The sequence below is a fragment of the Mastigoproctus giganteus genome, chromosome 12, assembly GCF_048544385.1.
Source record: "Mastigoproctus giganteus isolate SK-2022 chromosome 12, ASM4854438v1, whole genome shotgun sequence".
Classification (NCBI taxonomy): domain Eukaryota; kingdom Metazoa; phylum Arthropoda; class Arachnida; order Uropygi; family Thelyphonidae; genus Mastigoproctus; species Mastigoproctus giganteus.
In genome coordinates, this window is record NC_143586.1 from 148,383,378 (window position 1) to 148,455,466 (window position 72,089).

The window sequence follows — 72,089 nt, forward strand, 5'->3', positions numbered from 1 at the left end:
TTTTTAGATGAATTAGATAGGCTTCAAGGATGGTCAGATAAGTGTCAACTGTTTTTAATTCTGCAAAATGCAAGGTTAAGTTTTACACTTGGGTAATAATCCCTAATCAACTTATACAACTGGGAAGGGAAAAAGAGATTTAGGAGTTATGAAACAGGCATGTGTATGTTCTCTGTGTAGTGTAGACAGGTGACAGGGAAGGTCCATAGTGTCTCGTTGATGACTTATCGAAAGGTTGCTTTAAAATAAATTAATTTTCGAAAATTTTAAATCTATTTTAAAATGTTATTTAAATTTATTTTTTATTTTAATTCTTTAAATTCTTAAGCTCTTTAAATGCATTGAAATTTTATATGCGTTTGTTATTAGTCATTCACAACGTGTTAACAAGTGTAATATTTAATGCATGTTTTTATTTTGTTATATCTATATTTTGCAAAATATTGCTTATTATCTATAATAAGCAATATTTTACTTTATAGTTCTTTAATTGCAACTTGTCTACAGTTTAACGTTTGCATATTCCTATTTTTATTTGTATAAGAGTTAAGTATATTTTATTTAAACTACTCATACAGTATAAATTGCATGTTTCATATGCAATGTAATTAGGATTTACCCTACCTTTTATATCATTGATAACAGTATAAATAACAACATTAACAGTTTACTGCCGACCGGGCTAGCCAGGTGGGTAAAGTGCCTGCCTGGCAACCCAAAGGTCGCGGGTTCGAATCCCGCCTCGGGCTTGGATCAAAGTACTGCAAAAACCTTGGGAGGTGCATTATGGCCGCAGAAGCCGATGCGCCAACAACTACAAAAAAAAAAAAAAACAATTCGCTGATAATGATAAGATTTACATCATTAGATTCCAGAATGTTCAGACAACAGTTTAAATTGTCCCAAATGACAACTTACCTACTGATTTTTCACCTCTTTCAATAGATGTATTATATATTCATATTTTTTAAATTAGTTATTACCAGTTATTTACACATTGGCTTTAAATATTTAGGGGCAGAGTTTCATGAAAATGATATTATAATGTAAAAATGGTATAATGTATTAAGGATTGATGCATGCAAATTGGATTAGTGGGTATATTTCACAGAGGATTTCTGTTTTGTGTGTTCTGTATTTACTACATTTATATGCATCAAGCCTTAATACGTTGTATACTAAAGGATGTTATCTGGAAACATAAATCCTAGGACACCCCTGAGGATTTTCGTAATTTCTTCTTGGAGGGAGGGGGGGTTGAGTTATATGCCTCTCATCCGGGGAATCAGATCTAGTAATGAGGTGAAACTTGGATTTAGAATAGAAATAAAGAATATGCTAAAAATGTCATCACAATGTTCCTCATACTGCACTGATATGCAAGAAATCCAACTTTTTGCACATTTTTGCCAAGTATCTACCAACTTAAACGTCCCCTGTAATGTTTCGGTCGAAAGGTATTTAGTGAAACCATCATGAAAGACAAAATAATAAGATATTACTTAACAGTACTTTTAAAATTATTTTTTAAATGAAATCAGTTAAATATTTTGTAATTAAAAATTTTAAATTGAATTAAACGATATTCTAAGTTGTTAAATAAACGTAAATTTATATATTTTATTTATCATCAGAAATTATCATGTTTAATAGGTCTCTAACCCAGACACACATTAGGTACTGTACTTATTGTATCTCAAGTAGCTATCTGATGATTTAATTTACATCCTGTATGTACATCCTTTATTTCTTACTTCCTCATCTTCCTTTTTGATCTGTATTTCTAACCCCCCCCTCTTTTCATTTATAGTAGGTTTTTTTTTTGTCGTTGACTTAAATTTATCACCAGTTGTTCATTCTTTGGATTTGTTGAAAGAACGGCATTACAAAGAATGCGATACTTCAGTTGAACTACGCTATTATACATGCAGTGTTGGAGAAGCTTGTCAGCCGAACGAAAGTGTTCTTTAGACTTTGATAAATTAAAGCATCATATTTGTTTTTTCTTTGGCTGTCTGCACATGGGATTACCAGCTCCGTTGCAAGACATTCATCAATACATGGATTCAGATACTTCATCCTAGTTTCACGATAAACATTTCATTTAATGGTGAACCACTAAGCTAAGTTAAAATTGGATTTGTGTGTAGGATAGAGATAAAGAAACGTGAGATGTGCTTGTTGTTACACAAGACACTAGTGGTACTGAAATGTATTTACCCAAATTTCATAATTTGACTGTTTTTGAGAGTTTTTTACCCCCCCCCCCCCCCAACACGAAAGGAATTAGAACCAATATTAATTAATACCGTGCGTGGGTTGGAAGGTTGAGAAAACAGAAGGTACTTGTTGACGTCAGATTTAAGTTCTGTAGATTATAATTTCCTGGAAATACATGTGAAGGAAGGTTGTTTCTGAAAGCTGAAGTTCAGGAGAGAAATGAGGAAGAAGAAAACTTAGTTCTGTGAGTTTGAAGTTTGACAATAAATGGATATTGACCGGTTGTCGCACATGTTTGGAGAGAGAGAGAGAGAGAGAGAGAGAGAGAGAGAGGGGTGGGAGATAATTACAGAAGACAATTCAGAAGAACGGTGCCCATGGAAGTATCTATAAAAAAACGCATGCAAACAGAAACAAAACTCCTGTGAGATAGAGAGTGGAGAGACTTTGTAAGAGACAAGTTGAATTAACTGCTCCCTTTTGAATGGAATCCAGAAGCCGAGAGAGAGAGAGAGAGAGAGAGAGAGAGAGAGGTTTGTGAGTCACCGCCCCAGATGTGGGAACAATATTCCATGGAAGGGCCGATTTGAAATTTTGTACAGAGTGAGTAGCTATTTAGAAAAAAAATTAAAAGAAATGATATCTTATCTTACGATTTATCTTAATGTAATCATACAATAAGAACGTTATTTTATTGTACATTTACAGGGGATAGAATAAATGCTAAGAAATGTACATAATCAAAAACCAACTTTAGATACAACATGAATGAATCTGTATACTGTAAAGAATTACAGCAAGAGTTGTGGTCAAACGAGGGTTACTGAATGGGTAACGCATTATCTGGCTGCATGGTAAAATTCAGTATAATGAGGAAGTACATTTAAAACACTTCCTCATCCTGCTCTTTTCGAGTTCTCCCCCTTACAACAGCTTAAAAAAATGTTACTTCTATGGACTGCTGCACTTTAAACTTTCCTTTTTGAACTTATGTTTCGGAAGTGAGCAGATTACCTGATATCCAATATAATATTTCCTGATTCAAAGCTCAATAATCGGCGGGACTACTATTGTTTTTAATTTTGTTTTAAATGATGTTGGCGAATTGATATAGGTAGTAATGTCAAAATTTGCAAATGATTTCAAGAATCCGGAGAGTAGTTAATGGCCAGTGCTAAGAATCGCTCTTTCAGAACAACTTGGATAGGCAGGAAAGTGGCAGGCCGCTGTGCTTTAATGCTGAAAAATGCAAGATTTTACTTTTGGGAAGGTGCCTCCGTAGCCAGGTGGGAAGGAGCAGCAGTGCGTAGCACACGCTTCTTGATTAGACCGGGATTCGAGCCTCACCACTAAATACGGAGGATGCGGAAAGGTCAGGAAATGACCACCGCATATCCCCGAGCAATATGGCCTTAGTTGCTAATGCTCCTAAAAAACAAACAAACAAACAAACTTTTGGGAAATAACATGTACATTAGGAGGAGCTGTGCTAAAGACACTGAAGAGAAGAAAGACTTGGAATTACGATCCAGGCAACAAAACAGGCGGCAAGATGCCCATGCCTTATCGATGATTAATCAAATCATTTGCTTGTAGAAATAGGGCGGCCATAATCACACTATATAAAGCAGTGGTGAGACTGTACTTTGCAGTACTGTTTTCAAGTATGGAGACTACAACTAAAAAAGGAAAAGGACGGCTTTTTAAAACGGTTCAAAAATGGGAATCGCCTCTAGTGAAATCGGCAAAAGAGCGCCTACATGAGTTTACCAAGACTTGCTAAACCGCTTTGGTAACCAGGCACTTGAGTGGAGATATGATTGAGGTTTATAGGATGTGAGAGGGAATGGAAAAATGAATGAAGACGAAATTTTCAAGGTTATAAATGATAGAATTAGTGGACACAAATTCAAATTACGGAGGAATAGGTATAAACTAACGAGTTTTAAATCACTGGAATAAGACGTGAATGAGATGAGAATTCAACGATCAGCAGAATCGGAAGGGGAAAAATTTTTCTTCCGCAGTAGAAAGAAGAAAGCAGCTTGTTATTTTTATTTTCTTTTTTGCTGCTGCAGCAAAAAACTTAGTGCTTCCTTGCGCCATATCGCAAATAATGAATACACTTCCTCATTCAAACGATGTTCTTGAGCCCTCCGTCCGCATATAACTTTAGAAATTTTAGTTTTCTCGAGCACTGCGCTTTTCACCATCATTTTTGAATTTAAGAGCAGGAAACAATATAGATTAACTGATGTCCGATGTGATATTCCACGATACAGAGAAGTAATGTATGGAAAGCATAGTTACCAAATTCCAACGAGACTGGAATGCCTCATTAAGTTCCTACATGGCTATTTACAAAAATGCAACGTTTAACTCATCTTTTCCAAGTATCATACACATCAGAAGGGATACTTAGACTGGACGAGTGTTCAAGCTCAAGCTAAAAGGCAATTGTGTTGGACGCTGCTCTCGGAAGGATCATATTTCATTCACCTGACACAAGCATATGTTTTGTAAAGTTGCAAGTAGAGCAAATGTTATGACTAACTGTTAAGTTATAATAGCATTGTTTTTTTAATTAATTTAATTTTATTTGAACTGAACTCGGCTCTTTAAACTGTTTGATATGATGTATTGAAAAGAACTGAAGCTGGTGAAAGTTAAAATTGAGGCCAGTTAAAATTAACGTTAAGATAAGAAATGAAAATTAAATTTGTAAATCTCCCATTGGTTCATCAGCAGTAATGAGCTTAAAAGATAAAAACGCCAAGAGTCGTAATGACTGATTTTTCATAAGTGATCATCATCAGTTGGCTAAAAGTCCTGAGTGAGAATAAATTTTTCTGATATTTTCTTCCCAATCCAGTTAATATTTAATTTAATGTAATGTATGCAATTACAAATTCAAAGCGATTCGAAAAATTGCTGTTAAAATATTATGTATATTATAAAAATGTATTCATTTTTGAATTGCTCCATTCAACATTTCTCCAAGAGAAAAGTTGAATGGAGCAATAAAACACTTCGCACTGATCCTGTGGACGATATTTGTTGACACATTTACTTTATTGTGGCTCTGTTTAAATTGAAGTTCACTTTTCAGTTGAAGGGTGATGAAATATCGTTTAAAAATGGAAATCTGTGTAATATTGCACAAGTTTCCTGCGCAATATTGCACTTTACTGTGCTGTGTAATATTTGTTTTCTTTCACTTTTTTGAAATCCATCTTAATATGATTATTTTTGTTTGTTGTCGCTTACGTTGACTTTGAAATAATTGAATTCATTCATGAACATTCGAAAATGCTCTGTTGCCCTCTTCCATTGGATATTCCTATTTTTAAAACAGAAATCTTCAAAAAAGCTGAAGTATCGATTAACCACACATCGAAAGTGTTTTTGTATTTTTAGTTTTATTCTATATTTTAAAACACACACACACACACACACACACACACACACACACACACACACACACACACACACACACACACACACACACACACACACGTGAGGATTTTATTTTAAAAGTTGCATGATGATTATTAGCGGTTACAAATAAAACAGCAGTGTATAAAATAATAACTAAGATCAGCGTACGAATAGCACTTCATTTATCCTGACTAATATGCATTTCCTATTGGTCTGATGTTTTACATCGCCTGAATTATGCCCGATAGAGCCTACTGTATTCCCATACCAACTAACAACTAACTTACAGCATAAATTTACTTTTCAAAATAATAATTATAGGCGTAATAGTGCTTCCTCTTTCAGTAGGTTTGGTTAGCTGTTTACCTACAAATCAGTACTGTCTACATTCATTCTACTTCTTAAACTGATAGTATCCCTATTTTTATGATAAAAATCTAATGTAGGCTATGTATAATAGCACTACTTCAAAAGGCAGTACTACCCTAGATAACGACCTAAATCTTCCCATCTAGATCTCCTTCCCCGGTAGGAAGGTGGGATCTAGAGTATTTAACCTACTTAATATCACTACTTAAAGTTTACTTTATACAGAACACTACATGGAAGTTAAAGCCCTAGAAATAACACATTCCTTTTGAAAGTATTTTGTCTTTTCTAAAGCTATCCTTTTATTTCTAGACAACTCCATCAGCATGTAATATCACTTCATCGGCACACTGAGCTAATATTCCATGCGTCTCTCTCTCTGAAATTTCCTTCAGAGCCGTGCCCTAACGCAGTACAAAATAAAATATAACAATTGAATATTCGATTGAGCTCAAGATCCCGGTGGATCTTGAGCTCAATTACCAAGCTTCATTACCAAGGCAAGTAGCCAGACGTCAGAGACAATTAAATTATCACAAATAATATTGAAGCAACTCAGAAATTTTGGTATAAAAATGTAAAGGAATTCCTGACTTATTTTATTTAAAAAAACTTCCCAAAAAGTATAGGCGCATCATCAGATTTCTAATAAAATCCCCTTCCTTAATGCTCTTGATAGAGTTAAAATAGGAATAATCTTTATTCACAAAGCCTCGGAATATATATTGATTCCCCAACAACTATTAGTATCATATTCATCATCTTTTCTCCAAAATAATTTGAAATTCGACTGATAAAACAAACTGTTTCTGTAAGAAAACAATCCACAGTCTAACAGTGCGTTGCTATGGGCTCACAGAGGCTCACATAAACCTCTGCGAATCCCTAGCAGCACGTTCTTGCTCCACTGAAAATCCACAATAATCAAATGTTTGTGTTTACAAACTTTCTACAACCATCGATTACGTCAAAATTTTTAATAAAATTTTTAAAAATGAAAATATAATAATTAAAGAAAAATAATAAACATAGAATGTGACAATCTCTCTCTCTCTCTCTCTCTCTCTCTCTCTCTCTCTCTCTCTCTCTCTCTCTCATAGATACAGTGTTACAAAATGTACGGACATATTTTAATATTTGTGTACTATATCGAAAAAGATATATTTTTAATATAATATACTGAAAAGTACTGGAAAATATAAGCTAGCCAGCTGACCTTCCTATGTGGTGAAGAAATTGTCGTTATGACCTTATCGAGCTGTATACTCTGCCATACGTGACCATCAGACATTGCCCTTTGTAGAAATTGTCTGGAACTGCCCTCGTGGGTAGTACAGCTGGTGTAATCAACGTCCTTCCCCACACCGGGTGGAAAAGATCTGAATTCGAATCCCATTAACTACCTGACGAATTTTTTCAAACGTAGTCGGTCTCAGGCGAGAGTACCATGGTTTTTTCTCCCGGAAACTAGGGTTTTTGCCCAGGAAACAACAAATCGATCACAGAACATACGCAGTTTACAGATATAATATATGTACGGCGCACTATAGTTTAAGTAGCTGAGGCACCTAAACCCTACAACCTCCAACCTGTTGGGAACTCACAACAATTTCCTTTTTGGATTTTAATTTTGAAATTCTGACTCGTGGTCAGAAGAGATTAATAAACTGGGCTTTTCAATATTCTCACAAAAAAGAAGTCAGGCGACATTAATAAATCCGGGGAGCTCAGAGGCCACATAATGTCTCCAAATGAAGAAATAAGATATTCTAGAAACAAATTTCGTAATAATTCGATAGAAACTCTAGCTGTTCGCGAAGTAGCTTAACCTTATTGAAGTCCTCGCGGTTAGCAGAAACACTGCGATTACTGTTTTTTGAATATTGTCTCGACATTAGGAATTTTTATTTTCTTTTTTCAGAACTTCGCCGAATTACTCGGGGAGAGGGTTGCATGGCTTTATCTCCCAGAAACTCTGTCGTCCAGCAAACAGGCCAATAGACTGAAGAATTAGGCTGATAATAGCGTATATTTTTCGGTCTGTTTGCTGTACTGAGTTTCCGGGAGGAGTTGGGGCATAACCCTGTAGCTCTCTTGAAACCTACTAATTCAGCCACGTGGAGGGGGGGGAAAGGAAACATTCATATCATGACAGGATTCGAACTCAGGCCTTTACCATCTAGTGTGGAAGAACGGTTATTATTATAGCTGTGTTACCTGCAAGTGGAATAAATAAAATGCGTTAAAAAATGAGAAGGAGTATTGATGAAAAGAATGAAGGATGAAAGAAGGAATAGAAGAGAAATGGACGATGAAATGAGGCCACAAGTGGGCGGGGATATAGTGCACCATCGTGAGGAGAGGCCATGCTCCACTGAATCTGTTTGCTCTATACTGTATTTCATACCAAACTGAGATAGAAGAATTTCGTAAAATCCAGAAACACGGATCGTGAAAGGTATATCAGTGAAAGTGCACTCTTCCAACAATAGGGTAATGTCCAGTTGACGAAGGTAAGCTGGTGTCCAAAAGTTAAATTGCGAACATGATTTTTTTTTTTTATTAAACAACACTACTTAACTTTTTTAGAGGAAATATGATGCCCTAAATTTAACATGATAAATCTTAATATGAAAAAAATATGTCGATCTCTGGAACATGCTGCTAATAATGTTGGCTTTAAAAGTCCTCACTTAAACATCCCAACACCTTTCTAATTTGATATGGTACGGAACTAATATGGTTAGGTTTTATTATTTCTTCCTTCCCATCTTCCATTGGAGAACCTTCAGTAATTCGTTGGAAAGAATGCCACCCCTGGAGCCAAGATCAGTGGGTCATTGTTCTCTTTAAAGACGAGTAGATTCAGTCGTGAACTTGACTCTCGACATCTTCCTATATGAAGAGAATGTGGAATACAGTCCCATTCCTTTAATATCAAGGTAGGCGACTGCTATGTAGTCTTTGAGGGGTGTCATTATTCCTGAATCAGTTTTCTTCGGCGAAAATTTTCCTCTTTATAGGACTCAGCTGGGTCAACGAATTTCTTCGAAGGGAGGATATCCTTCTAATTGAACGGTTAGATAGAGCTCTAGACCTGAATCCAGTTGAACATGTTTGCGATGCTTTAGGACGGCGATTTTGAGTATGCTGAAGACGTATTTCAGGTCGTTTTCCTAATTGCATATCACATGCTCCTCCCAAAACTCCCCATGTGCTGTGATTTGCTGTTTGATGGCAGTGGGATTTATCATCCACCTTGTAAACAGCATGCGAGCTCGTTGTTGGGTGTTGTTTTGCTGTCAATGGTGATTATACTTTCTACTAAACACTGTGTTAACCTTAATAAAGCTGGAATGGCCTTAAGTTTTGGGTACGTTATCTGCTAATTTTGATTCAGTGAAATAATGGGAATTTCTCTTCATATTGAACATATTTGAGTTCTATAATGATGTTTTCTATAAATAATTTCATAGTTCCTTCAAATACATATTTTTATTGATTGCTTAGATTTCCTGGCTATAATATTATTTTGGACATCAGTGTATTTTTATAGTACTTACACGAGTGATTTACATGAAACTGCGACTCAGCTTATAATGTCAGGCCGTTACTTAAACACAAAACAAAACACCACTTTCTTGGGAAATAAAAGAATTCTATACTGAAAACAGCTAATTGATTCTTTACTGCAGATTTATAAAATTGTGGGATTCAACATGACATTAAATATATCTTAATGTTTTCCATGTAATTTTCAGAGTGTCTGCGTAGGTAGTTTTTTTTTTTTTTTTATTTTTTTTTTTTAGAAATCCCAAGCACAAGAGGTATCAGAACCTATAGTACTTAGTAGCGTGCATGGGCTGAAGGTTGAGAAGATGAAAGAAGATATCTGTTGATATTAGACATTAATTTCTGTAGATTGTAATCTTCAGGAACTACGTATAAAGGAATGTTGTTCCAGAAAATGGAAGTTGAATGAATAAATGAGGAAGAAGAAAAGTTGGTTCTATGAATTTGAAGTTGGACAGTAAAAGGATGTTGACTGGTTACTGCACGTGTTCGAATTACTTTGAAAGAGAGAGAGCGAGAATTGTAGAAACCAATTCAGAAGAACAGTGCCCATGGAAGTATCTATAGAAAAGGCATGCAGCAGAAACAAGAACGTCTATGAGACAGAGTAGAGAGACTATTAGAGATGAGTCATTATTAACTGTCATTGTTGAATGGAATCTAGAAGCCCGAGAGAGGTTTTGGGGGCACCGCCCCAGATGTGAAACAATATTCCATGGTAGGGCAGATTTGTATAGAGTAAATATCTGTTTGGAAGAAAAGTAACGCCGAGAACGAAAGAGATTCTAGAATATGCCTCACAGAACTGGAATCCTCACGCCAAAATTCTTATAAAACAACTGGAACATATTCAGAAATCCATAGTCAGATTCCTAGTGTACAAGTCTAGTTGGAAATGAACACAAAATCTATAATGAATGGTGCCCGCACTTCGGGATGGTACCATTCTCTCAAAGAAGGGCTGTGGCAGAGTACAAATTCCTGATGCATCTCGTGGCTGGAAAGCTGATGCCCCTGAGCAGCTCTACCTCATCAATTTAGCTGTCCTCCAAGAGCCTTGAGAAGACAACGGCTGGCACTAGATTCATTCAGAACCGATCAACTTAATTCCACTATTTCAATAGAACTGCCAAATTGCTAAACGAATCCAACATTGATATTCTAGCTGAAGACATCAATATCAAAAAAGAATTGCAAAAGTTCAACAATCAAGTAATTAGAAAATGAGAATAAATGATTGATTTAATATAATAATAATAAAAAAAATAAAAAAATAGGTATATATTAACTATAAATATTTCAATAAACAAAGAAAATAATAAACAAATATAATAATAAGAAATAATACAAAAAATGGATAATTATCAATGTAACTATTCATTGTGAGCAAACAAGAAAATATAACAACAAAGGTGTTAAAAATACAAAAATCTGTCATTCCAGCTTTGCTTAAATGCAAATCGCCTGTAACATAAGTATTCCATTGTATATGCTGTGTATGGTCATTGTATACTGTTATTTGACATTGTATATTGACTGTAAATAGAATTATTACTGTATTGCTACTGTTATACTCCTCCTCTGTAAGGCTTCGGGAGCTTCTGTTCTGGAGTAATAATAAAAAAAAACAAAAAAACAAAAAGAAAACCTAGTTTTTTAGATGCAGAGGAATCAATACTTGTTTGCCAAGTGAGTTTAGAAGTCATGGTAATCTCCAGTAAAGATATATGATATGGCCTAGAAATTGGAATGTCGTCGAAGATAAGCATAGGAGCAGAAAAATCTTTTTTTCGAGATGTAAGATGGGAACGAATTTTAGAAGGATTGAAATCGACTAAGTTATCTTTTCCTCACTGGAGAATTACCTGGAGATCAGAATTTAAGGAATTGGTAGTGGATATTCGAGAAGTTGAAGCTGTTTATACAGGGCAAAGTTGCTCAAACTGGAAGGTGGAATGCAATGTACTATCATCTGCAAAATTATGGTTAGGATTTCCGGTCAATGGAAGAAGGTCATTAATAAAAAAGACGAGAAGAGTGGGGAAAGAATTGAACCTTGGGAACACCAGAATTAGTGGAGAAGTTAGAAGACAGAGAGCCGTCTACCATCACCCGCAGTGAGCGGTCAGAAAACTGGATTCCAATTACATTCCACGTTGTGAGATAGAAGCTTATTTAGAAGACCTTCAATGCAAACACGATTAAAAGCCTTTGAAATATCAAGATTAACTACCTCGAGTTTCACCAAACTTTTCCATTGAATTTGTCCACAGATTAATAACATAAGCCAGAATATCGCTAGCGGATCGACACTGACTGTATCCATACTGGCGATCATTGATCAGATGGAAGGTTTCTAGATAGTTTAAGAGTTGGTGGTTAATTGATTTTTCATTACTTTAGAAAGAGTATAAGCAAGTGCAATGGAATGATAATTGGATGGGATGGATTTGTCCCCTTTTTAGGAACTGGCTCGATATGAGAAATTCCCAAGCAGAAGGGAAAACACCTTTGGAATAAGAAAGAGAAAACATCGACACAGAACAGGAGTAAGTTCAGGAGCGCAGATTTTTAGAACAAGTAGAGAAATGCCATTAGGAACTGGAGTTTTCTTTGTATGGAGATTGTTCAAAATCCTTCTAACTTCCTTTTCACGGAAGACAACAGGAGGCATTGAATGGAGTCTACTGGGAATTGTAAGCGGTGTTTGAAAAAGATCAATACACGAGTTGGAAGAAAAGTAGGATGCTAACAGGTCAGCTTTATCTTTGGCTGAAGTGCAATAACCATCTGGTTTTGATAGCGATGGGAACAGAGATGGCAAAAGTTGCGGAAAAGTTGCGGCCAATAGCTTTAGCAAGAGACCAGAATACTCGACTACTATTTGGACAAGAAGCAAGTTTTTTACTCCTAGCCTGTTCGAAATCTAGTTTGGACTAATTAATAACTGCTTTATAATTGTTGCAAGTTTTGTTCTAGGCAGAAAATGAACCTGGATATTTGGATACAAGCCAATTGCGATATGTAACATTCTTATCTTGAACAGCCCTAGCACATTTATTGGAAAACGAACGTTTGGATAAAGGACAAGATTTTAAGGTGTAGCGTGGAATAAAGGATTTCATCCCTACAAGAATAATTTCACTGACACAATCTGAGCAAACGTTGACATCAGAAGATTTGAAACAGTAATCCGTCACGGGGGGGGGGGGGGAATCTCTCAGATCATCCCATTTTGCATGCTTGTAATTCCAAACAACACGATTTTGAGAATGGCAACAAGATAAAGGCTTCATTGGAGAAGAGACCATTACGGCATTGTGATTTGAGGTGTGTAGAGGACCGCTCACTTCAACCATGTACTTAGATGGGCTGTTTGTGAGAAAAAGATCAAGCATATTGGCTGTGTGTTTAGGATTGTCTGGTGTTTTGGTAGGTAAATGAACAGTCTGTGCGAGGTCATTAGTAATTGCAAAAGCCTCAGTATAGTGACCTGCTAAGTCTGTGTAACTAGAAAATGGAAGCCCGCTGGAGCTGTGAATATGAAAATCATGAAGGAAAATAACCCCACTAGTAGGAAGTTGGACTAGAGAAAGTAAAGTTTCAAAGAGAGGAAGCAAAAGAGTTTCAAGTGATTAGTAGAGTTGGGAGAACGAGAGAGGCAACATATGAATTTGACAGAATGTGGTAGAAAGATTTTAAGCCAGAGATGACCGAAAAGAGGAGATTCCAAATTACTGTCTCTGACAGGGAATATTAGAACAGACATATGCACAAGTGCCACCTTTGAATCAAAAGGAATCATATAGTGAGTAGTTCGGAAAACTGAGATGAGCAGTGGTTGAATCAACCGATAACTAGGATTCTGTCAGAAAAATTACACGAGGTGTGGCAGAGTGTAAGTGAAAATGGACATCATTGAGGTTATAACTGAGACCGCGTATATTTGTGAAATGAACGAGGTAGTGTTTGCTAGTTTTAGATCTTTATGCAGATAAGTTTTTCCTGGTAATTTGACAATTCATGATGCATTCAGTAGTAAGAAAAGGTGGGAAGAATATGCTGTATGAAGTAATAATTTTTGGATATGGCGTGCATATGGCAAGAATATACCCAGCTCCTTGATATAACGTGGCCTAGCTGTACTCCTCCGCATATACTCGGACTCCATCCATTCACTATCTGGCAGTGTGGAGACAGCGATATTATACACTAGCTGATCCTGAAGCTTCCTAGAGAGTTACCAATAGGTTCGGTCCTGCGAACACAGTTTTACAGCTGTACCCTCGAAACGTAAGGAAGATTAGATCTCACCATGGTGCCCATCATAATCTCAAAAGACATCATTCATGACGATATGGGAAGGTTGCAAGGGAGGATGGAAGTTCTCTAAAATCTCTGTATTGCGTATTCTCAGCTATGTTGTGAGAGGGCGGTGGGAAACCCATAAAAATTCATCCCATCATTGAAAGGATTCAAGCTCAGGATTTTTCCACCCTTGAATTAGGAAAATAACACATCTGGAATAGGCTCATTACTAGGAAGAAATTAGCAGAAAAATTCGTTATTATTTCCCATGCAAATAAAAACTGAAACGGATACAAAGTTTTGCATCCGTTTCAGTTTTTCAACCGCATCTCCCTTTTTAGCACTTTAACAGTAACACAACTAGCTTCACGTGGAACGTGTTGCTATGTGTCTCTCACTACCATAAAACGTTCCAACAACTGGTTATTCGCATATTTCCAACCCTTTTCCTGCCCTTCCTTGGCAGTTGGGTGGCGTTTTGAAACGTTGTCGTGAATCTGATGAGAACAAATCGCTTTTTACGGATGTCGTTAAACTTTTTTTTATTACTCCTTAGAGACGGGTTGTTATAATGAGAGTCCTTTGCTGTGGTAGAGTTGTTCAAATTACAATTCTAATGCGAATTTAATAGCTTTTTAATCGTCAAGGTGGATCGGACAGTCTACAGAGAACCAGTCGGAGATGAAGCTAAAGTGAATTTAATGGAACGTTCGTCTTAACATCGATAGAATAAGGCGGTTATGGGAGGCATTCGTCAACTTTTATAAGCAAGTGGAGTGTCTGGTATTGTAAAGTGTAAACACTAATTAAATTTAATGGCAGCCACGTGTGCAAGAAACCGGATTAAACTTTTCATTAAGAAAGAAGAAAAAGTGCTATAGGAATGCCCTCTGGTGTACATATCGAGATTCATTTTTTTCTCTCTTGTTTTTTTAAATCCACCATATTTTGAGAAACAAGCAATGAACATTCTATGCCGTGCAATAACTAGGATGGGAAAGCGCGAGTTAAGATGAAAATAGGGTTTAATGACATCATCATTAAACCCTATTACTTGTTAACTCAATCCTCTCTAATTACAGTGATAATTGGTGAGATATACTGTAGTTTGTCGAATCTAAGTTTTATTCCTTGCATTTGTGTATTATTGGCAAATGGTCTTTCTGTTGACTGTCATATCTTCTTTTTTTTTGTGTTCACTGAAGCGTGTAACTGATTCGTTTATGTTATCTTATCAGTTCTAATAATTGTCTTTTTACTAATCCGACGAATATAATAACTAGTTATGAAACAATACCACTGTGACCATTTCAGTTTTAAACCCAATTAACCTCTTAAATTTCTGCTACATGTTCCATTGTTTTCTCTTTTTTTTTTTTTTTTTTTCCAGCGGTTCAGGCGTTTCCTTTTGTTACATCATTGTATAATATATGAGGTGTACTTATGACAGGTTCTAATAAACAACTGTAAAAAAAAATTAATGGCGTTATATGGCTTACAAGCTGATTTAGATTTAATATGAAGTTGCAGCTGCGTTATGCATGGTGTGCTAAAAGTCAGGAAAACCCGTTTATTTGAAAATTGTCAAATAATCATGCCAATGCGCGTGCGGGAGTTGTGGCATACGGTGTCCGTTTATGCTCCTGATATTAATTTAGTTTTAGATAGTTATACTTAACTTTATAGAATGATTCGCCTACCAGTGAATTCCTCTTCCTCTGCTCAAGCCTGATGTGGTATCATCTTCGTGATATGATGAACAGGTATTTCTAATTTTTAAATATTCCTGCTCACCTTTGAATCCCTCCATTACATTGTATGCATAGCGCTTTAGCCTTCATGAACCAGGCAAACGCGCCATTACCCTAAAGGCTTAAGTTGACAATGCGTCAACCTTGACCAAGTCACAAAGCATCGCATTACCAATATCACTAGGGAAATGCTCGCTCTCTTCAATCTTTTTTGTTAAGTACCCCTATCTCAACCATTTAAGCTTTCTTGTATTCTCTCAGTCATCACTGTGGAACGCGAATATAAAAGCTGCAAGCTTAATATTGCCAGAGAGAAAAAGCTACTAGGAACTAAAGACTAACTCCTAAAAGTGAGCATTGTTTACTGCTCCAAGTGATTTTAAGACCCGAAATCAGGCATATCACAGAAACAGAATAACTTGCAACAGTCTGTCTGCCTAGCCTGCTGCGACGGGAAAGAACCAACCATTCGATGTCATGTATGTAAATTTACATTTTGTGCCCACTCGGTTAAAACAGACATCACACATCTTTCCAAACAACGTCGGAGAAGGTTCGTATGTGACAAATGCCCTGGAGATGTCTCTGAAATATCTGAACTTCCTTTCTACCGGACTGAAACTGTCCCTAGCGACCAGACATTCACTGATCCAAGTCAATATTCTCAGTCAAATACTGCTTTTCCTGAACCTTCACTCATGACCGTCGCATGTGATGAAGCAGTGGACAACGCAACGTCACATGATGGCACTGCCAATTAAGTTATATGCAGCACTAATCAACCCAAATTTCCACCAGAAAAATAACGATCAAAATTGTACCTCGAACGCTAACGTATTCTCCACCTCAAGCCAGTCGCTAGTCACAACAGATACTTTCCAAGACGAAGGTAATTCTCCAAATTTTAATGCCGAAATTACAGTGTCGACGCCTCCTCTACAGCCAGACAGTGCAGATTTCTTGATCCACCTAATTTACCAATTGAAGATCTCAAGTATGGGGTCTACTCACTGAGGAACCAAAATAAGCATATCACTCATATGCTCTCGGACCTCTGTTCTTTGGCCAGCCAAAATGGCAAGCTGACATCTCAGCCACCAGTAATACCCAAAAGGACAAAAACTACTCATCCAGTAAACCCTCCTAGCCTTATAAAGCCTGGATCCCACGGCCAAATCCACTGAAGACAATCACTAGGGAGATCTGCAGACACTCCAACTGAGCATGTTATCAGGGACCAATCATGCACTCATCAGAATGACATACTCAGACACTCAGCGGCTAGTTTGTAACCACAGCTGCACGCTATTGAAGAAGTATCCCAGTCAGAGAACCGACCAGGAAATAAGACTCCCTGGCCCAAGAACTAAACAATAATTTAACTAAAGCCCATCATGTTCTGCCCACCTCATATGCTGGTGTGCTTACCAACAGCCCTTCTAGCGATACCTACGTCCCATCTGGAGAGATACAAAATTCCCTCATTCCAACAGCCAACCCCGCCTCAAATTCCTCAGGATGCCTTCGAGCTACCAATATTGATCTCCCTCCCCATCTTGCTGTTATTTATAACCAGACCTCTTTATCCCACCAAGTAACAGCCTCCAAATTTCGTCTCGCAATATCTCCGTCGTTCCCACCAGAGCCAAGATCTTCGCCTCCAGATTTGGCGAGAACATCTGAATCTATTAGGAAAATGTTTATTAAGGAGCATAACCTCTTAATTCAGGTTAAACTGCTTAAAAGTCGTCAAACATGCTATGCCTCTTTCCTTATGTGTTCACCCGCTGTCTACCAAAAGGTTGTAGAACCTGCCTCCTTGCCCCACGAATATATATCAGACCCTTTTCTGAGGAAAACAGACCCCATCAACAATTTCAACTAATCCACCCTCCTCGATAGCAATCAAGGCCTCAAGGAGACAAGTATGAATGTTCCACGCTCCAAGGTATTGTCTCGAAATGTGTGCAGCATAAGTCGCAATTATACTAGTGGTGAACCACATCAGCATCATCATCAAACTGATTCCATTAGCCTGCAATCACCAGTGATAAACAGTTCGGGAATTCTCATCCCAACATGGGTCATGAATCGACAAACTCGAAAGCCTGCCTTCAGTAAAAACACCAGAGGTATGTGCCTTAAAAAGATCCACAGGGATTGTGCAGTCAGTCTTGTACCAGAATGTTAGAAACCTTTGCAACAAGCTGGATATCGTTGACCAAATTCTCCTCCCCAGTGATATCGATATCCTCTGTGTCACCGAGATCTGGCTCTATAAAGACCAAGAATTTTTTATATCCTGTGTTCCAGCTGGATATAAATCTGTTTTCACTTCTAGAGTTGGGCAAAGGATGCTGTGTTGCAATTTTCTTTAAGAGCTCACTGACCTCACTTATTCATAAAGTCTAGCCAAACATCAGCATACGAAGCTCTTGCTGTTACTCTCAACTACCATAGGTTCCTCATAGATGTATGTAGTTGTTATATATATAACACCTTCTTATGAAGCCATCCATGAAATGTCTAAGTGGATCATCAACCAACTTTAGCCTTCAGCACCTATGCACTTCGAGGGGGTATCAAAAAGTTCGTACCCTTACCTAGAAATAATAGCCCAAGAAAGGTGAAACTTCACAGGAACTTTAATCCTTTTCCGTCTACTCTCCAAGTATAGTAACACACTTCTCCCATCTATGGATCAATTGTTTAATGCTTTGATCATAGAAGTCCGCACCTTTTGCCTGAAACCACGATTCCACTTCATTTATGACTTCCTGATGACCCAGCATTCGCTATTTGTCACAAACCGATCAAAAAAGTTCTCAACAGCTACACAAATCCAACAGTTGGCGAGAACATTGCTGATGCCTTTGCCGAAGCAACGCCGAATGCAATCTTAGAACCCATCGTGCGGAGAACTTAGACATGTGCAGTTGGTCATGTGAAATGCTGTGGGCAGACCCATAACTAATTCCCACTATATTTGCGATGAAATGAATTGTCACACGTCTGTCACTCAGCACCAGCTGCCTCGACCTTTGCAACTGTCTGAATGTTGATGGCTTTCCTCTCTTGGCTCGTCAAAGACACTTGTACGACCGCATTGGAACTCCCGTTTCCAGGTTTTTGCAGTGTCATAGGATGGACAATTCTGCCCATACACAGCTTTAATTTCTTCTTCAATTTCCTGAGCTCTCTTGCCCTACAAATGCAGGAACTTTATCACTGCTCAATACTCCACTTTGTCAACCATAGTGCCCTTCCTCAGATTCCGGGCTCCACTTCTGGTGTACGATCACCTACATGAATGAAATTTCACATGTTAGCTATTGAATATGTAGAAAACTTATATTAAAAACGGCATCTTCCTACTGATGTTTTATTTAGGTCAGGGTACGAACTTTTTGATATCCTCTCTTATATATAAAAAGCTATATAAAATAATTAAGTTAAAGAAAGAAAGTGAGAGAGATAGGGAGATGAAGATAGCTAATAGATATTTACTAAAATATGCATAATAATAAATATATAATTACAAAATTGATAATTTTGTGATTATATATTTTCACAACTTACAAAACCAGCACTCTCATCAGGTGCCAAAGGCCAGGATTGTAAGCAAAATAAGCATGTATCTTCATTTCTGGTGAAAATCACAAGCAAAAGGGTAAAAAAGCATAAACATAAATAAAAATGAGAATAAAATTTTTTTACCAAAATAAATGAAAATAAATAAAATTTAGTAAACAAAATAAAAATTTAAAGAATTAAAAGGAAAGCATAGCAAATAGCAAGTGAACTTTACAGTGTCAACTACTGAAGCCATTTTTACAGTTGACATATAGTGTGCATCGCGTTAGGGTCAGGCGCCACCTGTGGTTTCCCACATCTGCGCCATATGTACACTGTGAAGAAATACAGTACTACTGTAGATGCCAGAAAAGTGTTGTGTGTTGAATGTGTAGGTTTGTGTTGGGTTCTGTTGTGTGTCCTGGCCGCAGGGCCCCTGGTGGAACCCCACGTTGCCCGCACTTTGAGCAGCAGCCTGGAAAGCAAGGCAATGGGAATTTCCATAGTGGAACAAGTAAACAAGCTCGCTGACTTCGAGAAGGTATGAGTAAAAAACTTGATTTAAGTAAATTATGTCTGTTACCACTGGCGCTGCTCTATCAGTGACAGATTAAAATGATTGCTTGGTTTGAACTACTTGAGTGCGAATTGGGAACGTGGTTGTGTATTATGCGACCAAGCCACTAATGCTATGCGGCGTAACTGTATTTTGTTTGTAATTGCCTGTCGTTTTTGGTCGATTTGCTCGGCTGAAAACACGATTTTATGTGAGATAGAGAGGGGGGAAAAAAAACCCATTTGACTGAGATCGGCTAATTCAGTGACATTTAAAAAAAAAATTCTCGCGTCATTGGATTGCAAGTCAGGCTATGGGAGGACGGTGATTATAACCCACGAGGACTCGAAACATAATTTTAAAATTGCACTGAGGTCATATCAAGAATTTATGAAAAGTTTCTTACAGTTAAGATATATCATGATTTTAATTTAAAATACAATTACAGATCTTTTTTAGGTGCGTTAGCATATATACATAATACGCATGTTGTCTTCACCATTTCCATCATGTAATAACTCAACTCCTAATGAATGGATTTTAATAAGATTTTACATTTGGCTTGTTATTTGTTGAGCAATCCCAAATTTTATTGAACTCTGAACAGTAGAAATCCGGTAGTTAAATGGAAATGGGCCTGTAGTATTGGATTCCATGGTTTGAGATAATAATACACCACATCCAGTAGAGACAATAACTAGATTTTTAATAACTAAGATTAATTCGTAGCTTTCAGGGTAAACGAACCCCTTCTTCAGAAAGTGAATAAACGCATACAGAATACTAACAAAATACAGACGTTAGAGATAAAATAAATAAATACTTTGGCGATTCTCTGTACAAGCAAATGAACGGTACGACTATGGGCGACCCTGTCAGCTCTGTCGTTGCTAACGTCACTGTGGAGGAATTAGATGAACATATTCCTGAGCCCGCCTGTACCGATTACAATGTGGTGCATATATGTTGATGATATCTTCACCATCATCCCACGTGGTTCAGAGTCAACACTGTTAGAGTACCTCAACTCCTTATCACTGTTCAACCAATTCACTTTGGAGTTAGAAGTGACCGGGTCCCTTCCATTCCTGGATGTTCTAGTGAAGCGAGTGGGCCCATGCCTGGAAACCTCATTGCACCGTAAGCCAACGTGGTGCGAGCAGTTTACTAACTACAGATTAGCTCCGTGCCCCTTGCCATCTAAACAGCATTGCACGCGCTCTGTTCTCTCGCGGCTGGAGCCATTCCAGCTCAGAGGAAGCTAGGCGCACCGAGATTTCCAGAGTAAAAGCTGACCTAGTCAATTGTGGGTACCCAACCCATGCATTAGACCGATGCGTGCTACAAGCACAAGAACTTGCGACTCATCCGAGGCCGTCGTCCCCCACGTGACACAGTATGGCTACTGCCTATATTCCTTACTATCCGGGCACGTCGGACCAGATTTCTAAGATCCTACGCGAGTACCGCATGAAATGCGTACAACTCCTTGGTAGGAGTTTACGTTCTCTGGTCTCGAACGTAAAAACTCCCATCGCCCTTCTCTTACGTAGTGGAATAGTGTACCGTGTAACTTGCCATGATTGCAGCAGTTGCTATATAGGGGACAGCTCAAGACACCTTCAGGATCGCCCCCCCAGAGCATGACAGATCGATTTGCCTGGGTGACACCGATCATTCCGCAATCGCGGAACATTTCTGGTCAACCCCCATCATGACCTTAACCCCAGACTCGATTGTGAGGTGATTGACCAATCCCGGCACTACCTTAACTGCCTTGGCTAGAATCGTTAAATATATCGAGTTGTCCAAATGCATTAAATCGCTGCAAGGGTACAAGGCTACACCCCATCTTTGAATCAACAGTTTTGAAACTCGACAAACGCTGGCGACTATCCCATACACGTCTGTGCACCAACAATGAACGCCTACTAGTGAATAATGTTTGCACAATCTTGCGACCATTTGCGCTCTGAGCACGCACAACCCATTTAGTATTCATTTATTTCATTCAATCTCTAACGTCTGTATTTTGTTAGTATTCTGTATGCGTTTATTCACTTGCTGAAGAAGAGGTTCGTTTACCCTGAAAGCTACGAATCAATCTAGTTATTGTCTCCACTGGATGTGCTGTATTGTTATTATTATCTCAAATCCGGTAGTTATTATTTCCTTTCCCGTCCGCATGTGGACGGGCAAGGAAACCACTGGATGGGATTTGACGAAATTTTTATATTTAGCTCTCTTGTACAGATTTGTTCAACCTTTCCAAATTTTATTGAAATTGGACCATTAGAATTCCAGAAATTATTATTATTTTTATTAATTTTTTTCCATGCATGCCACCAAGGTTACGTAATGCCAAATGTAATAGCTGAATCACTGAATATTGTTTGTTTCCTTGCTGGCTGAATAAATGAGCAATATGAAGAAGGCGCAAAAACGAATTACTCTTGGTTCATGCATAAAATATTTGCGTTTTGCTCTTTTTATAAATCATGTGTTATTAATATCTGTAATTAAATTTGACGCATACGTACATTAACTAAATTGTTTATCTTCCGTTTTTCTGAACTCAAATTTGAATTATTGCTGCAGAGCGTTTGCTGTTGATTAAAAGCAGAAGCGTTGGACAGATTTTGATACCTTCAAACACAGTTATTTCTTGCTAAAAATGAGTAGCCGTAGGTGGTTGAATCATACATCCTGGTAAATGAAGACGAGACACTCACATAAATTAATTGAATCTCGACTTTAGCATTAGTAGTGACAAATGTTGCAAGAAAGCAAACTTATACAGCATCAGCCAAAAAAAAAAAAAAAAAAAAATCAACGGTTCATCTATCCATTCCCTCCAGTAATTTGTCTAGTTCTTCCTTCAATTTATTTAAGCTATTAACTGGTTCCATCAATCAACTAACCGCTGGCTAAAGGCGAACTTCCACACATTTATTCTGCAACCATCCTTCCACAATTTGAATTTGTGTGTAGTCTGAGCAAGAGGAATCGTCCCATCAGCATCGAGCTTGCTCAATCCATTCAAAGCATTACACATCTCATTCAAATCATCTGTCACATGTGCCTAGTCTCTAGACAGTACTGAAGCCTTTCTTGATAAGAGCGCCCCTTTGTTCCCGTCAGCAGTCTCGTTGCCCTTCTCTGTACCTATTCCAGCAGTTCTACATCCTTCTTAAAATGAGGCCTCCAGACCTGTATGCAATACCAAAGATGTGGCCTGACCATTGCCTTATACAATGGGATAATCACCCCCTTATCCCTGCTAGCAAAATTCATGTATATCATTGATAAAACCCCATCAACCGTACTGGCAGCATTTCTGCATTACGCAGAGAACCTCATATCTGACTGTAATTCCCCAGGTCTTCTTTTTTATTTTCCACTACCTGAGTATAGTACCACACAGTTGGTATGTTACTCTATTTGTGAATATTAAACTTCAATTTCCATTTCTCAGCCCATCTGCCTAACTTTTGTAGAAATTGTTGCAGTAGCATACCGCCATTCCTGTCATTAACAACCCTGCCAACTTTTGTATCATCTGCAAACTTGGACATTAAGCCTGATATGTCTTCATCAATATCATTGATAAATATAGAAAACAGTAGGCTTAATGTCCAAGTTTGCAGATGATACAAAAGTTGACAGGATTGTCTCCTTATCAATATCATTGATGAATAGAGAAAACAATGTTCCCAATACCGAACCCTGGGGGACTCTACTAATAACAATAGTCCACGAAGAGCAGTGTTCATTGATTACCACTCTTTCTTCTCCCGCTCAACCATCCCTTTATCCATAGCAGTAGCTTGCTCTTAATGCTACACTGCTGCAATTTGTACAGCAGTCTTATGTGCAACAGTAACAAAACTTTTCCTGAAATCCAAGAGTATATGTTATTAAAATTTATTTTTTGCATCCAGTTCCTTTGTGACTACATCGAAGTATCCAGTCAAATTGATCAGACAAGATTTCCTCCTAACAAGCCCATGCTATGTCTGAAGTGTAATTGCAACCTTGTCTAGATGAACCTGCATTACTTCTTTAACCAATGACTCTGTTATTTTCCCTGGAGCAGAAGTTTAAATAACAGGTCTCTAATTATTTGTATCCTACTTTGTGAATTGGGAATATAATCACACATCTCCACTCTGCGGAGGCCTCTCCTGAATCCAAGGATTTTTCATAATTATGGCTAACAGTTTGCTTGCTTCATTTGCTAATGTTATTCGTGGAGTCCCCCAGGGTTCGGTATTGGGAACATTGTTGTTTTCTATATTTTTCAATGATATTGATAAGTAGAAACAACCCTGCTAACTTAATCCTGAGCAGGACCATCAATGGTGGAACCATCGATATCAAGTGGGCCAATTTGTTCGTCCCTTCCTTCTAGTGTTTACATAAGTAAATTTTATCTCAAGTTATGTAAACACTTGGAGAAAGGGGATGATTAAGATTGGTCCACTTGACTCCAATGGAAGAAGTCAACTGTGCGAAGAGTAGAAATCTTTGTGTGTTAAGCTTTGAAATGTTTAATAAGAAAAATGCATTCCCTTCCCAAGACGACATTTGCGAACATCTAAAGAATGGAGGTCCATTCTTTAGATGATACTGATCCGATGCGCCTTGAGAAGGGCTGATTACCACATCTCGCTATCAGACCCCCCCTGGAAAATGAGTTTCGCGCTTCGAGCGGCCTCGGGAAATCCTTTAAAGTGTTTCCATGACATATAGAGAGCTGCAGCAAACAGCCCTTTATTTGACAATTCTTTGATAAGAAAAACGAACGCACACTATCGCTTAGGACATCGAACTTAGACTGTGGATCAATGGAAATCGATCCTGTGGTGAAGCGAGTCACGTCACACGCATTTGATGAACAAGGTTGTGTGTGAAGGATGTCTGGAGAATGTATACTACTTGAATGTGTTGTCTTAACTGCAAAGTTGGGCAGGTCATGGTATGGGAATGCTTTCGGTGGTGTGGATTAACTCTACTAGTTGCAATACATGGAACCATGAATGTCACTCATTTGATAATTGTGGTAATTTCACAGATTTGGCTTCAATACAATTACTAAATTTAACTTAATTTTACATTCCAGCACGATAATACTCCATGTCACAGGCAATGGTAAATCCAGGAATGGTGTGATCGTTCCCCCAGAGTTTGTGTAAATTGAAACAAATACTGTATGTTTTATGATATTAAGTTGTATGATTACTATTCGTGTTGAATCGTTACAATGCAACTTGTCATATATTGCATATATTACTTAATATCAGAGAGAGAGAGGCGCCTCCGTAGCCAGGTGGGAAGGAGCAGCAGCAGCAGTGCGTAGCACACGCTTCTTGATTAGACCGGGGTTCGAGTCTGTCACCACCAAATACAGAGGATGCGGTAAGGTCAGGGAATGATCACCGCATATCCAGGAGCAATATGGACTTAGTTGCTAATGCTCCTAAAAACCAAATAACAACAATAATCAGAGAGAGAGAATGAGAATATTTTTCTATGGCACCACCTTTAATTGTAACAGTTACAGGATTGAATAGTGCTGCAATGTCCCTTCACCGCCAAAAGGCCAGGGGTTGCCACTTACAGTGATGATGATAACCAGATATATTACAGAAATAAATAGACATCAAACAATTAAATATCAAACAATAAAATGCCATTTGTGAAATAAGATGATACAATGACGTACATTAATGGCATTAAGTTACATAAAACATTTAAGATGACCTAAAATTACATTAAATAAAAAAGTGGCGTAAAATTAACATTAAAATTAAATAAACAAAATGACACTTGATATACTTGAAAGTCCCGATTTTTGTCTTCGCAGTTCGTGTGAGAGAACAGCATGCACAGAGGCAGTTGATACCATAACCCTAGCTCCTTTCCCAGTATGCTCAATAAATAACAGGAGCATTAAAGTGGTGATTGAAAGGCATGCTGGCTTGGATGTGATGAAGAGAAGGCTTATCATTTTGTAGAGTGTCCGGACTTTCGTTGACTGTTCCTTACTGGAGGGAACCTGGGGTGAATTTGTATGTGACTAGATGGTTTCGACGACGCCCTCTGTCTGCGCTGAGTGATTGGGGACCATGGGATGTGTGGGCTATAGACACGGGATTCCAGCGTCTCGTGTCTATAGCGTCGGTTAATAGCAAATCTCTTTAGGTCGGCATCGATGTCTTGGATTCTTCCGAGCATCTGGTAGGGTTGGAAGCGATCTGATAAGTGGAGGCATGAACGAAGAGGGCAAATTATTGGGGTGGCTCTGAGCTCAGTAGGTGGAATCCTCCAGCCACAGAGATCCCAGAATGAAGGGGATGTGATGAGACCGGTCAGCAGCTTTAGCGTGATTACCAGTCTTCTTTCTTCAACGAGAGAGAGGGCAGCCTGGGAATTCCTAGAGCCAGGGCCATTTTAGTCGTATGGCCTCTGTTTGTAGATTACCGACTTGAGGAGCCAGTATTTCGCTGCCCAGATAGGTTTTTTGTTTGTGGGTACAGATTTCTGCTGCATAAACTAGCGGGGGCTATATAATAGCCCTTACATTTTTCTTGCTGTGACCTTGTCTGAAACGTAATGCAGGTGCTGTTTCGCTCTCTTCCATATATTACATAAAAAGTGCACAACATATTACACAACACATGATACACACACTTTAAATCTTTGGCTTTGACAGAGTACTGTCCGCGATACAAAGAACATACGCGGAGATGGGGTAAATCCCTGGTGCCGTTAGACCCGAAAAATACTCTATTACATAAAACTGTTTAAGAATTGAGATAAATTGAAGCTGAGTTTAGGCATAATACTTTTCAATTACTGTCAATCACCATTATTATATCGTCTGCTCTAGAAAAATAGTAGGCGCATTATAGCCAAAGCAGCTTATGCGCCATTAAATCCCCACAATAACAATAACTAGAAAAATAATCTAGACTAAACAATAGTCACAAGGAAAGGACTGAAGGTAATAACACGAATATTTCGGTGGCCAGCACAGAGATCTGACCTGAAGCCAATTGATTATTGTCGGAATGAACTGGAACTGAGAATTAGATCAAAGCCAATGATGCCTTCCTTGTTAATGGAGTTGAAGAGTGGGCCGACATGTTATTAATTTCCTTGAATAATTGCATTTTTGTTCATAACTGCAGTGTCTTTTGGTAGGACAGCGTATGTGGTGGAGCCCAGCTTGTATTCGCATCTAAACCTTGCATTCGAAGCATAATGCATACACCTTCTTAATACATGTAAGCATTGCTTTGAGTGTTTAAAAGCCAGTTCTTCAAATGCGTAGCAAATTAAATCGGAATTATTAATACTTTTGAGATAGTGTGCACGAGGTTAAATAGCTAACTGTTTCCAGTTCACCAGAAAGCAACTAAACAAAGGTAAAAACTAACAAACAACAGGCACTAAGAATGCTGTAAGATAGCTGGGCGGATGTGAGGTTATTCCACGATGTGGCGATATTTCAAAGAATCAATCACTACTTAATCTCCTAAGGAATGCTTCAGTGATATTTTGTGTTTTATTAATCACGCTTGGCACTCCCCATTTGATTTTCTGTAAGATGTTGGTTTTGGGAGCATTAGCAACTAAGGCCATATTGCTCCGTGTATACTGGTCTGTAAATTGCGTGTGTTCTGAGGTCGATTTTCTGTTTGTTTGACGAAAAACCCAAATTTCTGGGAGAAAAAACCATGATACCCTCGCCTGAGATTTATAAGATGTGCCATATTCATTTTCACAAAGAAATAATACATAAAATTAAAAAAAAAAAAAAGAAGAGGGATTATGGAACGTTAATTATTGTCAAAATAATAGTTTTTGTTCGGGTGTTATATTGAATTAATATTTGTAATTAAAAAAGTAACTTGGGTAATTGAAACGCCTATAATAAAAAGTACGAATTTTTTTAAAAAACAAACTTTGTACGGTTTAAATAGGGATCTTCGGTGGGCGTTAATGAAAATGTATTAAGATATTTGCAACTGTCTTCATCACTTCTGTAATCGTCTTAACAGATCTCTCTGAAAGTTTGCTCTAATAAGAAGGGGGGAATGATAGTGCGGATGCCTCATCGATGAAAGTAGTTCCTGAAGAAAGGGAGAAATATCTTTCGTCACGCAATAATTAGCCGTAATAAGGTTTGACAGTGGTGATCCATCAGCTATAATTACCTACAATCGAAGCTTATCCTTACAGCAGCTACTAGCTGGAACGCCCTCTACCACGCCCATGAAGAAACGCACATGGCATCAATTGGTAGCGTCTTGTTCAACTTTTGCAGAGAACAAATAAACCGTAATCGTAGGTGCCCTGATTTAAAGCATTCAGTACAAAATTATTGGAGGTGAAAATGGTCAGTCACTAGGAATAGAGCGGTTATAGACACGGCTAATCTGTATCGATTTAATTTTAGTTGTACAGTTGAATATCTGAAGTGATCTCTACAGTATTGGGACGCCATATGCCACCCATATGAGGCAAGTAATAACTTGATACGAGGCACAAAGTGATAATAGTGAAGCTGTGTTAAATCCAATCTTTAACATCATTATCTCCATCAGATACGGGGGATGGGGAAAGAACTCTGATCCGAAATAATCTTAAATAGAAAACAAAAAAAAGGGAAAAACACAGCGAACAAGTCAACGCGTTTGTTCAGTGTTTTTTGCTAATTATGTGCATTATTTTCTTCTATTTTTATGGTTGTTCTAAACACGAATGGTACTATGACCTATAGCACGCTTATACTGCATGTGGATTGTTAAGTTGATTGTTATTTTCAGAAGATACGTACGAAAGAAGTATTATTCTAATGAATAGAATTATAAGGTGTAAATGAGAGAAGTTTAGTTCTGTGAGTCTGGTGTTTAACTGTGAATAAATGTGGATGAGTTGAATATCTTAATGCAGCTTGTGCAGTCGGCCTCCAGGGTCGATTACGAACACTCCTCTCCACGATTCAATTTCAGAATGGCTGGCTGGCCTCTGCTCAACCTAGCTCTCAGTAATATGGAGAAGCAGCTTTTTGATACTGTTGATGACATCGATGTGCTCACCAATAACCTGATCAACTGTGCCTACTCAGTTATATCTGGCATTGTTCCTCAATCTTATCTGACGGCAAGCTCTACCTACCCTAACTGGTATAACAGCGAATTAATACATAAAATGAAATCCAAAAAATTCTATAGAAACAAGTACAGTACAATGAACAATTGTACACAGAAATAGAGTGGGCTAGTAAATCGGAATGTCTTATAATGGGGGATTTTAACTTCCCAGATATTGCCTGGAACTTGTGGGTTGGTCACTCACACACTAGTCAGACTTTTGTGGATTTATTGGATGATTGTTTTCTGCAGCAGCATGTTCGAGAGGCAACCAGAGAAAGTAATACTCTTGATCTGGTTATCAGCAGTGATCATTCGTGTATTAAGAATTTGCAGATAAAGGAACCACTAGGTGGCAGTGATCACAGTGTACTGATGTGGGATTTACTTAAAGATTTAATTACCATCAGGGGTAAAGGAAAGGGTTTTTGCTTCCGTAAAGGTGAGTACAGTGGTCTCAGACAGTTTTTAAATTCTGTACAGTGGGATCAACTGACGATGTTACCAACAGTAAATTCTAAGTGGGAAGCATTCAAGGAATTAATCGTGGATGTTACTAAAAGTTTCATACCTATTAAGAAATATTGTTCAAGGTTTAGCCTAAATAGTTATCTGATGAACTAATGAGACTTGTAACAGAGAAAAAAAATGCATGGGATGCATATAAATTATCAAGCGACTCAGAAGCCTATGGCAGATATAAGTTAGTCTGTAATCAGGTCACAAAGGAGGTTAGGCAGGCGAAGGCAGATTACGAGAAATCCCTGGCAAAAGATGCTAAGAAAAACAGCAAGGATTTCTTTACTTATATAAACTCTAAAAGGAAGGGGGTGAATCTGATTGGTCCACTTGACATCGATGGTTCGACTGTTGATGATCCTGCTCAGATAGCAAACAAACTGAATGAGTATTTTGCATCTACATTCACACATGAGGAATTATTAAGGTTTTAAAATGGCAGAAGGTTATCAAGTTGTAGCAGGGTACTTAATGATTCTGTAATAACTGAAAGCAAAGTGGAGGAGAAATCGTTGAAGTTAAACATAAGAAAAGCACCTGGGGTGGATGGGATCTATCCAGTTATATTAAAGGAGGCGGCAAAGCAACTAAGCAAACCCTTAGCCATAATTATGAGAGCATCCTTGGACTCAGGGGAGGTTCCCACGGACTGGAGATGTGCAAATGTATCCCCAATTCACAAAGGGGGATCGAAGGGTGACACGAGTAATTACAGACCAGTTAGTTTAACTTCTGTTCCGGGTAAAATAATGGAGTCACTGGTTAAAGATGCATTGCAGCATCATCTAGACAAGACTGCAGCAATAATTCAGACACAGCATGGGTTTGTTAAGGGAAAGTCTTGTCTGACAAATTTGATAGGATATTATGATGTGGTTACAAAGGAACTGGATGCAAAAAATAATTTTGATATCATATATTGATTTCAGGAAAGCTTTTAACACTGTTGCGCATGGAAGACTATTGTAAAAATTGGAGCAGAATGGTATTAAGGGTAAGTTGCTACAATGGATAAAAGGATGGTTAAGTGGGAGAAGACAGAGGGTGGTAATCAATGGGTGCTGCTCTTCGTGGACTAATGTTATTAGTGGTGTCCCACAGGGTTCGGTGTTAGGTCCACTGTTGTTTTGTATATTTATCAGTGATATTGATGAAGGTATATCAGGCTTAATGTCGAAGTTTGCAGATGATACAAAGGTTGGCAGGGTTGTTAATGACAGTAATGGCAGTGTGCTACTGCAACAGGATCTAGATAATTTGGGCAGATGGACTAAGAAGTGGCAACTGAAGTTTAACCTTGACAAATGCAAAGTACTGCATATGGGTAGAAGTAACCCCAGAGAAACGTACCAACAGTGTGGTACTACACTTAAGGTGGTAGAAAATGAAAAAGACCTAGGAGTAATTGTGCAGTCAGATTTGAAGTTTTCTGAGCAATGCAGACAGGCTGCCAGGGCAGGTCATGGGGTTTTGTCAATGATATATAGGAATTTTGCTAGCAGGGAGAAGGAGGTGATTGTCCCTCTGTATAAGGCAATGGTCAGGCCACGCCTTGAGTACTGCGTACAGATCTGGAGGCCTCATTTTAGGAAGGATGTAGATTTACTTGAGCGTGTACAGAGAAGGGCAACAAGATTGGTGAGGGGAATGAAGGGATCCTCTTACCAAGAGAGGCTTAAGTTCTACAAATTGCAGTGGCTGGAGACTAGGCACCTGCGCAGTGATCTGATTGAGGTGTATAAGGCCTTGAATGGGTTGAGCACGCTGAATTCTGATGGGATCCTTCCACTTGTTCAGATTACGCACCTAAGGGGGCATAAATTCAAATTAAGAAAGGACAGATGTAGAATAGATGTGTGGAAATTTGCCTTTAGCCAGCGGGTGGTTAATTGCTGGAAAAAACTTCCATCTGTCGTTGTGGAAGTTGATAGGTTGAATAAATTTAAGGAGGAACTGGACAGGCATTTGGAGGGAATGGTGTGATTTTTTTTTTTTTTTTTTTTTTTTTCCTGGCTGATGCTGCATAAGCTCCATACACTTGCTTTCTTGCATCACATGCCACTACTACTACTACCTGGACGCGCATGGCTACAGAACAGGATACAAATATAAAATAAGAATAATTGATAAAGGACACAGTAAGATGGGAAAGTTATTAAGAACAACGTGCCAGGCCTACTGGAAGAAGATATGAGAAGAAAAGAATGTTAAGAACCTAATAAATTAAGTGGGATTAAGTGGAAATAATGGCCGAATTAATAAGCCAAATCATATTTACAAAAGCTAGAAAGGAAGTGGTAATTAATGCATATTAACAAATAGTGATAAATGAAAATAAAAATGAGAATAATAATGAAAATAAATTGGTACATAGATCAGGTATTTCATCAGGGGACTACACGCGATCATGTACCAAAACACTGTGTTTCTATACAAACCAATGCTGATGGAGGTAGCATTAAAGAATAATATTACTGAATAATAAATGTTAGAAAAAAAAAATTATTGAAACCTCCAGAAACATGAGTGAGGTAGCCCCAACGCAATGTGTATATTTTAAGTAAAACTGTTAAATTGTTAAATTAAAAAGTGTAACAGGCAGCAGCATAGAAATGGGAAGTAATACAAGGTATGGGGGGGGGGGGGAAGAAGTAAAAAAAAAAAAAAAAAAAAAAAAGAGAGGCGAAGATAGCGAGAATAAGAAAAGAAGGAATGTCCGAATCGCACTCGTATTACACTAATAGTTCAACGGACGGAGAAAGCAGAATAGAAAGTAGAAAGACGTAAAGAGAAGGAAAAGATTTTCAAGATACTAGGCAAGCTAGGTTCGTAAGTACCCAACCTCTTAGAGAGGGCCTTGGCTGTGAAGGTGTTAGTAGAAGAGGAAAATTAATACCGGTAGCCTGTGAGATGTAAAAAAACTAGTATAAAGAAGAATAAAATTAAATACCTTTAAAAGTATGTAGCATCAATTAGTAAAATGCATAATAAACGTGATTAATAAATATAATACAAACAGGGAGAGCTATGACGACGGTGAAGTTGCGTAGTAGAAAAAAAACAATCGAAGCCCTCTATAGTTAAAAGTGAGGAAAAGGTCCGAATAATAATAATTAAAATAAAATAAGAATGGAAATAAAAAGGTAATAAAAAGGTAACTTAGAAAGCGAAAAGACATGAGCATCGTTCAGAATAGAAGTCATATGATGTGATCACTTTCAAAGTGGTGGGAATACCACCATTTAAATATACAACTATACATCTGTACAAATTATCATGTTAACCCTAATCAAAATGTGACTAGTGAAATCGAATTTATGTTTAATGAAGTCAGAAAGATTTTTAATAATACGATTTATAAAATTAATTGGAATATCATTTAAACATAATTTTGTATACAGGCCGTTTAAAGCTTTGACAAAAAGTGTTTGATTGCTGCTAAGATACGCGAGACGTAAAATTTGTGTATGAATGATATTTTTATGAACTCTAATGGAAATATTAGAATTCCAATTTGTTAAATAAATAACGTTGAAATTAAATTGACTTCTTTTATCAAATACTTCCAAGGTATTGTGAAGAGGTGAATTATTTAAAGTAATATTTAAATCGAGAAAGTTTGCGTGTTGGTAACCATTATTTTCTTTGTTTAAGGTAAGTTCAGTAGGATATATCAATTTTGCAATATTTTCAAAATGATTATTTAAAATTAAGATATCATCAACATATCTAAATGCAAAGAAATTAAGTTTTGGATTATTATGAGTATAAAGATCTTCGTAGTAGTGAAGAAATAAGTTAGAAACTATACTGGAAATTTGTGAGCCCATGGGAACTCCTATAGATTGTGTATAGGTATTAATGCCATCGTAAATATAGTTGTTTAGAATACATAGGTTGATATAATTATTCCAGACAATCTCATCCACGGGTAGAACGTGCTTGTATTTAAGATATAATTGATTAAGTACAGAGATAATTAAATGATGTGGCAAGGAAGTAAATAAGTTAGTAAAGTCATAAGTTTCGATACTAAAGATTTTGGCATTAGAATTAAAGATTTTAATGATGTTGTGGTTATTATTAATGATCCAGGTGGATGGAATATTAATGAAGATGGTAGTTAGTAGTTTAAAAAATTGTTTACCTGGAAGATAACAGCCGCTTTTTTTGGCACTAGTGATGAACCTAAAGCCAACGGAATCTTTATGGAACTTGGCAATCATCTTAATATCTTGAATTTTTGCAATAAGTTAGCTTACAAATATACAATACCCATGAAGCATTCTATAACTAGATAAATGTTGAATGATGACCAAGATATTATAAAAACTGTTTCTAAGACTTACAATTTTTATAATAATGCACATATTAGGTATTCTAATCTTAAAAAAGCTATCTTAGATTTACAGCAAAACTTTATCATCACCCCTGTAGGATAAAACTTCTAAAACTTTGCAATTTTTTGCAAACAGTTTTACTATACCACTCTCAAAAAGGAAGTTGACAACGGTACTACCCTTCTACGCTGTAATCTCGGCATTAATGCAACCATCAAAAAACTTATGGCCTTACAAAAAGAATTACGTACCAAAATTCGCAATTATACTTTACCATTCTTATATACAAAGTATGATAGCCAAGTTCCACAAACATCCCGTTGGCTTTATATTCATTACTAGTGCCAAAAAAGTGGCTGTTATCTACCAGGCAAACAATTTTTTAAATTATTAACTACTATCTTTATTAATATTCCATCCACTTGGATCATCAGTAATAACCATAACATCATTAAAATCTTTAATTCCAATACCAACATTTTTAGTATCGAAACTTATGACTTTGCTAACTTATTTACTTCCTTACCACATCATTTGATTATCACTGTGCTTAATCAATTATTTTTTAAATATAAGACGTTCTACCTGTGGATGAGGTTGTTGGAATAACTATATCAACCTATGCGTTCTGAACAACTATATTTATGATGGTAAATGTACTTATAGACAATCTGTAGGAGTTTCCCATGGGCTCGCAAATTTCCAGTATAGTTTCTAACTTATTTCTTCATTACTACGAAGATCTTTATACTCGTAATAACCCGAACCTTAACTTCTCTGCATTTCGATATGTTGATGACATCCTGGTTTTGAATATTCATTTTGAAAATATTGCAAAATTTATATATCCTACTGAACTTACCCTAAATAATAAAAAAAAAAAAAAATAAGGGTAACCAACACGCAAACTTTCTTGATTTAAATATTACTTTAAACAGTCCCTCAGTTCATCATAATTTGGAGTTATTTGATAAAAGAAGTAAATTTAATTTTAACATTATTTACTTTACTAACTGGAATTCTAATATTTCTATTAAAGTTCATAAAAACATCATCTAATTCTAATATTTCTATTCAAGTTCATAAAAACATCATCTATACACAAATTATTCGGCTTGCAAATCTGAGCAGCAATCAAACACTTTTCATTAATGCTTTAAATGGCCTTTATACTAAATTACACATTAATGATATTCCAATTAATTTTATTAATTATATTATAAAAAATATATCTGATTTCATTAAACAAAAATTTGGATTCACCATGTCCCATTTTGATTAGGGTTAACCTGATACTTGTACGGCTGTATAGATGTTTATTTGAATGATGGTATTTCCGCTACTTTGAAAGTGAACGCATTATATGACTTCTATTTGAACGATATTCATGCCTTTTCACTCTCTAAGTTATTTTCAATATTATTAATATTAATAATTATTTATAATTGTACGCTTTCGTCTATGACATGTTGCTCTCTCGCATTTCTTTCAGAATTTTTCTCCAGTTCACTTTTTCATTTTAATTATAGAGGGCTTCCATTGTTCTTTTCTCGTAGCTTTCTACTGAGCAACTCCACTGTCGTCATAGTTCTCCTTCTGTTTATATTCTATTTTTATTTACTCATGTTGATGAAATATTCTCTTCATAATGTATTACATTTTGGCCCAGTTTGATGTTACATAACTTTACAGGTATTTAATTTTTCTTCTTTTCACTATTTTTATTTACCTTTCGGCTATGTGTTTGTTTTTTCGGCATTCTAAAATATATTAGAGGCTAGTGGTTATTAGTTTCTACTTCTACTAACACTCTCACAGCCAAGGCCCTCTCTAAGATGTTGGGTATTTACACACCTAGCTTGCTTAGTATCCTTTAAACTCTTTTCCTTCTCTTTTCATCCTTTTTTACTTTCTATTCTTCTTTCTTCCGTCCGTTGAACTATTAGTGCAATACTAATAGTTTGGGGGGATACAAAGACTAATAGTTTAACAGTAACCGCAGGCAGAGGTGAAGGTGATTCTTGCACAACTTCTATTAGAATAAGAAGCGACCTGGAGCGAGGGGTGTTGGGGGTTTCAGGGACGGATGGCAGTCATCCTGGAATAGTTGGGTATATGGGATGTGTTAGGGTAACAAGGAATAGGCATAGGAGCATGTATGCTTGCATGTATACCAATGCTAGAAGTATAGTAAATAAATTTGATGAATTTGAAGTGTTGGTCAAGACATCAAAGGCGGATATTGTTGGGATAGCAGAGACGTGGTGTCACAAAGATATAAGGAATGCAGAACTGGAATTTGGGGAGTACAATGTGTACAGAAAGGATAGACAGGACAGAAAGGGAGGAGGTGTTATGCTGTTAATTAAGAAAAACATAAAATCAAAAGAAGTGCATCCAGTTGATATAGATGGACAGTGCACTGTTGAGTCAGTTTGGTGTGACATAAGCACTGCGAAAGCAAAAATAAGAGTAGGAGTGTGTTATAGGCCTAATGACTCGAATGAGTACAATGAACAATTGTACAGAGAAATAGAGTGGGCCAGTAAATCAGAATGTCTTATAATGGGGGATTTTAACTTCCCAGATATTGACTGGAACTTGTGGGTTGGTCACTCACACACTAGTCAGACTTTTGTGGATTTATTGGATGATTGTTTTCTGCAGCAGCATGTTCGAGAGGCAACCAGAGAAAGTAATACTCTTGATCTGGTTATCAGCAGTGATCATTCGTGTATTAAGAATTTGCAGATAAAGGAACCACTAGGTGGCAGTGATCACAGTGTGCTGAAGTGGGATTTACTCAAAGAGGTAACTACCGTCAGGGGTAAAGGAAAGGGTTTTTGCTTCCGTAAAGGGAGTACAGTGGTCTCAGACAGTTTTTAAATTCTGTACAGTGGGATCAACTGACGATGTTACAAACAGTAAATTCTAAGTGGGAAGCATTCAAGGAATTAATCGTGGAAGCTACTAGACTTTTCATACCGATGAAGAAATATTGTTCAAGGTTTAGGCCTAAATGGTTATCAAATGAACTAATGAGACTCGTGACAGAGAAGAAAAATGCATGGGATGCATATAAATTATCAGGCGACGCAGAAGCCTGTAGCAGATATAAGCTAGTCTGTAATCAGGTCACAAAGGAGGTTCGGCAGGCAAAGGCGGATTACGAGAAATCTTTGGCAAAAGATGCTAAGAAAAACAGCAAGGATTTCTTTACTTATATAAACTCTAAAAGGAAGGGGATGAATATGATTGGTCCACTTGACATCGATGGTTCGACTGTTGATGATCCTGCTCAGATAGCAAACAAACTGAATGAGTATTTTGCATCTACATTCACACGTGAGGAATTATTACAGTTTGAAAATGGAAGAAGGTTATCAAATTGTAGCAGTGTGCTTAATGATTTTGTAATAACTGAGAGCAAAGTGGAGGAGAAATTGTTGTAGTTAAACATAAGAAAGGCACCTGGGGTGGATGGGATCTATCCAGTTATATTAAAGGAGGCGGCAAAGCAACTAAGCAAACCCTTAGCCATAATTATGAGAGCATCCTTGGATTCAGGGGAGGTACCCACGGACTGGAGATGTGCAAATGTATCCCCAATTCACAAAGGAGGTTCGAAGGGTGACACGAGTAATTACAGACCAGTTAGTTTAACTTCTGTTCCGGGTAAAATAATGGAGTCACTGGTTAAAGATGCATTGCAGCATCATCTAGACAAGACTGCAGCAATAATTCAGACACAGCATGGGTTTGTTAAGGGAAAGTCTTGTCTGACAAATTTGATTGGTTATTATGATGTGGTCACAAAGGAACTGGATGCAAAAAATAATTTTGATATCATATACTTGGATTTCAGGAAAGCTTTTGACACTGTTGCGCATGGAAGACTACTGTACAAATTGGAGCAGAATGGTATTAAGGGTAAGTTGCTACAATGGATAAAAGGATGGTTAAGTGGGAGAAGACAGAGGGTGGTAATCAATGGGTGCTGCTCTTCGTGGACTAATGTTATTAGTGGAGTCCCACAGGGTTCGGTGTTGGGTCCACTGTTGTTTTGTATATTTATCAATGATATTGATGAAGGTATATCAGGCTTAATGTCGAAGTTTGCAGATGACACGAAGGTTGGCAGGGTTGTTAATGACAGTAATGGCAGTTTGCTACTGCAACAGGATCTAGATAATTTGGGCAGATGGGCTAAGAAGTGGCAACTGAAGTTTAACCTTGACAAATGCAAAGTACTGCATATGAGTAGAAGTAACCCCAGAGAAACGTACCAACTGTGTGGTACTACACTTAAGGTGGTAGAAAATGAAAAAGACCTGGGAGTAATTGTGCAGTCAGATATGAAGTTTTCTGAGCAATGTTGACAGGCTGCTAGGGCAGGTCATGGGGTTTTGTCAATGATATATAGGAATTTTGCTAGCAGGGAAAAGGAGGTGATTGCCCCTCTGTATAAGGCAATGGTCAGGCCACGCCTTGAGTACTGCGTACAGGTGTGGAGGCCTCATTTTAGGAAGGATGTAGATTTGCTTGAGCGTGTACAGAGAAGAGCAACACGATTGGTGAGGGGAATGAAGGGATCCTCTTACCAAGAGAGGCTTAAGTTCTGCAAACTGCAGTGGCTGGAGACTAGGCACCTGCGCGGTGATCTGATTGAGGTCTATAAGGCCTTGAATGGGTTGAGCACGCTGAATTCTGATGGGATCCTCCCACTTGTTCAGAATACGAACCTACGGGGACATAAGTTCAAATTAAGAAAGGATAGATGTAGAATAGATGTGCGGAAATTTGCCTTTAGCCAGCGGGTGGTTAATTGCTGGAACAAACTTCCATCTGTCGTTGTGGAAGTTGATAGGTTAAATAAATTTAAGGAGGAACTGGACAGGCATTTGGAGGGTATGGTGTGATTTTTTTTTTTTTTTTTTTTTTTTTTTTGGCTGATGCTGCATAAGCTCCTACACTTGCTTTCTTGCATCAAGTGCTACTACTACTACTAGGGCGATTCGGACATTCTTACTTTCTTATTCTTGCTATTTTCGCCTGTTTTATTTGTATTACCTTTTTCCCTCCCTTACCCTGCATTACTTCCTATTTCTATAACACTGACTGTTACATAAAATCACCTTTTTCAAAAACTTTTCATCTTTAAAACATTCAGAATTTACATTTCAACCCACATGCATTTACACTTTAATTTGACTTAATTTAATTGTTTTATTTTAACTTCAGACACTGCGTTGGGGCTACCTTACTTATGTTTTTGTAGGTTTTATTTTTATTTCCCGCCCCTTTGTTTCCCGTATATTTTAGTTATATTTTAATCGTTCCTCCATCAACATAGGTTTGTATAGAAACGCAATGTTTTGGTAGATGATCAGGTGTAGTCCCCTGATCTATGTACCAATTTTATTTTATTTTATCTACTTTGCATCAAATTTTTTTTTTTTTTTTTTTTATTATGACCCTTACTTTTTGTTACCCTCATTTTTATGCTCACTATTATTTAACATTGATTAATTTCTACTTCCCTTTCAACTATTGTACATATGATTGGCTTGTTAATTCAGCCGTTAAATCTTTTTAATTCTACATTTTTTTTTAGGTTCTTAATATTCTTTTTCTTCTTCTCTTTCGTTATTTCTTATTTTTCCTCTATTAATTACCTCTCCATCTTTTAGTATTTTCTATTAATTATATTTTTCTATCTTGTTTCTGCAGCCTTGCGCATTCAGGTACACTTACTGTTTCTCTTTCTTTTCTCTTTTTCTTGCATTTCATACATACTATATATATATGTGTGTATATATATATATATATATGCGAACGCCCCTAAAAGTTAAGTTGGTTTTGTTCAATTAAATGTAAATAACAAAGTAAATTTATTTTCTTAATTTTAACTAAGTTCCTGCTTGTTAAGTTATACTCATCTAATTTTCGAAATTAAGGGAAAACTGTGCTAATAAGATGTTCATGCTTGAAGACCCTTACAAAATGACAATTTTTTTTTTTTTTTTTGCTATGACAGTTTAGTGACGAAGGATTTTTGTTTCAAACATATTATTTTACGCACTTACTTGTTTTCGTATTCTTTCACACGTGAGAACAGCCTAATTATTTATTTTGTCCATGATGGAATGTGTTTTCTTAAATAGGGGGAGGGGGGAGGTAAGCGACATTAGAGAGTAGCTGAGATGTCACTTATAAAATCTCTGGAAAAAAAACTCGGAGTCAACACCCCAAGTAGATCCTACACGATCGATGAATCATTTACGTCATCACATCCTGTCTACCACGACAGCTCACCTAGACAGCCTGACGACACATTTCCGAGGAAAAGAGGCTGTCAGTGCACTTTTATGACCCTTCAAGGTCTTAAGCACTGAATTATATTTGAGGAGACAAATCCGGGCAGACCAAATGAAGATGTTTGAATGCAACTTACAGCTCATGCGAGAATCATGGTAATCAGCAAGCCTCAAACGGAAATAGATTGGCTGAAGCTTGTGTGACCTTTGGTTATACGAGAGCAGTGAGAAAAGGAAAGAGACTAGAAACTAATTATTGGAAGCAAGGCATTCAAACAACACTTTGTCCTTCGGTTCTAGTGCAAAACTATGAACCACTCACATGATATACAGGCTTGTTCATCTACTAGAACTTGACTGTAGGACTGTGTACAGCCTAATATAGAAAGTATCCTTCATTGTTTACAATGTTATATTTATCTTTGTCGTTACCACAAAAGTCATGATGTCGACTAACGTCATTACTTCTGTAATGATCCAGAACTCGCAACGATTTAGATAACAGCATTTCCTCGCAATTATTATAATTATTATTTTGCTCTCTTGTTTTCTTAAGATACATCCATCATTAAGTACTGTGTTCGCTCCCATTTTCCCGTTCTTTTTATATGATCCCCTTAGATATATCTGTTTATTACGTTCTACACTGCCACAGGTAAGCTCAATATGGTTTGCATGTTATGTAGAGGGAAGGATAGATATCTGGCTTTCTCTCTCATGATACGCGCTTTATTTATTCAAACAAGAAAAAGATTCCATGGTCGAATTTATTCTCATTCTAAAAAAGATACATTTTATTAATGTTTTAGCTGTAGGTCCGTAATTTTTAAACAGCGAAATATTTGGTTTCATAAGAAACCAATGAGAGGACAAACCAGTGTATTACATCTATTCTTCTCTTGTACTGCTGTTTCCATTGGATATATTTTCGATTTTCATACTTGTTTATGATAGCGGTATTTTCCATTACCCATTTATTCTCGCGTTTTACTCTTAAGCCATTCTCCCCCGATTTATGTAAATTAATTTGTCAGGAGCTCTGGGTTTATTACGAGTATGTACGTTTTTTTTTTCTGGGCTTCACAATACATAAGTAATGAGAAAAGCGAACTATAAAGACTGAAAATTTATTTATTGCATTAAAATGCCAATTTTACTATAATGAGGACATTTATTATTAAGTGCGCCAAAATTCTAAACTTTGAATCAGTAACGTGGAGCACTAAGTGTGGCCCTTTTGATCAGGAAACATGAAACACCCACCTCACTAAATCACTTAAACAGTCATTCATCATCACTACAGTTATATATTATTTACATTCTAGCGCGCTCCCAAAGTATAGCTACACGCATCATTCCCAACATGTCATTCTGCTCCGATAAGCTTTCACAACGAAGCACCCCTGTAAGGCATAAATAGGAACGCTGTTGTACGATAATTTATCGTTAAAGTTCTGTCATCGATTATTAGAGACATGAATTTCTTTCTTTGTTACGAAAGTTCGTAAAAAAGAAAAAAATAAATAATAATAATAATAAAAAAGTTTAGATTGTTCGATAATAAATCTTAAGACTTTCTATGTAAAAATTTATTCGCTACCAAGTGAGAAGCGTTGTTGTAAAAATGTACACTCTAATATAACTCAATTAATATACAGTTAGTGAAATTGTATGAAGAATGAAGTTTTCTGTTTTATTTTGCTTTCTTTTTAGGTTTTTACAATTTTAAAAAGTTTTAAGTTATTGTGATAATTGAATTTAAAAAAACTGTGACAAAAAGTAAAATAATTAAATTATGCAACATAAATGTGGGCCTCAGAAAAGACTAAGAAGTTAAGAATATAAATACTAATTCATTAATATGTACAGTATATGTATTGGATAATAACTCTACTATCCACTTGTCCCTATTAAACTTAGAAAACCAAAAAAAGTAGAGGAAAGTAATAGTAGGAGTGGAAGAGGAAAAGAAACGGTGTAGCAGAATGAAAAGGAGAGTAACTCCTTCAACTCACACCACTCAAAAACTTAACTCCTCGAATAGGCGACGCTTCCCCAGTAGAGAAGACTGTTGTTACTTATTCTTGGAAACTCCGGACAGCATCAGGCTCCCCCTGGTGACCGTTTCGGGGATAATTGGCCCTTCTTCTGTGGGTGGGTAGGTACCCTGGTGATGTAATAGTGACAACCCAGTTATGAAGTATAACTCCACAATATGAGAGATGCCTGATGGTGTGCGTGGTTTAGTCTAAAAGTTATTTCTTAGGCATTTAGCCAAGAAAAATCTTTTAGATTGGTTATTGTCACAAACTTAAACACCAAACTATTCTTTAACTTAAAAAAAAAAAAAAAAAAAATGATTTGTTGAACTTCTAGCGAATGGTACTGTTTATTCCATTTTGACACTTTTAGCACACTTTGGAACACTAATAAATCCACGCTACACTGTACCTGTAGGGCAGATAATCAAAACGCTATCCTTTTCCAACCGGAACTTTAAAAATATAGATTTAGTTCCAGTGAATGTAGAATTCTGCCATATATATTTTCTTGGATTAATTTGATTGATCCATGTTTCGTGAAAATAAATTACTAGTCGAAGATTTATTTATTTTTTTTTGGAATGCAATTTTCTCAAAAAATTAAATCTGGAGGAAACTATATCATGTCTTTCTATTGAAAACCATCTGCCGTCATTATACCATTTATATTTAAACCCGATTTTTCAAAATAGTTCCAGTTGAATGATAACTTCCGGTAAAACCTTTTTTTTTTTTTTTTTTTTTTTTTTTTTTTTTTTTTTAGCATTTTTTGCTAGCTTGTGGAATATAATCCGTGATCATAAAATTCCTGAACTGTACGACGATTGACTTCTCTTTTGAAAATCATTCAATTCTTGTGTGAGATTTTTCTCCTTGGATAGTCCAGCGGTGTCATGGAGCCCTTCTTTCATCTTTGCATTTGCTTCAACAGAAATCCTCTGAACTGTGCATTCTGATACACCACACTCTTCAGCTGCTTCCTTTTGTGTTGGCATAAAAACTCCTCATGTCGTCACACATTTCAATCCTTTCAGAAAGTTGTATACATTGCGTGTGTGTAATTTCTTTTAACTGACTCCGTACGTTTCTAGTATGCGTCATCCTAGCACGAATAACGCAACAGGTAAAATGAACGTGAATTATGATAAGAAAGGGTGGCTAAAGGACGTTGTTATTGTTAATATGAAGAGTGGAAGCTAGTGAATGACCTAGAACCGCTCGAAGAATTTCTGCAGACCATAGTTGCCATCTATGTGGAAAAGACAGGATTCCAATACCATCGATAAAAAGGAACGTTTTTAAATCCTGCATGTGGATCACGAAAACTCTTATCAAGCCACTAGAGAATGGAACATAAGCAAAACAGGACTCAATCCAGCCCGGTTTATCAGGAACAGTTTTTGATCACGCTTTTTTATGCTACTTAAAGGCAATATAAATAATGCTCTTATGATGTGGCATAGGACTGAACAAACCCATTACTAATCCCATTTTATAATATTTGTTAGGCGAGTAATGTATACCTGACGATCCTTCTCCAATGATTAGTGAGAAACTAATTTCGAAATCCTTACTCGTAATTGCTAAATGAATTTCTGTATGGCCTTTTCAGCGAATATATTGTTTGAGCATCATGCGTAAGTGAATGTTCTATACATGAAATGAAGCAGCATGTCACAAGTTTGGTGTAAATGAGTGCGGCAGTCGATATTGCATTGTTCTGTATAATCTGTGCCCGAGAAACTCTTTTCGCTTTGTCTAATCAATATTCACGACATATAATTGACTTTTCCTTCTAATTCGGTGGAAATTAATTAAATTTTTCTCTTGTCTTCTCTTCGCTAGAGCGACGACTTACAGGAAGAGCGAAAGTTTCTCGGAGATTCCTGAAACATCGTTAAAAGTCTTAAGATAGTCCGCGTGCCTGAAAGTAACAAGGACATTAGTCATTGTTAACTAGATGGTTCGAGCAGTGGACTAGAGGCGAGGAAATTTAAGGGGCAAGGGGAATGGAGAGGGGGAAAGATAGGAAAATGACGAGAGTTCGGGGAGATTTGACATGTTTACGCGATCCATGTCTGTAAATTATCACTTATTTATGGGCAATTGGTTCATCAAGTCGAAGCCATTCTATTTTCCTTCTTCAGGCAGGTAACGTTTTCTGGGCTGGAGCTACTGAACGCAGAAAGGGGTTAATAGGATATTCGGCGACACGTTTTCATTACTTGCTGTTATTTATCCGGTGAACTGAACGTATCACGGCGGGCGGTGATGCCATAATGGGAAACAGCGAGAGTATTTTGTGTTCTGGGAAAAGGGAAATCGGGGAGACGAATCCGGAAGCTTTTTTATTTTATTAGTTGTTAGAGGGAGAGTTATCAGTAAAGTATTGCGCTTTTAGTGTTTGTAGAAAGATCGACATAGGAACATTTTAATTGTAACTGCTGTAAGGAGATTAAACAAAATAGTAATTCGATAAAATAATAATAGGTTTTTTCTAGTACATGTAAAGATTCTCCGCTGTATACTGTCGTCCCAAAAAATTGAAAGTCTGGTCACAGAATGGTAGTAGCGGCCGTCACCAATATCAGAACATTATGTATAATGCTCTGATAACAACACTGTAATGTTTTCTTTATAATTAAAAAGTGCTGTTAGTTATTTCATTGAAAGCATAACCAATTAGTTGGTTGTTTAGAATAAGTTCCTAGGGTCGCAGAGCCACCTCTCTGTGCCCTCTTGGTAGCACAGTTGGTAGAATTGCCGTCCTCCCCACACCGAGTGTAAAAGACACGAGTTCGAGTCCCGTCGATGACGTGAGGATTTTTATGGACTTTTTCACAACGTGGCTGGGTTAGCCGGTCTCAGGCGAGCCTAGCATGGCTTTCTTCGTCCAGCAAACAGAAAATCGACCAGAGAAAACACGCAAAGTATTACGGAGCAATATGGCCTTAGTCGCTGATGCTCCTAAAACCCTACTACTCCAAAAATACCCCCCACTCTCTGCTATGAACGAGCAATCATATATTTTATAAGTGCTCGTACATAAATCAGAGAGCAAGTCTTATCCTAAATCTCAGAGTACGCTTTATCAAAAATAAATATACTGAAATGACAGAAAATGTGATATTGATTAAAATCCGATGCCCTCAAATTGTGTACTTTGTTATACGAAGTTTATGCTGTCACCACTTATATTTGATTATGAATTTTCTTTCTTTTTTAATTTATCAACATATTTGATATTTTAATTGGCTGAAAGTTGTTGGTAACCACACACTCTGTTCTTCTCTTCCCTCATCTTTTCCACTTAATTGTATACTTTTCTCCGATTCTTAGTGACGGTACCCTTTTATTAGGTTCATCAATCGTTTTGAGAAATCTAAGTTAAAATCTTTTCGAAGATTAAAAGAATTTTTAAAGGTATTTTCAGTGATGGCTGTTCCTAGTGGATCTAAGGCGAGGGAAGTGTGATTTTTCTTCCTGAGTTATTCCGAGTTGTGCAGCCCGTAAAACAAGCATATTGGTTTGCGTACACATTGATAATATACATTGATATATAATATAATATAATTTATTTATCCCTATTTTATGTTTCACTTTTTGGGAGATAACAGCAAAAAGGGGGGAGAACACATAAGCCAATGGCTTTTTAGGGGGTGTTCCCTTAAAAAAAAACAATGAATATACAATTATACAGTTCTGAAATTGTACAGGTAATGTTCAACAGAAAAGACATAAATAAATTGGAGTTTTTGTACATTTCTTTACAAAAGACTTCTTAAACCATCTCTGCTTATAATATCATTGTGAACATTTTTACAATTAAATGATGAGAAAAGAAAAAATTATCACAGATGTGTGCACGGAAATTTACAGACTATTTGCCATGATGGTGATGTGTTCAATTAGTAATTTCTTGAATTGATTTAGTGAAGTGACATTTTTCATTTTTGCTAGAAGTTTGTTCCAGGTTTTAGCATCTCTGTATTTTATACTTTTCTGACCTATGGCTTTTCTGAAAATTGTATGATATTTCTTCTTCTATGGTTATGAAAAAGGATCTGAAGGGAGGGGGAACTCTGGTGTCTTCAATGTATTGTAAACAAAGACCGCCTCGGCTTTCTGTAGCAGTTGGTAGATGCTGAGGAGTCTCACTTCCTTGTATCTCGAACTAACCGATGCGTTCCAGGGAAGGCCCAAAATTGAACGAACGCATCGATTGAGAATGGAGTTGATTCTCGCAAGGTTTTCTTGGCTGGTAGTACCCCATGAGATGATTCCATAGATGAGCTGCAGCTGAATTAAAGAAAGGAATACTAGTCTGAGAAGGGAAGGAGACACCCTGGCCTTGGCGAGTATTCCCGTTAGTGACGAGGTTTTCTTTCGTAAGGTTATCATCTGTTTTGCCCAACTTACCTTATCATCTAGCCAGATTCCGAGAAACTTGGGTTTCATTCACCCTTTCAAGTTGTTTTTCTTTGTATATTACGTCTAAAAATCAATATTTAGTGGTTTGTTTTTCGTTCTAAACACCATGTATTTTGATTATTCTGGATTCAGTATAAGCTGATTCTTTTGAAGCCAACTATGCATCACAGAGAGCAAGGCAGAGATTTTGAGTTGAAGCTGATTAGGGTCTTTATCTGTGATCAGGATGGAAATATCATCGGCATACGCTACTAGGTGAGAAGATGGAAGAAGAGAGAAATTCATCGATGTAAAGAACAAATAGGATAGGTCCAAGAAGTGAGCCTTGAGGTACTCCCCTGGAGAAATAACAGATGTCGGAGTTTGATTGATTTGTTCTTACGACAAACGGACGATCAATAAGGTAGTCTTCAAGGAGAAGGCTAATTTTCTCTTTCAAGCCAAGATTATTGAGTTTGTTAAGTAGAATATTATGGTTTATGCAATCAAAAGCTTTACATAAGTCAAGAAACAGTGCTATAGCATAGTGACCCTTTTCAAGACTATCAATGATCCCTGAGAAGAAGTCAACAATTGCAAGATCCGTGGATCTTTTAGAGCGATAAGCATACTGTTGTTGATGGATGAGCTGATTTTCTTCAAGAAAACCCATGAGGCTGCTATGAAGAATTTTTTCAAATAATTTTGCAAAGACATAGTAGAGTTATTGGGCGAAAGTTGTTGAAAGAGTTACAACGGTTTCCCTTTGGCACAGGGATGATTATTACTTTTTTGAATTGAGAAGGGAATTTACCAGATTGAAAGGAGAGATTGAGTATATACTTCAATGGCGTAAGAATTGAGCTAAGGACCTTTTTAAGCAGAGAAGGAGATATTTCATCAAAGCCAGGGGCTCCCTTTTCTTTAAACTGATTCCCTGCCTATAAAATCTCTTGATCGGAGAGGGGAGCGAGAAAAAGAGTTTCTGATTGAGTACTTCGCAGATTCTCTCATTTCATTGTCTCTGAAATCAAGCTCGTTTTGACAGAGGTTATTTCCACTTGATATAAAGTGGTTACAGAAGGCAGTAGCTTTTAGCTCATCATCTGAAATGAGTACCTCATTTTCAATTATATCTCCAACGTAGCTCTGTGATTTCAGTTTTCTTCCCGGTAATAGATTGTTCAAAACTGTCCATTTTTTCTTGCTTGTTATGATACCTGTAAGTTGAGAACTAAAGTATTTTCTTTTCTCTGATCGAATGCGGTCAGTGACTGTTTCTGTACATTGTGTATTTAATTTTATCTGCCTCGATTCCTGTTGCTCTAGCAATTCTTGCAAGGTTGTCTTTTTTTCTTTACCATATTACAAATCTTGTTTGAGATGAACGGGCATATTTTCCCTCTTGGCCTGGTGGCCTTTTTATTCCTTGGTCTCCTGATATATGACACGTATTTTTCATAGATATTTAGGATTTGCTTCAAAAAGCAGTTCGTTGCAATTTCAGGATCACTTGTAGCAAGCACTCCATCCCACGTTGACTGCTGCAGGTCGTGACAAAGCTGATTGAGAGAGTCTGGAGTGACAGGTTTGAAAGTGTGCGTGATCTCTGCTTCATTTATTTCATTTTCAATTACCATTAAGATGGGACGATGATCCGAAATAATTGTATCAAGTATTGCATACGTGACAGGGCATTCCCCAGTTGCGAAGTCAAGAAGGGAATTGTGGGACTCTCCCATTCTAGTTGGGATATCCCCATCAGTAAGAACAGAGAAACCATTTGAAGTAATGACATATATGAGGTCTTGCACCTGAGAGGAAGAGCTATGAAGAATGTTAATATTAAAGTCACCAATCAGCAAAAGGCTTAGGGATTTGCTTGTGAAATGAGATAGAGTATTGTCAAGTGTTACAAGGAAGCTGTTAACTGAAGCAGGTCGGTATAGACACCCGATCACCAAAGAGGCAATGCGAATAAAAGTGAGTTCACAAGCTTGATCAGGCAGATTTGAGATAGGAAAGGCAGAGCAACGCAGACGATTATGAACATAAATAGCAACTCCACCACCTTTTGAATCACCTCTGCAACTTTGAAAAAGAGAGTAGTCTGGAATTTGGATTGAAACCTGAGGAGAGAACCAGGTCTCAGTAAAAACCATCAGGTCTGGATGCAGATTCCATGATGTCAGTTGAGCGAGGATTTCATCATTGTTTTATAAGACTGCGTGCGTTCATATAGAATACAGTATCTTTTGATGCTGCAGTAAGGCATAAGTTGTGTGGTTAATTGTTGGCAAGTGACAGGTAGAAAGATGTTTTCACAAGAGTTAGTGTCATTCAAATTCTGATAGGCTGAAGAGAAAGATGAATCATTTGTAGACATTATTTCCTGTAGAGATTCCTGAATAACTGAAAAACGCACGGATTATCATTCATGCTCACTTGTTTCAATAGCTAAGTCACTAGCCGGTAACCTAAGACCAGGAAGAGGGGGTCGTCCATAGAAAGGCCGAATGATGGTTCCCATAGGCCAACAGTGGTCCTTCAGTAATTCTTCAAAGTCTGTCTGCTGACATTGAATGTAGAAAGAGCTGTACGACTCGTGTTTAGAAATCATTTTTATTACCTTTGCTTCTATCTGCAGTTGAGTTCTTCTCTGCTGCTCTACTTCTGTATCGCAGAGTTGAGGTTCGAGTCTCGAGACAAAAATACCCTTCGTCGAACTTTTGGTTCTGGGGATTGCTCTGATTGTAGAGTTGGTTGCTGTTCCCACAACAGGAGAAGGATGCCGACGTCTGCCTGTATGATTAGAGTCAGATAGATTCCGTTGTCTTCCGATGTGATCTATCCGCCGCCTAGAGGAAATGACATCTTCTAGGAGTGGATTTGCAGTTCGATTCACATTCTTAGATGTTTTCTGAGACTGACTGGCGACAGGAGCATATATTGGAGGGTATGGAGGTTGCTTTATAATTGATGCGTAAATGGCTTCTGCAACAGGAGCAGGGGTTGGATGGAAAGTAGAATTTTCCATGGGTTTCGTCCAATTGTATGTATGACTTAAAGATGTGCTGGAGTTTCGAATAAGATCCGAAATTTTCTGCAGTAAAATATAATTAAATTCACGCAATTGCGCGTTTTTCAATCTGATTTTTTTTAGTTTCATCAAGAAGAGAGACCATCATGGATTTGTGAGTGTCCAAGATTTGAAAAATGAGTTTTGTGATCAGTTCATTTGGATTTTCATCTTGTGAAACTTCTTGGTTAAGGAGTTGAGAGAAGGAACGATTTGTCTGCTCTGATGCCACGTCATGAGGTATGGCCTCGGATAGCCCACTCTGCTGAGTATTCATTGGTGATAAGGGACAGTTGAAACACTGAGGTTCACCGTCGGGGAGGGCTTGAGGGATCGGCCGGGCTGGATCCTAAGTTATTTTCATGTTTCGTCTGCGTTTTCTTTGATTGCCTGTGGTTTATACAACAAGGGCCCTTCCACGAGTCGATCGCTACCTGTGACATCTTTTTCCAGTTCGCTGTTGACATATCTATTCATTTAATGCAGTACACAAGACCGCATTGCATTGAAGGAAGTTTTTGCATTTCTTTTTGCACAATTGGCAAATTATTTGCCAGTTGTGCAAAATTAATCTTAGTCATGATCCATTTGAGTTAGCATTTCTAGGCAAAAATTTTTACGGGTAAGGAGATCGAAGTTTTACTTCTTGCTCTGCTTTATCCTTTTAATGACCAAAATTAAGTCCTGGTGCACAATATTAGTCGTTTACTCCTATTCGATAAGTTCAGCGGCAGTGCATGCCAACGTGCAGAACGCTTTAGACTGTATGAGAAGCTGCGATGTTTTCTGGTGTTCGGGCGCTTCTTATTCCACCCGCAGGTTACTTTTTGGGAGCAGAACCAGTTTATTCAAAACTATACCCATGTTTCAATGACACGAAAAAAAAAAAAAAAAAAAAAAAAATGCCTTGACTGGAAAGCACGTTGTGCACCATTCTACTCTTTCATGGTTATTACATTGCGTGATATGGACGTGAAGAGTATGTCAGGTGGTGCAATCCTTCCCACATGACACCCAAAAAACCGGATTTTAAAATCGCCCATGGTCCTGCCGCTAACAATAAGTTCGATCCATACGGAAATAGAGATGGAATCAGAAGAGCCACTTTTGCTATTGTTGCAAAATGATTAAGATACGCGATATCAAAGAAGAAGAAATGGGCTAGATTCATCCATCAGGTGCTAGTCCTATTTTTTTTCTCTTCGTACTCGGTATGGTTCTGCATGTTGGTTGAGTGCTTAAGTCAGTGGTCACTCATGTGGAAAGGTCTGAGTTTGATTCCCATTGCCAGACCCGAAGTAGTATTTATTTCGGATCAGTAGGAACTTTTAACTATTGGGAGAAGTTGTAGCGGCTATCATCTCGCCCCTCCACATACACTCTTTCAAAAATTAGTTACACTATATACTGTTGCTGTACCGCCTTTACTACTTTCTTTGGTGCTTACAGAGAACCACCCTAGGCCTCTTAGCATGAGGAAACTCTTATTGGGGGAAAGGGAGTTGATACTTGATTAGCCATTAACTATGATTTTAAGTAAAATTAAAAACAATGTTACACAACATTATATAATTTTAAATGTTTATTGAAATGAATCGCATAATTTTGCACTTAATACAAAAATTTGTACTTTGACGACGTTTCGAGTCTCAGCTGAACTGGCTTCTAGGGGGGTTGTTAAATGTAATTTAGTTGTAACCTTACAGTTGCTAATTTGATTTCTTTTATGTTTTAACTTCCTCTACAGGCGTGACGTTTCGAGGCTTCAGTTGAGTCTCGAAATGTAGTCAAAGTATCAAGTGTAAATTAGCATTAGCAGAGGCATATCTTCCCGCTAATTTAATCTGCTGACATAGCAATAGTTTTGGGTGACTTTAACTGTCAAATGGCCAATTTAGGATCTTCCTCTCCATCACTGGAGACTAGGGCTCTCTTTAATATGCTTCACAGCTATGGTCTTGAACAAGTTTGCAATTTTCCAACCAGAGAAAATGCTTATCTTGACCTAATATTCTCCTCTACTGATATTGAGGTTCGCAAAGACAGTCCTGTATTCCGCTCGGATCATTTGCCAATTACTTTTGACATCATTGTGACCTCTCATAACTTCAAATGGCCCCGAGTGCCAAGCGATAGTGTCCAAGCGATTTTCCTAAGTGATATATAGTGCTCTTTCTAAGTGATTTCGTTATATTTTCTTTCTAAGTGATTTCGTTATATTTTCTTTCCAGTGCCTTTCTCATCCTTATTTCTTTATAAGTGGTTCTGTACTTAACAGGTCCTAAGTAAGAACCCAGAAAGGAAAATTACCTTTCTTTTCCTAGTATATTTATTAATTTTCGCACTAACAAACTAACCTCTCCAACCGCTTGGCCACTAGGTGGCACTGCTCCTGCCTCCACGTGGCGGGGCTGGAAGTCTGGGAGAAGAAATCCACTCTCCCAGGACTAAAAGGAGCAACGATGGACAAAAATAAACAGTCCTCGTGTGGATCTTATGATTCAGAACTGGACAAACATAATCCAGATCATGACGACACAAATGTATCCCATGCCAAGAGACAAAAAAAAGAAGGAATGGATAAGATCACACCACTCTTTCTAATACTACACTCCTCCACAGACCAACCACTGAGTAAGCTGTCCCCATTTTTGATACAGAAATGTCTCGAAAATGTGGCTGGCCCTCCAAAAATGGTTCGGCGATTAAGATCCGGAGATTTATTGATCGAAATGACCGAACATCGACATGCTGAGAGGCTATTGAAAATATCTACTTTCGGTGGAATTCCCACGAAGGTTACCCCACATGCCACCTTAAACTCCTCTAAAGGGGTAATATCAGAGTGGGATTTATTAAACGTATCAGAGGATGAACTTGTGCATGAACTAAGAGATCAAAACGTAGTACAAGCCAAAAGAATTGTGATTAAAAGAGATGGAGAACCTGTTCCCACACGCACGGTGATCCTAACATTCAAAACACCAAATCTGCTTACTTCTATTAAAGCTGGTTATCTTCGATGCCAAGTCCAGTCCGGTGCTTTAAGTGCCAAAAATTTGGTCATTCCCAAGCTGTCTGCAGAAGTGTAGCCACTTGTGCTAACTGCGGCTCAAAAGAGCATACACACACAAACTGTAACACCGAAGTGCAAATTTGTCCTAATTGCCATGGTAACCACTCTGCCTTCTCTAAGGAATGCCCTCAATGGAAAAGAGAAAAGAATATTCAAAAATATAAGATAGAGCAGAAAGTATCCTATCAAGAAGCTAAAAAACATTTTGCAGTACCTGCTAAGTCACCTACATATGCTTCAGTTACCCAACGGCTACGCTCAGTAGAAACTCAGACAGACTGCTCAGTCCCTCCAAATATCTCAATATCTGGTTGGGCTAAATCGCTCCTCTCCTCATCAAAGGAAAAACCTACTCCTAAATATGCTACTCGAGAAGCAAATACTCCTGTAACAATACCTCCAGATAAGAAGCCTAATGAACAACCAAATGAACGAGCCAAGACTCCTGAAAGAAGCAACACTACTAAATTTATATCCGATACCATGGATACTGATGAAAAGATAGATGAAGATGATTCAATCCTTGAGATTCATCCAGAGGATGACATTGACACGGGTAGGCCAGTCTTCCCAAAAAAAGAAAAAGCAAAAGTAGACAAGCGCAAACAAAAAAATCCGCCGTAAGAACCAAACCCTCCTTTTAAAACCAAACAATGCACACAGTAATTCAATGGAATTGTCGCGGATTTCGTGCTAATATCGATGACCTCTACGATCTCCTAAGTGAATATAAGCCCGTTGCAGCATGCATACAAGAAACAAACCTGACGAATGCAGTATCTATAACAGTTAAACGCTTCACCATGTACAGAAAAGATAGAAACTGCTCTAATGCAGCACACGGAGGAGTGGCGCTGTTAGTAAACTCTTCAATTCCCTCCAGACCTGTTCCCTTGCAAACACCGTTGGAGGCAATTGCAGCCCGTATCACCATAGGCATAACGATAACTTTAGTCTCATTGTATATGTCACCAAACCACGCTTACACCCTTGCTGATTTAGATGACCTAGTAGGACAAATACCCGCTCCTTTCTGTATTCTGGGTGACTGGAATGGCCATAACCCTCTATGGGGTTCTCAACAACTTGACTGCAGAGGGAAAATAATTGAGAAATTCTTGGATAAACACAATCTAACTATTTTAAACACAGGTGATCACACATATGTTCATGTACCATCTGGCTCAAGCTCTGCCATTGACCTAACAGTATGTTCTCCAACAATATTTCCTCTCATTGACTGGACAGTTACTGACAATCCTCTTGGTAGTGATCACTTTCCGATCATCTGTAATTTCTGTACAAGTTCTCCTCCGATCAACAGAATTAGAACAATTTGGAAATTTGACAAGGCCAACTGGGCTAAATATCAAGAAATAGCTCATTTAGATTCCACTATCATTGCTACTGACAAGATAGATTCTGCAGTAAGCTATATCACAGAACGAATAATGACAGCAGCTGAATCCGCTATCCCAAAATCATCATTTAAAATCCGACTCCATCCAAAAATGTGGTGGACCGAAGCATGTAGCATTGCCAAAAGAGAAAGAAATAAATCCTGGAATCAGTTTAGAAAACATCCAACCACAGCCAACCTCCTACAGTTTAAAAGAGCAAGGGCTAAGGCTCGTTATATAAGACGAATGAGTAAAAAAGAAGCATGGTCACGCTATGCTGCCACAATAAACAGATTCACAGATACTGCTACAGTTTGGAAAAAAATCAAACGTATCAATGGCAAATACCCACTTGTTACTTCCCCGATTCTATTTCTGAAAGGAAAGGAAATTTCTGAACCTGAAGAACTTGCTAATGCATTTGGCTCGTCTTTTGAATCACTCTCAGCTGTTTCCGCCTATGAACCAGCCTTTCAGATGCTAAAACAAAATACAGAAAAGTATAAACTGAATTTTAATACAGCTCTCAAACATTCATACAATCTGCCGTTGACCATGACTGAATTGCTTAATGCGCTCACAAAAGTGAAAAACAGTGCTCCAGGTCCTGATGGAATTTATTACTCAATGATTTCCCATTTAAGTGAAAGATCATTAAGTGGTCTCTTACTACTCTATAATAGAATTTTTTTAGAGGAATATTACCCCACCAGCTGGTGCCATTCTTATGTGCTAGCCTTCCCGAAACCAGGAAAAGACCATACAAACCCAACAAACTATCGACCTATCTCCTTAACAAGTTGCTTGGGAAAAACAATGGAAAAAATACTTAACACCCGACTAACGTGGTATTTGGAGACTCAAAACATTCTGAGTCCAAGCCAGTATGGTTTTCGGAGAAGTAGATCGACGCTTGACCTCATTATCAAAGCAGAAGCAAATATTCGGAACGCCTTTCTAAGAAATGAACACTTTGTTATGATATGCATTGACATCGAGAAAGCATTTGATACAACTTGGCGTTATGGGATTCTTCGAGACTTACATAAATCTGGTCTTCGGGGTCATCTCCCGAAATTCATTCAGAACTTCCTATCTAACAGATCCTTCCAAGTCCTCTACCACTCGTCACTTTCTGGCACATATGTTCAAGAAGAAGGAGTTCCCCAAGGCTCAGTGCTGAGTGCAACACTTTTTGCCATCAGGATCGATTCTATAGCTAATAGTATACCTAACACCGTTGATGCATACCTATATGCTGATGACCTTGCCATCTCATGTCATTCTCAAAATATGCGACTTATTGAGAGACAACTACAAGTCAGCATTAATAGAATAGTCTCTTGGGCCAAAAACAATGGCTACAGAATTTCTAAACCGAAAACAACTGCAGTACACTTCTGTCGTAAACGTACATTGCATCCTGATCCAAACCTCCAGTTAGACTCCCATTGTATTACATTTCAACCAAGCATTCGTTTTCTTGGTATAATACTTGATAAAAAATTAAACTTCCTTGAACATATAAAATATATTCGTACCAGCTGCCTTAAGAAACTAAATATTCTCAGAGTAATCTCCTCTATGTCATGGGGTGCAGATCGGTACATGTTGCTACATTTATACCGCTCATTAATTAGATCCCGCTTAGACTATGCATCTCCTGCATACGCCTCAGCCAGGCCAAGTGTACTGAAATGGCTTGACCCCATTCATCATAGTGCACTTCGAATAGCACTGGGTGCCTTTCGTACATCTCCCATTTTAAGTCTATATACGGAAGCCAATGAACCGCCACTAGACCTTCGGCGACAAATTCTTCTCCTAAATTATGCTGCGAAAATCAGCAGCTTTCCACAACACCCGATATGGCAATATCTCTTCAGACCAAAATGGGAAAACCTCTATCGTACTAAATCACGTATCAACAAACCATCTGGCATTAGGCTTCAAGCTCTAAACACTAGCTGGGGACTCAGCATGAATGACATAATGCAGGATACTAGCATGCAAATCCAGCCATGGCAAATACCCACGATAGATATTGAAAAATACTACCAGAAATGGGGAAAGAATAATCTTCCAGATATTAACATCAGACAATTACATCTGGCCCGCTCAATTCAGTTTAGCAGTTACGTGCAGCTATATACAGATGGATCCAAGACTGCCAGTAAAGTTGGTACAGCTGTAGTCCTGCCGGATGCTATCATCGCTAAACAGCTCCCTTCAGAATGTAGTAATTTTACTGCTGTGTTGTATGGTATTTTACTAGCCCTGGAGAAAATAAAAGAAGCCTCATATACTCAATCCATAATCTATACCGATTCATTAAGTGCTGTGAATTGTATACAAGGTAAACGCCCCAACAGTCATCCTCTGGTACAACAAATCTGGACTCAGTTAATGGCAATTCATGCACGTGGTCACCGCATAATTTTTTGTTGGATTCCTGGACACTCTGGAATCCCAGGAAATGAACAGGCAGATTTAGCTGCCAAAAATGCTTCGAATCCTATTTCTTCCAATTTCAGGACACCTTATGTTGACTTTAAATCCATTATACAGCAGACCTCTAAAGAACAGTGGAAACATATATGGGAAAAAGAAACAAATAATAAACTTTTTGAAATAAAGAAAGAACCCAAACAGTGGCGATCCAGTCTAAGGGAAAATAGAAAAGAAGAAACTGTACTAGCGCGACTGCGCATTGGTCACACATACCTCACTCACAGTTATTTATTAAGAAAGGAAGATGCCCCACAATGCAGTAACTGTTCATGTCCACTCACTGTAAAGCATATCGTTATTGAATGCCCACTATATTTAAGACAACGAAAAACTGCTTTCTCCTTACTTTTCAAAAATTGCAATCAATTAACACTACGTAATGTTCTAGAAGATCGTCAAGATATGGATGACATTTTTGTTTTCCTAAAATTGATTAATAAATATCACCTTGTTTAAATAAATTTTTATCAGAATCAGCATCAACAACAAAGACATACTAGTCAGAAATCAGTGCATTATAGCCATAGTTGCTGATGCACCAACAAACCTAACAACAACAACAACAATAACTTCAAATGCAGCTCTCGTTCTCCACGATTCAATTTCAGAATGGCTGACTGGCCTCTGCTCAACCTAGCTCTGAGCAATATGGACAAGCAGCTCTTTAACGCTGTTGATGACATCGATGCGCTTACCAATAACCTGATCAACTGTGTCCACTCATTATATCTGACATTGTTCCTCTATCCCATCTGACGGCACGTCCACTCATTATATCTGACATTGTTCCTCTATCCCATCTGACGGCACGTCCACTCATTATATCTGACATTGTTCCTCTATCCCATCTGACGGCACGTCCACTCATTATATCTGACATTGTTCCTCTATCCCATCTGACGGCACGTTCTACCTACCCGCACTGGTATAACAGCGAATTAATACATAAAATTAAATCCAGAGAGTTCTATAGAAACAAGTATAAGCAATCGGGTGACAGTCGATACTACGAAATATTCAGCCAACTCCGCAAAGAAGTGAAAACCCTCATATTAAAATCTTGCGATATGTATACAGAATCAATTCAGGATAGTCTACTTACTCATAGAGATATTAAACCATTCTGGAATTTCGTGAAGAATAAGAATATAACCAGTAGAAAGTTACAACTCCATAACGCAGATGGAATTCTCTTATCGAACGAATTCAGTATTGCTGAAGAGTTTGCCAAACATTTTTCCAGAATCCAAACAAACGATAAATTGAGACTTGCCTCATTTCCTGACTTCACACCTGTTAAAGACGATATTCTCATCAACATCTTTATCACAGATGAAGATTTTAAAGTAAGCATTAAAATGCACGAGAAATGACTATACTAGAGGTCCAGATAACATTCCTGGCTTATTTTGGAAAATGACTGTCGCTACCTTAAAACCCCTCATACTGCGGATATTCAACTTGTTTCTCAGGCAGGGAAGTATCCTAAGCACTTTAAGCAGGTCAATATAGTAGTTCCAATTTTCAAGAAAGGTGATAAAAATGATGTAACTAATTACAGACCCATATCGTTGTAAAACAGTTCTCTTCGACACAGCAGTACACAAACATCTCTTCAAATTCTTCAGGCCTTTCATTGATCAGAACCAACATGGTTTCTGCAGTGGCAAGTCTGTAGTCACAAATTTGCTTACTTTCTGGCAATATACCTCTGAAGTGCTTGAAAACCACCTTCAAGTTGATGCAGTCTACACAGATATATCTAAGGCATTTGATAAAGTCCCGCACGAAAAACTTCTGGAAAAACATAAGCAATATGGTAGTAGTAGTGGCATGTGATGCAAGAAAGCAAGTGTATGAACTGATGCAGCATCAGCCAAAAAAAAAAAAAAATAATAATTACAAAACAATCCCCTCTAATAAATATTTGTCCAGTTCCTCCTTAAATTTATTTAACCTCTCAACTTCCACAACGACAGCTGGCAGTTTGTTCCAGCAATTAACCACCCGCTGGCTAAAGGCAAATTTCCGCACATCTGTTCTACACCTGTCCTTCCTCAATTTCAATTTATGCCCCCTTAGGTTCGTAATCTGAACAAGTGGAAGAATCCCATCAAAATTCAGCATGCTCAAACCATTGAAGGCTTTATACACCTCAATCAGATCACCTCTCAGGTGCCTAGTCTCCAGCTTCTGCAATTTGCCGAACTTAAGCTCTCCTGGTAAGAGGATCCCTTCATTCCCCTCACCAATCTTGTTGCCCTTCTCTGTACACGTTCAAGCAAATTTACATCCTTCCTAAAATGAGGCTTCCAGACCTGCATGCAGTACTCAAGGCGTGGCCTGACCATTGCCTTATACAGAGGGACAAAAAATAGACAATCACCTCCTTTTCCGTGGTATCCGTGACCCTCTGCTCTCATGGCTACGCAGCTATATTACGCATCGTTCCTCGAGCGTTGTCATCAATCAAGTGAACTCAGACCATTTTATATCTAGTACTTCAAGGCTCTCCCCTAGGTCCTCTTTTCTTTGTTTTCATAAATGACCTTCATTCTTTCATATGCACCTCCAATATTCAATTTGCTCTCTATGCAGATGATCTTAAGATCTTTTCAGCGGTGAAGGAGATTACCGATTCTCAACTGCTTCAGTGTGCCCTCAATAAATTATCTCTGTGGCTATTTCTGAATGGATTGTCTACTAACCCCTCGAAGTGCAAAGTAATCTCTTTCTCATCCTGCAGATCTCCACAAAAACTTAAATTAACAAAATTGAAGCAGTCCAAAAAAAATTGTCCGTTACCTTCCTTAGGTTCCGTAATCCTCTGTTTTATCATACGGTGTACTGTCAATCCCTGTGTGATTATTTTCTTCTGAGGCCTCTGTACACAAAAGAGTTACTGCTGACATCACCCTTCTAGCCAAAGTAATCATTGGAACTTACGAAGCATCTGATATCCTCAATAAAATCAACTTCAATGCTCCTTGTAGAAAAGTCAGAAACCTTACACCGTTTCGCCTAGACTCTGCCACCACGGACTTTATGAAGTTCAATCCACTGAACAGAATCTGAAAAATTAGCAAATGACTCTCTCATTGACTTCTTTGACAACTCACAATTACTGGTGAACTCCATCCACAATTTTGCCTCTCCTCTTAAACTGCAAGTGACTAGCTCTCATCTAATTATTGTAGTTTATTATTATTATTATTTGTTTTATTATTTTTCTATTCTCTGACTAATTAATTTATTATTTGTTTTACCGGTAACTTAACTTAATGCAATCCTCTTTTGTACATATGATTTTAATTTTAAATCTATATCAATCATGTTTATCTTCCTGTTGGATTTCATATTTTTGTTATCAATTGTGTTCATTGTTCTTGCTCTCAGATGCACTGTTAATGGTTACCTGTTGTGTATCTTGTTGTTAATAAAATAAAAATAAAATATGATGCAAGAAAGCATGCTTATGCAGCATCACCCCCCCCCCCCCCTCGACGTGGGCACTTGTATGTGGTGAGGGGACCTCCCAGTCAGTGGTGGATTTAGCACTTGAGAGGCCCTAGGCTCAATTCAATTTTGAGGCCTCCCCCCTAAATATTTTCGGTACCACTACAGTGTGCATTCTACGAGCATGTTTTTACTATAGCACGCGTTCTAGATTTGGTGCTGCGGTTTTAATCATTTTGGTTGCGCAATTCTTTAATACATATTTTAACTAATGTTTAAATGAAAAAATGGCACAACTAAGCATTAATGATAATACGTATTCTACTTCAGATTCACTTAGTTCGCATAAATATTTCATATAATATGTAGGGATATTCGCATAAGAGTTTACTAACTTCTCATATTAAATTATAGTTTTATTCAGTAATGGTAATAAAGATGAGTGTAAAAATTAAAAATGAAATAATTTTATTGTTTTTTTCCGAGACCTGAGATTTGAGGCCCCCTCTATTTAAGAGGCCCCAGGCACGCGCCTCGAGCGCCTGTGCGGAAATCCGCTACTACTCCCAGTGATGCTGCTGGTTTTTCCAGATTAGCATCACTGGGATCTAATGCCCATACCTTGGTTCCAGGGTTACATCGTTGGAATCCGGCGTGTGTAGCCGTGCGCCGCGACCCATGGAATTCCGAAACGGGGATCCTGGTGGTTGAGTGGCCCAGCCTTTATACACTACTTTGGCCCCTGCTTCGACAAGACGGGTGGTCCCGGACCGGCCCTACTGTGATCAATCTGTGGGTGGTTCTTACTGCTAGGGTCAATTGCGTTCCTATAAGTCTCCTTCCCTTTGGTCCTGGGACGGGATCAAGGCTTATTGGAAACGTGGGTATGGTGCTCCTAAGAGAACGTGGCGTCCAATTCGTGGAAGCAGTACCTGCTAGTTCACGAGTGGGCGTCCCCTCGTAGGGCTCCGTGGTGGATGAGGTACTTAGGGCATCGGAAATTTTTATCTTACTCATATGAGTAATTTAAATTCTATTTCTTTTGGGACCCCAACAAGGCCCCTACCTAATCGAGATGAAAACACAGAAAACACCTCTGTAAAAAGAGCCAGAACTGGGGATACACCACCATCAGTGACACCTCTCTTCCTCATTCTCCATTCCACCGGGGAGCAATCAATTGGGAAGATGTCACCCTTCTTTATCCAGAAAGGATTAGAAGTGTTGGCCGGATCACCTAAATCTGTAAAACGACTGCGTTCTGGCAACCTTTAGGTCGAAGCTACAAATAAGAAACAGGCGAAAAAAATCCTGAAAGCCACGTCAATAGGGGGAATCCCTATTAACATAACCCTCCAAAAAACTTTTAACTCTTCAAGAGGTGTCATTTCAGAGTGGGACCTTCTTCATGTCTCTGAAGAAGAGATCTGCTCTGAATTGAAAGAACAAGGAGTGACGGCTGTCAAAAGATGGAAAGGATGGGAATCTCGTCCCTAACCGAGTTCTCATCCTAACGTTTAACATCTCACGGCCTCCAAGTTCCATCAGGGCAGGGTATTTAAACTGCCCAGTGAGGATTTATATTCCAAACCCACTGAGGTGTTTTAAATGCCAAAAATACGACCATTCATAAACAGCTTGACGTGGTAACCCTGCCTGTGCTCGATGTGGTGCGAAAGACCAGGAGAGCAAGGAATGTTTAGCTTCTAAGCAAAGTTGTACTAACTGCCAAAGAGAACACCCTGCATATTCTCGAGCATGGCAGCGGTGGAAAGATGAAACGGAAATTTAAAAACAAAGCTAAGCATCTCCTACCCAGAGTGTAGAAAACGCATACAACCAATAAATAGCGGGAAGCCTTCATATGCTCAGAAGGTTTCTGCTAAGTGCATTATCGGTACACAAACTGAGATGACTGTACCACCAAGAGAGTCATTTACTCCGATTGCACGCTATTTATTGAGTTCACAAAAGCCCACCAAAAAAACAGTCAGCTGCCACCCCTATATCCGTACCTCCTAGTGCTCCACGTCTACCGAAATCAAGTGGTAAAAATGAGCAACCAATAATAACAGAAACAATGGATGTAGAGGACAAGGAGGTACCGGACGAATCAGTCTTGGAACTTTTTGCGGAGGAAGAAATGGATACCGGACAGCATCCTTACTTCCCCAAAAGAGACAAACCCAGGACTGACAAAAGTAAGCCCTCAGCACCTCGGAAGCCGCCTAATGGACCCACCAAGCCAAAATAATGGCTAAATTCCTACAATGGAATTGTCGTGGATTCCGGCGAAATACTGATGACATCAAGGCCCTCCTGCAAAAGCACGAGCCAGTTTGCTTTTGCTTGCAGGAGACATCTAAAGGCAAATTATGATCCCACCATCCATAACATCTCAATGTTTCGTAAGGATACAATTACAGATGGTCCTACTCATGGAGGAGTCGCTATCCATGTGGGCAACCAGACCCCTTGCTAATTACAACCGGCATAGAGGCTGTTGCAATTCGCCTTACAGAGGGATTTTTGTTAACCGTCTGCTCTATTTATTTGCCACCTGGGACTGAGATCTCCGAGGAAGACCTTGATGATCTTGTAATGCAGTTGCCTTCCCCTTTCTTACTTCTCGGAGATTTTAATGGACATAATACCCTGTGGGGTAGTGCTAGCATCAGTGGAAGGGGACGAGTCATAGAGCATATGCTAAATGACAATGACCTCTCCCTTCTAAATATTGGAACAAACACCTTCTTCCACATGCCTACCCGTACGTTTTCTGTCATTGACCTATCTATCTGCTCCCCTTCTCTTCTCCCTTCATTCATTTGGGAAGTGGATGAGAACCCATATGGAAGTGATCACTTCCCTGCGATAACCTGCTTACACATTGGGAGATCATGTCTGCCCAAACTTCCACCGTGCTAACCTTTAAGGGCGCCTCCGTAGCCAGGTGGGAAGGAGCAGCAGTGCGTAGCACATGCTTCTTGATTAGACCGGGGTTCGAGCCCGTCACCACCAAATACGGAGTATGCGGAAAGGTCAAGGAATGACCACCGCATATCCCGGAGCAATATGGCCTTAGTTGCTAATGCTCCTAAAAACCAAATAACAAACAACAAAACAAGCTAACCTTTATTTATTATTATGAAAAGGTTACCACGGTGAAAGTTTGATCAGGCTGACTGGAATGCCTTTCAACATTAGGCAAATTTTGAAATCACTACGGTCAGTCAGGAGCCTATCAATGATGCAGTCACGTACATTGCAGAAACATCGTCCATGCAGCTGCAATTGCAATCCCAAAAACATCTGCCCGGTTTCCACCTTTTCCTAAACCATGGTGGAATTCACAGTGCACAAAAGCTAAAAAAGGGCCAAAACAAAAGCATGGGGGACATTCCGCCGATATCCCACCACGGCCAACCTTATAGCCTTTAAGCGCGCACGAGCCAAAGCTCGGTACACTCGCCGCCAGAGTCAGAAGGAATCATGGATCCGTTTTACGTTATCGATAACCAGTCTACCAGTGCTAAGGTGGTCTGGGATAAAATCCGGAAAATGAAGGGAAAATATACATTCCACCCTTCATCGATCCTAGACTATAATGGATGCACTATTGCAGAGCCCACTGCAATAGCCAGTGCTCTTGGGGAAACATTTTCAAACATCTCTGGGATATCATCCTATTCCCCAGAGTTTCTGGTCCTGAAACATAAAGAGAAAAACAGGCACTAAATTTTACACAAAAGGGCCTTTGTTCATACAACGAACCATTCACTATGCAGGAATTAAAAAGAGCTCTTTCACTTTCTAAAGCAAGCGCTGTTGGACTAGATGGAATCCATTATGAAATGGTTAAGCACCTTTCCCCAACGTGTATGGATCACCTGCTCCTTTTTTATAACAAAATCTCTGGGCGCCTCCGTAGCCAGGTGGGAAGGAGCAGCAGTGCGTAGCACACGCTTCTTGATTAAACCGGGGTTCAAGCCCGTCACCACCAAATACGGAGGATGCGGAAAGGTCAGGGAATGACCACCGCATGTCCCGGAGCAATATGGCCTTAGTTGCTAATGCTCCTAAAAACTAAATAACAAACAACACATAACAAAATCTATACTGAAGAGCAGTTTCCGGATTTCTGGCGCATGGCAATCGTTCATGCCTTTGCGAAGCCAGGAAAAGATCCAAAAATCCCAACTGATTATCGTCCTATCGCTCTGACCAGCTGTCTGTGCAAAATCATGAAGAGAATGGGTAATCTTCGTTTAATGTGTTATATAGAATCAAACCGCCTTCTCTCCAACGTTCAGTGCGGCTTCCGGAGAAACAGGTCCACTCTGGACCATCTTATTAGACTGGAAATATCCATTCGGGATGCTTTCCTAAAACGCTAACATTTGGTGTCTGTGTTCTTTGACATGGAGAAAGCGTATGACACAACTTGGAGATTTGGTATCTTAAAAGATTTGCATGATCTTGGTCTTAGAGGATATCTCCCGATTTTTATTTTTAATAAAAATCGGGAGATATCGGGAGATTTCTAGCCAAGCGATCCTTCCAAGTTTGTGTAGGATCCTCACTCTCTCGTCCATTTTGCCAAGAGGAGGGAGTACCACAAGGATCAGTATTAAGTGTCACGCTTTTTGCCATCAAAGTAAATTCCATCACAGAACAACTTCCTCCAACTGTCAAAAGCGCCCTCTATGTTGATGACTTTAGCATATTATGTCAGTCATACAACATGAGGGTTATTGAAAGACAACTGCAACATGCCATTAATCGCCTTAATTCCTGGGCACTTGCTTAATGGCTTCAGGTTCTCGCCGCAGAAGACCGCTTGTGTACACTTTTCTCGTAAGCGTAATCTTCATCCTGAACCTGAATTAAAGCTTTGACAAAAAGCTGACCTTTCTAGATCACATCCGTCAACTTCGCACAAAGTGCACGAGAGGTCTTAATATTCTTCGCTCTTTGTCCTCTACATCTTGGCGAGCGGACCGTTGCACCCTACTACGCATCTACCGTGCACTTGTACGATTGAGATTAGATTAGATTATGGGTCCCAGGTGTACAATTCATCCAGGGATAGTGTACTCCGGCTGGACCCTATCCATCATCAGGCTATCCGTATCGCTATTGGGGCATATCGAACATCTCCTGTCCAGAGCCTATACGTTGAAGCAAATAAACCACCGTTGTCTCTTCAATAATTTTTTTTGAGCCACGATGGGAAAGTTTGTACAATATCCGTCAGACTACCAATCGTCCTTTTGGTATTCGTGTCCAAGCGCTACTCAAAGAACTTAAAATCAAGGTAGACAAGGTTGCCGAAAATAAATAAATAAATGAGGAAGATGAAAAGTTGGTTCTGTGAGTTTGATGTTGGACAGTAAATGGAGGTCGGCTGGTCGTGTTCGGACTGTTTTGGAAGAGAGAGCAGGAATTATAGAAGCTAATTCAGAAGAACAGTGCCCATGGAAATATCTGTAGAAGAAGCATGCAGCAGAAACAATACGTCTATGAGACAGTGAGTGGAGAGACTCTGTTAGAGATGAATCATTAATTAACCTAACTGCCCTCTTCTGAACGGAATCAAGAAGCCTGAGAGAGGTTTTAGGGGCACCACCCCAGATGTGGGAACAGTATTCCATGGTAGGGCGGATTTGCGATCTGTACAGAGTGAGCAGCTGTTTGGAAAAAAAGTAACGCCGTGAGCGAAAGAGAAAACCAAGTTTTTCAGATGCAGAGGAAGCAATATTTGTAATGTGCTTGTGCCATGAGAGATTAGAAGTCAGGGTAATCCCCAAAAGAGATATATCATTTTGTTTAGAAATTGGAGTGTCACCAAAGATAAGCGTAGGAGAATAAGAATCCTTTTTGCGAGATATAAGACAAGACTGAGTTTTAGAAGGATTGAAATCTACTAAGTTATCTTTGCCCCACTGGAGAATTACCTGAAGATCGGCATTTAAGGAATTGGTAGCAGATATTCGAGAAGTTGAAGCTGATTGAGCAGGGCAAGGTTTCTCAAAATGGAAAGTGGAATGCAATGTGCTATCATCGGCAAAACTATGGATAGGATTTCCAGTCAATGGAAGAAGATCATTAATATACAAAAGGAAAAGAGTGGGGGAAAGAACTGAACCTTGGGGACACCGGCATTAGTGGAGAAGTTAGAAGACAGAGAGCCATATACCATCACCTTCAGTGAGTGATCAGAGAGAAAGCTGGATAACCATTTACAAAAAACAGTTGGCAAACCATAAGATGGAACTTGTTTAGAAGACCTTTATGCCAAACGCGATCGAAAGCATTTGAGTTGTCAAGAGCAAATGCTTGTGTTTCACCGAACTTTTCCATTGAATTCGTCCATAAATGGGTAACATAAGCCAGAATATCACCAGTGGATCGACACTGACGGAATCCATACTGACGATCGTTGATGAGACTGAAGGTTTCTAGGTAGTTTAAGAGTTGGCGGTGAATTGATTTCTCCGTTACTTTAGAAAGAGTAGAAGTAAGTGCAATGGGACGATAATTGCATGGGAGGGAATTTTCACCCTTTTTAGGAACTGGCTGGATATGAGCAAATTTCCAAGCAGAAGGAAAAACGCCTTTGGAATAAGAAAGTGAAAAAAGTCGGCAAAGAACAGGAGTAAGTTCAGGATCACAGGTTCTGAGAACAAGTGGAGAAAAACCATTTGGACCTGGAGCTTTCTTAGTATCAAGATTCGCCAAAATCCTTCTGACATCCTTTTGACCGAAGACCACAGGAGGCATTGAATGGAGCGTGTTGGGAATGGTGAGAGATGTTTTACCAAGATCATTAATACATGAATTGTAAGAGAAATGGGATGCTAGCAGGTCAACTTTATCCATGGCTGAAGTGACAACTGAACCATTAGGTTTGGACAGAGGTGGGAGTAGAGATGGGTAAAAGTTGTGGCCAATAGCTTTGGCAATAGACCAGAATGCTCGGCTACCATTAGGTCAAGAAGCAAGTTTTCTCTAGTTTGGACTGATTAATAACTGCTTTTCAATTGTTGCGAACTTTGGTGTAGGCAGAAATGAAACTGAAGAAATAGAAACAAACCAATTACGATATGCAACGTTCTTCTCTTGAACAACAAAGCCTTAGCACATTTATTGGAAAACCAAGGTTTAGATAAAGGATGAGATTTTAAAGTGTAGTATGGGATAAAGGATTCTATTCCTGCAAGAATAATTTCACTGACACGATCTGAGGAAACGTTGACATCAGAAATTTTGAAACAGTAATCCGACCGAGGAAAAGAAATCTCGCGTGTCATCCCATTTTGCATTCCTGTAATGCCAAATAATACGAGGTTGGGAATAGCCATGAGATAAAGGCTCCATAGGAGAAGAGACAATCACCAAGTTGTGATCTGAGGTGCCTAAAGTACTTCTCACTTCGTGTACTTAGAAGGGTTGTTTGTGAGAAAAATATCATGCGTGTTGGCTATATTTGTAGGTAAATGAATATTTTTGTAGGTAAATGAATAATCTGTGCAAGGTCATTAGTAATTGCAAAAGCCTCATCATCTGAACCAGCTGGGTTTGTGTGACTAGAAAACGGAAGCCAGCTGGAGTTGTGAACATTAAAATCACCAAGGAAAATTACCTCACTGTTAGGAAAGTTGGACTGGGGAAAGTCAAATTACAAAGAGAGGAAGTCAAAGAGCTCCAAGTGATTAGGGACAATAGATGAATTTGACACAATGAGGTAGAGAGATTTTAAGCCAGAGAAGATCGAAAAGAGGAGATTCCAAATTACCAAGTCTCTGAGAGGGAATATCGGAACGGACATATGCACAAGTACCACCTTTGAGGCGAAAGGAATCATAAAGCGAATAATTTGGGCATCTGAGATGAGCAGTAGTTGAATCAACCGATAACTGAGATTCTGTCAGAAAAGGTACATGGGGTTTGGAGACTGGAAATGGACATCGTTGAGATTAGAATTGAGACCACGTATATTTGTGAAATGAATTAGAAGCGTTTGGGAGGTTTAGATCTTTTCGTAGATAAGCTTATTCTATTAGTTTGACAATTCATGGTGTATACTAATTAATAACCTACAAAATCTCTATCTAAGTTAAAATTTAAACTAAGTATGGTAACTAGGAATATAAAGCTACTCTATAAAATAAGTTAATATGCCAGTTTAAGCCAATTTAAGTTTAATAAAACAGAAAAAAAACTTATTTTCCGGAGCCATAAAAACTTTACCCGCCAACGCTACTCTTGTTCCCAAATTGATGTTATTCACTTCAATAAACAGTTAAAACTCTATCACGTGGTGTAACAGTGTTTTTAATTTTCCTTTAAATCAAAGCTCTTATTATTTGGGAAACAGCGGTGATGTAAAAGTTTATTTTGACGAGTTTACATCACTGTAGACCGCACGGGCTGATGCGTGCTTGTTCTGCTCCCAAATGGAAACATGAGGCGGATTTGCTTAACTGTTACTACTTTAAATCACGTTCAGTGCTCTTCAACAAAAGACATCGAAGCGATCTCCCGATGGATTGTATGAAGATTTCGGTGGATTGTTAACAAAGTTCAGATTATTCACATTTATGCACACAGATCCACCAAGAGCTAATTATAAATAAATATAACAGCCTGGTATATTGTATGTTTCCTTTCCTTCAGTTCCATCGATTAGCTCTCTTAGTAGTGCCTATTTTGAGCCCACTAGCTGTGTCCTGCATAGCACCATTCTGTGGGCTAAATTTCAATGTGGACAGTGTCTGACAATGCCTTTCTCTCTCTGCATAGATCTTGCTCAAGGTTACGATGTTATTTTCATTACTACTTTGTCGATCTTTGTAATTTTGAGAATTTTGTCCTTAGAAGGTGTAATGTATTAAAAGTTATTGATACATTTAAAAATTTTTGCTTAAATTTTGAACAAGCGATCGATTGAATATTAAAAAATATTGAAAAATATTTTGAAAATTGAAAAAATTCTTCTTGCGGAAGAAAAGCTTCCGAAATTTATTGTAAAATTTTTGAGTCGCAATTAAAGGAAGCTTTAATTCAACGTTATACGCATAACGTGCTTAGCATATTCAATAAGTAATTACCGAAAATTTCATCGAGTTATATGCACCAGACAATCGAAATGCTTAAATTGCGCATTGAAGAAAAATTGGTTCCCTTAGTTAGGAAGTCCTAAATTGCGCATTGAAGAAAAATTGGTTCCCTTAGTTAGGAAGTCCTAAATTGCGCATTGAAGAAAAATTGGTTCCCTTAGTTAGGAAGTCCTTGCAGAATTTTAACTGATCACATATTCAGGGTGCAGAAACGATATCGTTTAAAGATGAAATATTTGATATGCGTAAAACGACTTGCGAATACCTAGAAAATGGGCTCAACAGATTTTTACAAGGGATGCATTTAAAATATATACTGTTTGGGAGGACGCGCATCATCCTAAGTGGGGGATGGCTTCTATTTCTTCCTCTTGTTAGTGCGATGATATCTTCTATTGATGGGGCATCAATCTGGCGAGTTAGCAGCTTGGTGAGTGTTGACAGATTTTTTTTGAGGACAGTGAGCTTCCAAGAGATCAAGCCTAGGTTTACTGGGAGAATGGATTTCGAGATGGTGAACGGATTCCCTCCCAGACTGTTCAGCCACCGCAGAATCCAATATTCCATTGACAGAAATTTGTTACATCGAGAAGTAGATGCAGAGGACCAGATTTCTGAGGCATATAGTGGTATGGGTTTGAGACATCTATTAATGTATTGTCTGATCAGTTTGGAGTTGTGACAGCCTGCGAGCTCCTGGCAGAAATCCCAGAAAGCAGCATAGGTCTTCTTCTTTGCCATAAGGAAGTGTTCCTTGAAATTAAAGTCTTCATCCCACGTTAATCCCAGGTCAGTATGAGATGAAACTTTGGGGACTTTCTCGCCATTAACTGTAACTCGAATGCCATTCTTGACCTTCTTCTTCGTGATTGTCATGCGGGCTGACTTGGCATTGTTGAGTTGGAGCCCAGCTCGCTGTAAAAAGTCAATTAACTGTTGAATTTGCTTGGAGGTTTCATTATTAATTTCGTGTATCTGTTCGGGGTCTTTTGAATTGATAAAGAATTTTACATCATCAGCGAAAGAGCTAAAATTTGGATTTTTTGCGAGGAATGGTTCAAGTAGGATTTCAAAGAGGGTTGTCGACATCACTTCACTTTGAGGTACACCCCTCCTTGCATAAGTTGTTTTCTGGTGAATTCCATTGGCTATAATTGTCTCCGCTTCAAAGGACTTCAGAATGCTGACAATTTGGTTAGATACTTTGAAATATTGTATTAAGATGCCTATAAGAGTAGGAATGGAAACAGTATCGAAGGCAGATTTGATATCGAAGAAAATTATGTCCAGTTGGGCTCTGTCGTTCAAGGCTTTTTGAGCTCTGGAGTATCGAGGAGATTATAAGTCTTGGACCTATGGTGCAGGACTGTGTGAAGGTAGGGTGATCGGTGAGCAAAACGATAAGAGACTTTATTAGTTAGCCAGTTCTCTGTGCATAAAAATTTCATTTTAGATGAGCTGAAAGAGACGATTGTTAACTTAAGAGATGATGTTACAGTCGGTAGTCATTGTTCTTTTACTCTGTTTCAAGGCATACCTTGAAATGGAAAAATTATCTGGCTTTATGTTTACAATTCCGACGCATAATGGAAATGATTATAGAATATTTTCGGAAATTCATGAATCATTATTCAAAATTGTCATAATTAGCCACACCTCAGCCGGTGTGGAGCTCTCAAATGATATGATTCATTTAAAAGATTTTGTAATTTCCGTAATTCATTTAAAAAGATTTTGTAATTCATTATCAATTACACTGAAACTGTATTTTCTTGGAAAATTTATTTCCTGGATTATAGTTTTAACACACCACATTAATTAAAGTATGTGTTTAGAATACTATCTCGTCCTGTCAGTATTCATTGGTCACATGGAGTTTTGTCGATTTACGATTGTAGCTGTAGAGGTGGTCTCACTCGTTAATCGAGGACATTTCTGTAATTTTTTTGATCATTTAGTGTATTTTATGTTTCCATAGATGGCGTTCGTATGGCCTGTGGTTAAGATAGAAAAACAAATTGTGGATTTTATTTAAAAACAGTATGCTGAGAATTTGCTTTTATATATGCAAGGCTTTAATTTTGGGTGATTCAGGTGAGGGCAAATAATTACCGAAAGAAACTTGTTGCTTGCATATATTACGATGTCAAACTTGCACCTGTCAAAGTGTTGAGGCAAGTGATGGAAGACACATGACCAACCTCCCAATTTAAGATCATAATAGCGTTATATCCTTATTTTTTAAAAATCTTGCCTAGCATTTTTAGTAGTCAGTAGCGATAAGAAGATCCGCGAAGAGTAGCACGCAACTTCATATAAATTATTGACAATTAGGCCTAACTTATGTAGCTTCAATTAAGGTTATGAAAAGAGAAGTATGAAATTTATCGAGAATTAAATCCAGAACATGGACGACAAAGATGATAACAGACAACGCCCATAACATCCTCAATAGCTTTCTCCACCCTAATAAGTTCCGATATCCGAAGCACAGTAATTGGAAAGTGATCGGGTTCATTTTTCTACTTTTGATAATGGGGCCTCAAACGAAGGATAAACACAGAGTTAGTTTTGATGGACCACCCCTCCAATTTGAGGAGGATGGCGAAATTCGCTTTTATTTGACATACATTCTTTGAAAGGTAATAAATTTCATGATAATAAATAAGGCATCTGTACTTTATGAATAATATATGTATGTGCGTGTGCGCACGTGCGGCACTCCCCCCCCCCAAGTGTGTATTTTTTATTCCTCTTTATTCGTACTTTTGTTTAGAAAAATAAAAAATTGCATATCTGCTATTTATCTAGACGAGTTCAGAGTTTCTGCAAGCTTGATTACTTCTATGATAATTTGTTATTAACGAT